This window comes from Panthera uncia (genome assembly GCF_023721935.1).
Source record: "Panthera uncia isolate 11264 chromosome C1 unlocalized genomic scaffold, Puncia_PCG_1.0 HiC_scaffold_4, whole genome shotgun sequence".
NCBI classification, from domain to species: domain Eukaryota; kingdom Metazoa; phylum Chordata; class Mammalia; order Carnivora; family Felidae; genus Panthera; species Panthera uncia.
The window spans coordinates 15,166,414-15,238,502 of record NW_026057585.1 but is presented as its reverse complement, the minus strand read 5'-3'; the positions used below and the strand labels follow the sequence as shown (position 1 = coordinate 15,238,502).

General features: G+C 39.7%; 1 protein-coding gene and 1 long non-coding RNA gene across 2 annotated transcripts; one reads left to right on the top strand and one right to left on the bottom strand.

The window, feature by feature from the left end:
• Nucleotides 1-32,174: 32,174 nt before the first annotated feature.
• Nucleotides 32,175-39,674, bottom strand: LOC125912328 (uncharacterized). The gene is made up of 3 exons (XR_007454671.1): nucleotides 39,454-39,674; nucleotides 36,565-36,710; nucleotides 32,175-32,559 (listed from the first exon to the last, which is right to left on the bottom strand). It is a non-coding gene; the product is annotated as an uncharacterized LOC125912328 (long non-coding RNA).
• PRMT6 (protein arginine methyltransferase 6) lies at nucleotides 39,631-44,854 on the top strand. Its single transcript, XM_049616688.1, has 2 exons — nucleotides 39,631-40,855; nucleotides 43,152-44,854. Exon 1 carries the CDS (start codon nucleotides 39,632-39,634, stop codon nucleotides 40,757-40,759), a length of 1,128 nt encoding a protein of 375 aa, XP_049472645.1. The 5' UTR covers nucleotide 39,631; the 3' UTR covers nucleotides 40,760-40,855; nucleotides 43,152-44,854.
• Nucleotides 44,855-72,089: the final 27,235 nt, after the last annotated feature.

Sequence of the window (72,089 nt, the reverse complement as noted above, 5' to 3'; positions counted from 1 at the left end):
AGACTTTAGCCTCTACTACAAAGCTGTCATCATCAAGACAGCATGGTATTGGCACAAAAACAGACACATAGACCAATGGAATCGAATAGAAACCCCAGAACTAGACCCACAAACGTTTGACAAAGCAGGAAAGAATATCCAATGGAAAAAAGACAGTCTCTTTAACAAATGGTGCTGGGAGAACTGGACAGCAACATGCAGAAGGTTGAAACTAGACCACTTTCTCACACCATTCACAAAAATAAACTCAAAATGGATAAAGGACCTGAATGTGAGACAGGAAACCATCAAAACCCTAGAGGAGAAAGCAGGAAAAGACCTCTCTGACCTCAGCCGTAGCAATTTCTTACTTGACACATCCCCAAAGGCAAGGGAATTAAAAGCAAAAGTGAATTACTGGGACCTTATGAAGATCAAAAGCTTCTGCACAGCAAAGGAAACAACCAACAAAACTAAAAGGCAACCAACAGAATGGGAAAAGATATTTGCAAATGACATATCGGACAAACGGCTAGTATCCAAAATCTATAAAGAGCTCATCAAACTCCACACCCGAAAAACAAATAACCCAGTGAAGAAATGGGCAGAAAACATGAATAGACACTTCTCTAAAGAAGACATCCGGATGGCCAACAGGCACATGAAAAGATGTTCAACGTCGCTCCTCATCGGGGAAATACAAATCAAAACCACACTCAGATATCACCTCACGCCAGTCAGAGTGGCCAAAATGAACAAATCAGGAGACTATAGATGCTGGCGAGGATGTGGAGAAACGGGAACCCTCTTGCACTGTTGGTGGGAATGCAAATTGGTGCAGCCACTCTGGAAAACAGTGTGGAGGTTCCTCAAAAAATTAAAAATAAACCTACCCTATGACCCAGAAATAGCACTGCTAGGAATTTACCCAAGGGATACAGGAGTACTGATGCATAGGGGCACTTGTACCCCAATGTTTATAGCAGCACTCTCAACAATAGCCAAATTATGGAAAGAGCCTAAATGTCCATCAACTGATGAATGGATAAAGAAATTGTGGTTTATATACACAATGGAGTATAAACGTGGCAATGAGAAAGAATGAAATATGGCCCTTTGTAGCAACGTGGATGGAACTGGAGAGTGTAATGCTAAGTGAAATAAGCCATACAGAGAAAGACAGATACCATATGGTTTCACTCTTATGTGGATCCTGAGAAACTTAACAGAAACCCATGGGGGAGGGGAAGGAAAAAAAAAAAAGAGGTTAGAGTGGGAGAGAGCCAAAACATAAGAGACTGTTAAAAACTGAGAACAAACTGAGGGTTGATGGGGGGGGTGGGAGGGAGGGGAGGGTGGGTGATGGGTATTGAGGAGGGCACCTTTTGGGATGAGCACTGGGTGTTGTATGGAAACCAATTTGACAATAAACTTCATATATTGAAAAAAAATAAAATAAATAAAATAATTTCCAACCAGAAAAAAAAATCCCTCATCTATTTTCTTTTTTTTTTTTTAATTTTTTTTTCAACGTTTTTTATTTATTTTTGGGACAGATAGAGACAGAGCATGAATGGGGGAGGGGCAGAGAGAGAGGGAGACACAGAATCAGAAACAGGCTCCAGGCTCTGAGCCATCAGCCCAGAGCCTGACTCGGGGCTCGAACTCACAGACCTCGAGATCCTGACCTGGCTGAAGTCGGACGCTTAACCGACTGCGCCACCCAGGCGCCCCTCATCTATTTTCAACTGATCCAGCTGGCAGATCTCTTAGTAAATGAATTATCTTGGGCATCTGGGTGGGTCAGTCAGTTAGGTGTCCAGCTCTTGATTTCAGCTCAGGTCATGATCTCATGGTTTGTGAGTTCGAGCCCCATGTTGGACTCTGGGCTGACAGTGCGGGCCCTGCTTGGATTTCTCTCTTTCTCCCTCTCTCTCTGCCCCTCCCCCTGCTCCCTCAAACACATGCTCAGTCGCTCTCTCTCTCTCTCTCTCTCTCCCCCCGCCCCAATCTCTCAAAATAAATAAATAAATGAGTGGATTTTCTCAATCTTTGGAGCTCCACTTTTCCATTATGAGCACATAATTTTAATAATCTTAAACCATTCCCTAGCAATGACATCATCTAGCAACCAAGCTGGATTTATTATTATTATTATTGTTATTATTATTATTTATTCATTTTGAGAGAGAGAGAAAGAGAAAGCACAAGTGAGGGAGGGGTAGAGAGAGAATCCCAAGCAGGCTTTGCAATGTCAGTGCAGGGCTCAATGCAGGGCTCAAATCCATGACCTGAGCTAAAGTCAGCTGCTTAACCAATTGAGCAACCCAGGCGCCCTCGCAATCAAGTTCTTAAATGAACATATCCTCCTTTCTCTTTCATAGCCTATACCTTATATGGAGAAATAAGAACCCAAAGCTTCATAGACTCTAGACAGGCTCCCTAGGTCTTTTTCAGCAGTTTTACTCATCCTTTAAAAATAGTAAAATTAAGGGCATCTGGGTGGCTCAGTTGATTAAGTATCCGACTTCAGCTCAGGTCATGTTCTTGCAGTCTGTGAGTTCTAGCCCAGTGTCAGGCTCTGTGCTGACAGCTCAGAGCCTGGAGCCTGCTTCAGATTCTGTGCCTCCTTCTCTCTCTTCCCCTTCCTAGCTCACACTCTGTCTCTCTCTCTCTCTCTCTCAAAAATAAATAAACATTAAAAAAAACAGTAAAATCAGAATAATCTTCTACAACTTTCACCATGTCTGTGTAATTGCTCCAAAGACATAGTCCTCTTTCTAGTTAGCCATTTCAGAACTGCATTTAGCACTCTCTTGTTCAATATTTTGACTGTTAATCAATCTGATATAAAGTTGTTTGGTTCATGCACCATTTATTCAATACCTGTGGTGTGATACTAAGCAAGAGTGTTAAAAAGAGGAAATAGAAAGTTTCTGCTTTCAGTGGATTCTCAGCCTAAGTTTCAGTGGAAACTTAGCAAAAAGCCTTATATGGCCAGTACATTTTAAGATTATGAACTCTGTGGGACAGGCAATTTGAAGATAGACCAAGAACTGAACTGTTCAGCCCATAGGCTGAGGAATTCATTTTACGATGTTATTAATCTGCATCTTGTTGGAAGAATAAAACAAAGTTGTTAGGTTTCATAAGACCTCAGTTAAGAAATATCCACTCAAAGAATGTGTGCTGCAGCAACTGGGGAAAAGCAATTCAATTAGCTATGTTTTTGCAACGGGGATTCTTAAGTCCTGGATCTTACGAGGTTAAAACAGTCCATTAATTATGTTCAGTTTGGATTCATCTTCCTATACCACTTTATTCTGTCATGGGGCATATACCAATTAAAATGCATACACATTGTTTTTATGAACACATTAAAAGGAAATGACAATCACTAATGCAAAACCAAAACAACTAAGTTGCTCTGCTGTGATTGGCTGTGGAGGGGGGCATTGTATGAGATTTTGCAGCCTCAAGCAGATCTGCTGATGGACTCCATCCCCTGGCAAAAACACTGAGGAGGACTCTAATAGATATTACATCTGCACATACGCTGTTGGCCGTCCTTCCTTCACGCTTATTCGGCCCTAGCTGACTTTGCACATCTGTTGTAATTTGGTGAATAATAATAAATACACTTCTGCAATGTGTGATGCTTCAAGGCACACTCAACTAAAAAATCATTTAGGCAACTGAGATTGGGGAAACAATCACCTGGTATCAGGAACCACCTCACTGCAGCCATCTTGTGCCAGACTAGGTGTTTGGAAGGCCAGGTCCTGATCTAATATTTCTCTTCCCTTACTAAAAGCTCCTAGGGAATGATATCTCTTCATTTCTCTGCCTCAATTGTTCATCTGAAGAGTTAAATCCCCTGTGTCAGTTGCTTCAGAGTGCTTATACACATTAACTGATGTTCTCCTTTTTTTTTTTTTTTTTAAGTACTCAAAAAGTCTCTCACAAGTCTATAGGGATAAAATTTCCTTTAGAGTTTTATTGACCACAACTTCATTTTTATATTCCTTAAATGAAGTGGTTTTCCATAGCACCACACAAATTATCAGTGCCATTCAAGGAACAGATTTAAAATTCCTATTACTAGTTCATCAGCCTGAAGTTGTCTTCTGAAACAGAGATCATAGTGTTTTGATCACCCATCAAAAGATATTAAGGTAGCATTTAACAATCTTCTCAAATGTGCATGCTAGTCAAGGAAACCTCAGAGATTTGGTTGCAACTAAAAACCACAGTTTCAGGAAACTTTTTATATTTCTTCTTTCTTGTCAATAGGTGGTTTTACTTTTCCCTTCATTACTAAAGCATTCTCTGACAAATAGCTGTATTACCATCAAGTGATAAAAACAAACCATCTTCTACCATTATTCTATGCCCATGGAAATGTCTTCTGCTGTTGACTCATTGCAAATTAACTCAATGGTGCTGAAATTAATCATCCACACTCTTTATCTCTAGAAAAAATAGGAACTCCTTGCCTTTTTGTCATTGGTACCATGAGGAGCCCAACATAACTTTTGCATCATTTATAGTGCTCTGTAGTTGCCATAATAGGTCTAATTAGTATACTGGATTTTGTTTTCCAAGAGCTTCCATATTTTTAATGGGTTTGCTCTCTTGTTAAATGCTCTAAATGACTTTGCACAAAGACCAACTCCCAACAGAGACAGACTACCTATCAGTAAAAAAGACTACTAGCCTCAGAATGTTTTCCCCCATGATTTTAAGTTCAAATATTTAGAATATATCACCAAAACAAGCAAATAACCTACACAGTGAAATTTCAAATCTCTTAAGAACATACTTTGTATGATTTTAAGTTTAAATATTTAGAAGTGAGCTTTTAGCAGCATAAAGTGTTCTGTTAAAAACAGACATAAAATGCTAATATTGGCTCAAGAGGCATTTTCTAAATTACTACAGCCAAAATGTTAAATAACAATAATATCTTATAACTAAAAAGAACTTCAACTGCTTTCATAAGCATTACTCATCCTAATGAATCTCAAATGTTTCAATAAATAGTGGAATATAGATGCTTTAAAGATTCTTATGCAGAGATAAATATTCTCTTTATTTCTTTTCAATGACATGTTTACAATTCTTTACAAGTTGGGTAGAACATAAGGATTGGTGGAAATTCTGACAATTTGTTTCAGGAAATCATTTGATTCCATATGTCACTGCAGAAGAACCACTGAAGGAAGATACAATATATGAGTACTTTGTTTTAAGGAAAGAAAAAAGAAATCAAAAGCTGCTCTCCAAGGATCATATATTTGGGAAATGGAAACGAAAGGAAGAGAACCCACAAGTGCTTGTACATTTCAAAAAGAACACAATTAACTCGTGTTTTGGGAGTGTCCACTGGGTGTCAGACACTGTTTTAGGTCCTATAGACACATTGGTGTACAAAAAATAACCTGTGAGAGAAGGTAATTTATATTCTAGTGAAAAAGACATCAACACACAAATAAATACACTAAATAAAGCATGAGATAGTACTATGTTCACAAAGAAGAGCAAGATTCGGGACTGCAGAGTAAGGAGACACTCTTAGAAAGTCCAGTCAAAAAAGACTCCAGAAAGTTAAAAGATTAAAGAAATCCTGACTGAAGTAAGGGAAAGAGAGATGTGGGTATCTGGGGTAGATGGATTCTTGGGCCAGGAAACGAATACAAATTCCCTAAAGCCAGAGAGTGATTAACATATTCAAGGAACAGAACTGAGGCACTTGTAACTAGAACACAATGGGGAATCCATCTTCTATTAGAATTCATGTGTCCATGACTGTTACATTGCCCCACACTGGGCAAAAATGCCTATTGCCCAACACAATGCAAAAAGAGAAAAGCCTTTGAACAAAATGCATAAGCATACTGAGTAAAAATCAATAATCTGAACAATATGCAGAACACATTTATGTCAAGGAAAAAACAGTACTGTGATTTATAAAACAAAAACAACGGCACTGCTTTTTTTTTCTGATGCCTTAGAAAATTAACACATTTTCTCTGAAAAATTAAAATCCAAGTTATATTTAATGTGAAATGAAAAAAAAAATTCTTACAAATCCTCTCATTACTTGTGAGAAATCAGACTACAGACCTCACAATCTGATAAAACTAGACTCATTCTTAAGCTCCCTTAAGCATTATTAATACAGCTGCTGTCTCTTGAGTGTGTGTTTTATAATAACCAGGTAAAAGACACTCGATTATATATTTTGACATTGGGGTTTCCATAATCTTGGTTTTTACAAGGTCCAAACAAAACACTTTTAAAAACAATTTTTTAGAATACTTTACTTTAGGGTTGCCTGGGTGGCTCAGTCAGTTGAGCATCTGACTCGATTTCAGTTCAGGTCATGATCCTAGGGTCATGGCATAGAGCCCCACGTCAGGCTCCACGCTGAGTATGGAACCTGCTTGGGATTTTCTCTCTCTCTCCCTCTGCCCTTCCCTGCTGCTTGTGCACTCTTTCTCTCTCAAACATTAAAATATAAAAAAATAAAAGAATAATATATTTTACTTCATGTGTTTGCTATCTTTATAATCATTTATACAAATTTATTCTATCATAGGTGATGGATGGACAGATGGATAGACAGATGGACAGGTGATAGATAAATAGATGACAGATGAATTAAAGTATACGTACATTGATTTTATGAACATTAAATGGCAATCATGATTATTTTTGCAAAACTAAAATAAGGTGTACTTATGTTAATTGCTTTGAAAGTCTTTTATGAGATTTTCTCTATCATTTATCTCATCTAAAGAATATTTAGGGGTTGCCTGAGTGGCTCAGTTCGTTGAGCATCCTACTGTTGATTTTAGCTCAGGTCATGATCTCACAGTTCATGAAATTGAGCCCCGTCTATGTCTCTGTGCTGATGGTGCAGAGCCTGCTTAAGATTCTCTCTCTCCCTCTCTCTGTCCCTCCCCTTCTCTCTCCCTCTCTCTCAAAATAAGTAAATAAACATTTTAAAAAATAACAATATTTGGTAGTAAAGTGAGAAGAGACAAAAAAATTCTGCTTCAGAGTAGACTACAGACATTATGTAGTTCTGGCTTGCCACTTACCAGCTACGTGACTTCCACAAGGTACCGAACTTACCTGAGCCTTAGTACTCTTTGGTAAAACCAAAATAACAAGTCCTTATTGTTTTAAACATATGCCATCAACAGCCATGGCACATTAACAAACATCTAATAAGGCACTCAAAAAATGATGCCTATTTAAGTAGTAGTAGTAGTGGTAGTAATTTTTTACTATAGTAAGTTTTTACTACCCTTGTCACTATTACTAATCACTTGTCTCACTTTGTTGATAGCAGCACAAAAAGACCATGCCCCAGGTGAAACTGTAATACTGGCCCCTGCCAGGGTCTACTGGATACTTTAGAGAAAGACCTGCTCAACCTTGCATTATTAACTGACCTTATGGCAGATGGCAATTTGTGATAAGATTAATCCTGGGAATTATGCTGTGTTGCTGTATCGTTATTTGATGGTGAAAGCCATGCTAGCACAGAACAAACAGTGACCAACCATCTGCAGATTTATAAACTCAGTGAAGGAAAATAATGAAGAAGGTTATTCTCATAACATTTTGGTATAAGAGTTCTTTTATAACAAAGAAATGTTAATGACTTAACATGTCCCTCCAATAAATAACACTTGTACCTTTTTATGACTTCCATTTTGAGAAAATCACGTTAAGAAAAGGGTTCTATAACTTATGTAAACACTTCTTAAAGGACATTTATTTTATCAATCATAATAACTGTAAATACATTAATACATTGATGCACAAAATCCAGAATACATACAGGAATTTGTATGTTAAAATGCCATCTCAAATCCATGGGGGAAATATAGATTATCCAAAAAAAGGTTTTGAGCCAACTTGGTAATTGTCTAGAACAAAATGAAGTTGGTTCCACACTTCACACATTAAAACAGGATTAATTTCCTAATAATCAGAAGTGAAGCAGCCAATATATTGTGTAACACTCTGCTTCCCCAGAAGCCCTCAAGACTATCCACGTGGAGTCAAGACATAGCACATTCTGAATATAAGACCACCTTCAGTCCAATCAAGGTCAAGAGTCTAAAAATATACCTCCTAGGGCCTCTATCCCCTTGATCAGAAACTCACCCACCCCCCTGCTCTCCAGTTTAAACTCTTAAGTCCTGAAGGGGCTCCCTGCCTTAAACATTCTCAACTTACTTCATGAAGCATCTCTATTTATGACTACCACCACACTCAGAATACCCACACTCCAGTCACAGAATCCCTACATTCCCTTCTCTGTCTCATTCTCCCAGGCCATCCAGTGGCCAAAACTCTTCTACTCCACCCTTTGAAATTCCTTGCTCTGTTAACAGCAAAATCCTCTTCCCTTCACCTTCTTCACCTAACTGAAACCTGGCTCTGCCCAGTGGACCCTGCATTCTCTACAGCTCTCTCAAGTGATGGCTGGTTTTGACCCATAACTCTAGTGCCACCAGGCTATCAGTGAGCTGAGTGATAGAGGTCACCCTCAGTCCTTATTGCTGCTTTCAGACTGTTCCTTCCTTAAACACCCCAGGTTTGAACCTATTGTCATCAGACTACATCACTAATTACTCCTCATTTTTGCTGACCTATTGTATGAACTGGATTATTTCCCCTAATTTCTCAATAATTACATCCCCTGATATTATCCTTTTAAAATATGCCCTATTTATCATTCTGCTCAAACCTCTTCAGTGATTCCTCATTTCACTCAAGTAAAAGCTAAAGCCTTTACAAGGGTCTAGAAAGCTCTGATTTCCTCTTCTACTATTCTCTTTCCCATTCATTTCACTCCAGTCCCACTGGCTTCTTGCTCTTTCTCAGGAATGTTCCTGACCTAGAGCCTCAACCTAGCACTTTCATCTCCCTGAGGTACCAGTTACCTTATTTGAAATTGCAACTTATACCCACCACTTGGTATTCTGGTTCCTCTCAATGGATTATTCCTATTTTAATTTTAACAGCATTCATCACTTTCTGACATGTTATGTAATTTACTCATTTTGTTGTTGTTGTTGTTGTTGTTGTTGTTTCTAATCTATCTCCTTCCACTAGAAGGTGAACTCTATAAAGGCAAAGATATTTGTCTGTCTTGATCACTGATACATTCCAAGTACTTAAAATAGTTCCTAGTACATGAGAGACACTCAATAAACATCTGTTTAATGAATGAATCAACCAATCAAACACAAATTTAAATGTTAAAAAAATTAAATTATAAAATGGTGGAAGAAAATTGTGCTTTAGGCTGGGGGCAGGAGACAGGGCTTTTGTAGGAAAGGGCTTTCAATTGTATCTCAAAACCCCAAATCCATACAAAGATAAATAAATGTGAACGAATACTAAAAAAAAAAAAAAAAAAAAGCATAGAAAAACACCATAAGCCAAGAAAAATCTCAAATCACCAAAAAGCAATTTTATTTTTATAGTACAGATAAATGTTTATTCTTGTCAAACAAATCTAACAACCCAGTGAAAAAATAGGTAAGGGCTATCAACATATAGTTCATACATAAATGGAAATAATCATGGCTTTAACCATAGGAAAAGATGTCCAACTACTCTCATAATGTAAATTAAATCTGTCCTGAGATACCACATTTACACGTCAGACTGACAAAATCCAAAAGCTTGATAAATTGAGAATTCTAATAGCACTCTCACACATTACTGCTGAAAGTATAAACTGGTAAAACTTCTGTGGAAGGCAATTTACCAAAATCTGACAAAATCACAAATGCATAGACCTTTGGACCTCATTATTATCACTTCTGGGGATTTATAATACACAAATCTGTTTGGATACATATGACATAAGGTCTGTTAGAGGTTTTTTGTTGGGAGGTAGCATATCCTAGTAAAACACTGGACACAAACCAGATGTTCATCAGTAAGACCTTAGTTACATAAAGGATGGCATCTCCATCAACTGAAATACCGTTCAACTGTACAAAACAATATGGAACTCTGTATTTTGATATGGCAAAAGCTCTAAGATGTAATGTTAAGTGTAAAGTAAAAGAAGTAAAGCAATGGTAACTTGTGTTTAAGAAAAGGAGAAATAAGAATATTTATATTTGTATTTACTTACATGTATATAAACATGGCAGGATACATAAAAAAATTAATAAAAGTAGTTACCTGTAGACTTTGGAGGTAGGGATTGGGGAAACGGGAAGAAAAGGTGGGAATAAAGCTTTTTACTGTGTATCTTTTTGCATTTTTATATAATTTTGAACTATGAAAACATACTATGTATCCTAAAAATCAAGTGATGGAAAACAGTTGCAGAAAAATAGATCATAAGAAAATCATATCAGCACTACATCATTGAAATGCCAACTAACTTCATTTTATAAACACCCTGATTCAACACTTTGTAGATAACAAATATGAAACCAGAGAGGAAAAAACATTTCTCCATTTTGACTCCAGGAAGATTGTGGTGAGGGAGGAACAGGAACTGGTAAAGAATTCATTATTGTTATTTATTAGCTACTGTAGACCTGCAAACATGTCAGGACTCCAAATAAAACAAGGCAAGAAGCAGTATTAGCATCAAAAACAACCAGTAACAGTGAGCAATAGCACTTTCAGAATGAATAAACAGGTGTATAGCCACTTAAAGCTTAATTTCTACATAATAGGAACAAATAGATAAATAAAAGAGAAGCCTTCCCACTGAGAGCGAGAGAAATTGGACCACGGAGCAGTAGCACAGCACTATTGTTGAAATATCAATCAAGATAGTGGGTGATGAAAACAGAAAGAAAATGCAGAACTGGAGAAAACCTTCCTTATATTTAGTATCTGTCAATTCCTTTCTATGTACAATTCAAGGCCCTCATGTGAAAACAGATCTCCACGCCAATGCTCCCACCTTTGGGTCCAAAAGTGTATATATGGTTAAAAAGTGGTGAGTATGGACAATCAGATTTCCCTCAGTTTGTTTCCAAACAGAAGTTCACCAAAATCTGAAAAATCAAAGAACCAAATGAAATTTAAAAAAAAAAAAAATTGAAGAAGAATGGAGGAATGCATGTAAATGAGAATAATTTACCTAAAGAAGAAAGTGATCAGAGAAAGAGCAAGTAGATTCAGCATCAACTAGAATATATAGTATTTGATTATCAATCATTTTAGACCTTTGGGAATGATAGAATAAAAATAAGACACAGACACTCCCTTCAAGGATCTTAGGAGATAGGACATACACAATGAAACAAAATTTGTAAACGTGCTGTTTGTGGGTAGACCAGCATAGAAATATATTATAGGATAATATTTCTATATTAAAAGTATATACAAAAATCTGGATTTTCAAAACTTCTCCTCAAACTTTGGGACATAGAGGTTTACCAAGTATTGACAAGAGGAAGTTTTTCAGGTTCCTTGGGATATATTTTACCCTGAGAACAGAGGAAGCTTAGAACAAGACAAAAAGCAATGTTGAGAGGTGTATTAGTCAGCTTGGGTTGTCATAACAAAATAGCATGAACTGGATGACTTAAATACAGTAATTTATTTTTTCACAGCTCTGGAGGCTGAAAGTCTGAGGTCAGGGTACCAGCATGATAAGGTGTTGGTAAAAGCTCTCTTCTTTGTTCTGTCAACTCACATGAGCAAGAGATGGCAATCTGTCTCTGTCTCTGTCTCATGTCTGTCTTTCCCTTCTTAAAAGGCACTAAGCCCAACATAAGACTTTCACCACTCATGAATTAATCTAAACCTAATTACCTCTGAAAGGCCCCATCTCCAAACACCATGGCATCATGGGGTAAGGCTTCAAAAGGTGAATTTGCGAGGACAAAAACATTCTGTCCACACAAGGGGCCAAGGTAAACTGCTTGCTGGCTAAGAAATTTGCATGGAAATTATGGAAAGCTTGTAGGAAGAGATAGGACTTTTCAAGTATCTCTTTTTCCTCTTTCGTATTTTAAATTTGGTGTACAGATCTTCTTTTACTTACAATGGGATTGCAACCTAATAACCTCATCATAAGTAGAAAATATACTTCAAAAATGCATTTGGGGGGCCTGGGTGTCTCAGTTGGTTAAGCGACTGATGTCAGCTCAGGTCATGATCTCACGTTTTGGGAGTCTGAGCCCTGCATTGGGCTCTGTGATGACAGTTGGGAGCCTAGAGCCTGCTTCAGATTCTGTGTCTCCCTTTCTCTCTGCCCTTCCCCCAGTCCTCCCTCCCTCCCTCTCTCTCTCCCTCTCTCTCTCCCTCTCTCTCTCTCAAATAAACATTTAAAAAAACATTTTTAAAAATGCACTTAATACATCTAACCTACCACACATCATAGCTTAATATAGTCTACCTCAATTTTGCTCAGAACATTTACATTAGCCTACACTTGGAAAAAATCATCTAATACAAAGCGTATTTGTTTTAAAAAGCTTATTATTTTAAGAGAGAGGGTGTGTGAGCAGGGGAGGGACAGAGAGAGAGAGAAAGAGAATCCCAAGCAGGCCCCTAGCACATAGCCTGATGTGAGGCTCAATCGCACGAACCTTGAGGTCATGACCTGAGCCGAAATCAAGAGCTGGATACTGAACTGATGGAGCCACCCAGGTGCCCCTACCACAAAAGTAATGTATATTCCACTCCATACCAGTTATGTGCATAAAACTATGAGGTCAATTTCACAAACTCCATCAGAAAATTGGTCTTATTAATTTATATTTACTTCTCATTAAAAAACAAAAAAACGCAGTGCTTTTAGTGAACAGAGGTTCAGAATCTAGTCGATAATTTGACAGATAAAATCAGTTTATTAATTAATTTAGTGATGCTAATACTGTCAAATGAGGTCACAAGTTTTTCTTTAAAATTAATTACCTGTGCATATTCTTTAGCAAGATGGAAGCATTTCACTTATTTTGCAAAACAGCTGTTAAATTTCTAATTTTTTAAAACATGCTGCTAAAAAATCTGCTTTTGCCCATAAAAGGCACCATATTTACATCTCTATTATTCTCCATTCCAGCACCTTATTTTGAAAGCAGGTGGTCTGCGTTTCATAATTAGCAAAATACTAAAATAGATCATCCAAATGCAACTTTGTCAAGTTCCTAAAAGAAAGAATTTGTATCAGAAAACAGTCCGATCCATACTAATGACAGACCTGATAAAAGTCAGCTCTTTAGGGAACAGGGCCTCTCGCATGGCATACCACGCCCAATGTTCCCTTCACAGGCCCTCACTATCATAGTCCCCAAAACTGGGTTTGGGATCAGGGTTAACCCTGATAAGGGACAGGATAAGGAGCTTGTCTGTGAAGCAATGCTAGCCCAAAATCTTATCATCTCTGTGAACCACTCCACAGATTGGAGAGCCACTTATTAGCCATAGCTCTGGCATTTGTCTGTTCTTTGGCCACTTAATCACTCTGAAATTCAGTTCCCCAATCTGCAAAAGTAATACGATAATAATGCCTGTTTTACCTAGAATTATTATTAATTAAATTCTTAGCACAGTATCCTACAAAAACGAGGCACTTAGGTGCAGGTCAAAAGGCAAACAGAATACATGAATTCACTTTCTCCCCTTCCTGAAACCATCTCATAATGGTGGTGTTTTATTTGTTTTGCTTTGCTTTAAGACACAAAGCTACAAAGACAAAGAGAACAGCAGAGTTAGAGAAAAATAACAAACATTTTGAAGCCAGAAAGTAAATACCTGACAAATGGTAACTGACAGCAGGCACAGGAAGGCAAAATGCAAAACAGGTAAGGGGGCTTTCAGAAGCAGCCTCATTTATACCATGTGACTGCACCACTCCCACCCCTGCCTGAGGTGTAGGTGAAAATAAAGTCAAAATATGAAAATTGGTGGAAAATCTTTTTAAGAACCAGTTATCCCACCATTATAAAACCAGATTAGCTGGGTGACCCCTTTTCCCTGGTGAATGTTTACATTGTGAGTGCTGCACCCCCAATGTTCTTACCCCCTGCCCTTCACAGAAGTTGAAAGTCAGGCAGATAGATAATTCATCTGGCAGGAGATTACAAGAGACTTCTCAGAACTATGTGACCTCTACCGTGAAAGACGGGAACCAAAACAAACAAAACTAAAAATGCTTCTCAGAAGAAACAAACTATGCAAGGAAAAGAAAATTTCAAAATATTATTGAGACCTTTGGAAATACAATAAAAGATAATGCATCTATGAAAAAGAAACCAAAATACTACAAAAAATAATAATAGTATCAGGGAACAAAGAAGAGCTTTCCCAGTAAATAGAGTAAGTGAAGACCCCTTGATGAAGATTTCCAAAATCTCTAAATGGCCATCTGTGTCTTCTACCTCTGATACCCTGCTTTTATGTCCCTTCTTTATATTCATCCCCCTTGACTCTCCATTCTGATTTAGATATCTCTTATCTGTGTACTAAACACATCCTATACATATCTTTCACAGCACATAAACAGTCTGTTTGTCTGTTTGTCTATATCCTATACTAGAGTCTGAAGTTTCTCCAGAGAAGGGATTGAATATTCCCAACACATAGCATAGTGTCTGGCATATTAGTAGGTGCTCAATAAATATTTGTCAAATAGATAAATGAATGAATGAGTGAACTGCCATCACCAGCTTAGTCTGTCTCCAGAATTGATAATTCCAAAAGCCCATTATTAGCTTTGCTGAACCCCCTTATTAACTCATATATGCCAATTCCTTGAAGAAGAAAAAAAAACAGAAAAATATTTGGGTAGATGAAGAAAGGGTGGATAAGATCTTCCCTTCAGTAAAGAATATCAACCAATACACAAGAACAACAACTCTATGGAGCACCCTTGCATTTCTATTTCTAATTTCAAAGGCAAATGCTCTCTTACTATAGTTAAAATCTCAGTGTCCATCTGTATTTTTTAAAAAATTAACTGGTCATATTTGAAACTATTTTGTTCCTTGTGCTTCTGTATTTTCTTATGCTTCTACAGTATACAGGTATACTTGCATAATAAAAATTAATTTATATGCATAAAATATATAAAATAATATAAATTCAAATCAATGTTATAGCATACTTATTTTTTTTCAATTCCCACCTCTTAATAAAATGTACTTTGAACCAACAATGGTAAGGGTTCTCAATCCTCTTTCTGTATCATAAACTACATCTATCCTGGGTCCTCCTGGATATATAGAATCAATCCTATGGGAAGGAGACCCAGGCATGTGTATTTCTAACCAGCTACATAGGTGAATCTGGTGCCCAGGCAGGTCTGAGAATCACCATTTATAGAACCCATGAAGGCTCATTAAAGATCCGTGATCTTAATCCAAGAACTCCACCCAATAATTGCATTCAGTGACTTCATTCATAACTTGTAGGTGGGAAAGTAATCATTAGCTCAGTAAGAGGAGGAGTGGAAGGAGAATACATAAAGAATAGAATTTCTCAGGGTGACTACTGAGCACAGCTTAATCCAGATCCAAGGTACCTATTAAGTGAAGACAATGAGTAAGATAGGATTTATCAGGCTTATTTCAAGTTTATCTTGCTTTTCTGTATTTCTAACTGCTAAGGAGTAATTTCTTAGAGGATTACCTCCATTAAAACCCACCCTCTTATCCTTTTTGCTAGTAAGTCTTTACAAAGTATATAAAACCTTATTCAGTTTTTAAGAAGCTAGTAAATCAAATGGATATTCAAGTTCATTTGCCTGGTGTCCTTTGCTAAGAGCTGACATTGAAATAAGAGCTTATAGCATATGCATTTGAACTATTAAACCACACCCGCTAACCATTTATCTTTTTTTTTTCTGAACTCAAAAACTGAAATTCTGTTAGCCTGCCACTTTATTTTTCTTCACTATATTGCATTCAAATAGCATCCTTATTATATTAATGTAATAGATCATCTCTATAATTGACTGTGAATACTATCACTTTGCACCCTCCTAGAGTTATTAATTTCAGTATACTCATTGTGTTTTTGAATGTAGCTGCACAGTAAATAATGCAACACAAAGAAGCTTTAACCTATTCCCAAAGCCTACAACAAGGATATAAAGCCAGTGGTGTATTAGCTTAAAAAATAGATCAATCTTATCTTGTAAAAAGAAGATAAAAGATAGTTCTGTCGGAAAGGCGCTCGAGGCTGTAAACCATACTTGAGAATATAAAGAGAAGCCTAGAAGCATGTGTTAAATTTTGCTTCCTGTCCTTGGAAAAAGTCTTCAAGTCAATGGACATTTTAAAGACAAAGAATGGATTCAATCATCCAGGTATTTCCTCATGGTGACTATGCTGAGAAAGCACCAGCTCAACAGTCGTTGGGAGTAACAACAATAACAATTATGTTGTCATTTCATAGCACTTTACAAAGGGCTTTAATATACATAAAAGTGAATTCTTAAGTACGGCCATTACACTATCCAATTATATCCTAAGGCATATAAAACTAAGCAGACCCCATAACAGTATTCATCACAAGAGTAGCACAATAGTTCCTCAAAACGGCAACAAGGTTCAATGCCAATTAAATATCTGCAGAGACGTAGGAAAGATATCTGGATAATACAAGAATTATCCTCGCCTTTTTGAAAAGGCACTCAGCATCATTTGCAAACCATAGATGAGCCTGGGTTAAAAAACTGAACAGTGGACAGTGAGTTCTTGGTATTGTTGGTTTGCACCTGTGGCAGCTTCTCAGGGGAAACCTGACAGTGGCCCCCATTCATAGAGGCCAAGGAAAGACTGAAGAAACAGGCCAGCCACTCCAGATTGGTAGATGGCAGGTTGAATAAGCAAGAGACCTTATAAGGTTTTTCTTGTGTTGCTGTGAAATGAACAGATCTCCTTACCTGCCTTCCAGAATCGTGAAAATTTGTATAGAGGCCTTAACTGGGTTTCTTCATCTGTGCCCTCCAGATGCTTTCAGCAACACATTGCTCAAGGCTCTGTCCTTTTAAAATGGCTCTACCTAGAGACGCCTGTGTGGCTCAGTTAGCTTGGCTCAGGTTATGATCTCACAGTTTATGAGCCCACGTAGGGCTCTGCACTGACAGAGCTGAGGCTCCTTGGGATTCTCTCTCTGTCCCTCTCTCTCTCTGTCCTTCCACTCGCACTCTCTCTCTCTCTCCTTCTCAAAACAAATATATAAACATTTTAAAAAATCATAAAATAATAAAATAAAATAAAATAGCTCCACCTGTGGGAACAGTGAGCAGAGGGAACATTCCAAAGACAGGAGCCTCCCATTGTGGAGGTCCAGCTCCTCAGTCAATCAGTGGTCACATCCTGTCAATGACTTCCTCCAACACTTCACTCCTCTATACTGGCTCTTATAATCTCATATGTCCCCCTCTTCTATAGTGTGACCTGAGCAGTCTGCAAGGTGTTTCATTAGCATGGAGGTGACTCCTTTGGCAGCTATCTGGCTGTCTGGAGGAAGATACCATACCAATAATACAGTTACATGCAAGAGAAAACACAGATTAAGACAACGATGCTCCAACTCAGTGACAGCTTTTTCCACCAAAAGCCCCGTGATCCGTACCATTGATTTACTAAGTCCCCTAAGCTGGGTGTCAGATCACTCAGGACATTCACTGTGTCTCATATGATTTAATAAAGATGACACATTAGCATACTCATCAGGTATGAACACACAACCTTCTTTTTTGGATAATGACACAGGTACCTCTTGGCAAGGCAGCAGTAATGTTCAAAGCCATTCTATTTTGGAGGACAGCTTTTCTCATTAAAGACATTTCAGGGTTCAGTAAAGACAGGCTTGCTGGCTACCATTTAAGCCTTGTTGGGTGAATGTAGTAAGGGTTTCTGTGTACTGGTCCTCCAGGTCACTGGAGGGGACAAAGACGGCAGCCAAATGATTATACCAGTGGAAAACAGAATATGCACGTTTGACCTTGCAAAGAGGAAGGCTGGCAATTTTCACTACCATGGGGCAGATTCTCCCCTGTGCCCACCAAAAACCTAGGTTGCAGTGGCCCAACCAACCAGGTGGAAGCCATGGCCAAAGATTTGTGTCACACACCCATGTGGCCCCATTTGGGACTACCCAAGAAATACCTAGGCAGTGTGACCATTTAGTGCCAAACTAGTCACTATCCTGTAATGTGACAGAATGGGCCAGTGACATCCATCCCATACTCCAGTATGTTTAAATTGAGCCAGTTATGTTTAAATTGATTCTTCTGTTTCCAAAATAGGGGTATCCAGGTACTCAAATGTCTATAATCCAAGACTCAAATGTCTATAAGCCAGATGAACCCATTCCAAATCTGACTGTAGCCACCCATGGCTCTACTAGTGGTATTTTTAGGACTGGGTGTATAATTTGAGTGACAGAAGAGGACTACCTACACCCAGTGTTATTGATACACAGGCCAGGTGTGTATCACAGGCCAGGTTTCTGCATCAGTACTGGTGGTACCAGTTGAATCGAGAGTACTAGACCTAGCTTGTTCTTTAATGTACTGTGTTAGGCCTTCCAGTCCCTTCCCTGGAGTGGTGATACCCACCATGGTAATCCTGTTAAGCTTGAGGGGCATCTTTCCCACGTACCCAACGGTTGGAATGATTCATTTGCCAGGCATATGAAGGGACCCAGTGCAGAAAGATATTTCCATCCTGTACCCAGTCCATGACCAGATACCACTGGAGCAGCAGAAGTCTAAGGTCAAAAAGACAGACATTTAATAAGAACTTGTATGGGAAGGTCTTCCCCTTCTCTAAAAATTATACTTGTGGCCTGATCCTTAGATGTTAAGATGGCTACAGTTTTAGGAATTTGACTTAGTTATGCATACCATACATGTTGGCTGAAGCAAGCAGCACCGTCAGGCATGAGAAGACAGATAGGGGGTGGGATTTGCCAGACCAGGATCCCCACCTTCTTCCCTTCTTCAGTGGTGCATGTTTCATTCTGGCTTGCAGCCAGACAACAGGATCCCAGTGGAAATTGATTAGTTCCCCCTCACCGAGAGATCCAAAGTAACCCATTCATCCCAAGGGCCATCCCATTGCAAATTCCAGGGGACAATGTCTTTCCCAGGCATCTTGGGGCTTGGTGTTCTCAGCAGCATAGCATCTTGATCCTTGGTGAGGATCTGGGCAATGGTCATTTCCATACCTTTACATTTTTGTGTGTCTTGGCAAGGGTCCGCAGTCTGGAAGATGAGGTAACAGGCCATTTTAGATGAGCATTCAAATGTATTAGAGCTTGGGGCAATCCTTTAGTTCCCACAGTTAATGCGTGTTTTTATTTGCTGCTCTAATATTCCATTTTTCCTTTCTACCAACCCTGCTGCTTATAGGTTATAGGGGTGATGGGACCTCTATTCAATGTCATGTTGTTTTGCTCAGTCTTGCATATTATGACCTTTGAAATGTGACCTCCCAACCACTATCTGTTTGCTGAGATTATCCACACATGGTACTCAGGTTCTCTAATCCTCTAATAGTAGCAGCCTGGTTTGCATGGGGACAAGGGAAAACTTGGGTTAGGCTAGACACAGTGTTCACATAAACCAAAGCATGTTTAGAACCCTCACTCAGAGTGAAGGTGTCAGTATAATCAATTTGCCAATCCCTCACGAGTTAGGATGATGGCCCCAGAATTCTTTGGCAGTTGCCTTGGACATTATTTAGAATACATAAAATAATGTTTTACTGCATTTACCAAGTCACTGTATTTCAAAGGAAATCCAGCATCCCTAGCAATATGCCATTTCATCCAGGCACTATGTTAGCCACTCTTTCTATGCACCCAATCTACTATCTAGTGAACAGTCAGTTGCTAGAGCTTATACTGAGCTAGGGCATTGGCTTCCTGATTGCCAGTAGTAGTCAGGACTTTATGAATCGGGATGTGGCAGATAGTGAAGACCACTTCAGTTTCTTGCAGGCAGACCCAAATGTCTTTCCATATATCCTGACTCCACAAGGGCTGATTCATGGTCATCCATCCCTCAGTTCCCACTGTCCAAGCCATATAGTTAGAACAGCCCAACTCTCAGTGCAAAGCATTAATGGCTAGGGCTCATGAGTGGTATGAGCCAAATGGCTCTGAGTTCAGTCCACTACCTGTTGCAGTTAGTTCCTCTTTCTATCCAGATGCCTGACTAGATCCACCTGTATTCTAGGCATCAGCAGGAATTTCCCCAGCTCCTTTCTACAGGCCACACAGGATACCAGAGGAAACTGATGGGACATTTGGGTTCAGCAGGACCTGAGTTTCTAGAGACAGTGGTGCACAGGCTGCCTCTATTGCAAATGGGCTTGTCACTTGGTTAACACGGAAGTTTGAGCCATGCCAGAGATGGGTGGATGGAACATATTCTCAACTCATCCCTTGATGGGAAGGGAAGGTCTTACCATGATATGCTGCTCCTTTGTGAGAGGGTCTACCTGGAGAAATGCTGTGTACACCACTAGGAGCTGTTGGGGGTGCATCAGATTTCTGAGCTGGGACCAAAATCCTAGGAATACTCTCTCCTTCTACTGTCTCTGCCACAGTGCCCAGCCCATGCCTTCCAGAGTCACAGACACATCAACTCAAGTGGTAGCCCTGCTTGGGGGATTCCCAGAGTGTTTCATTAGTTCCTTTGGCCTCCCAAAGGTGGCTTGCTGCTTCAATCACCAATCCCACATTTGCTTTTTCTTTACCAAGTGGTACAAGGGATGGAGACACCATGCCAGGTGGGTAATAAAACTCCTCCAAAACCCCAAATTCCTTCAAAAGCTTGCAACTCTTTTGTGCTTCTAGGGATTGGGTAGGCTTGTATGTTGTTTGTCAATCATAGCTTCTGGGACAATGCATGTCTTACCTGACCATATAACTTCCAAAAACTTTATGTGGTGTCTCAGCCTTGAACTTTTCGGGATCTCATGACCTATTTTCTCCCTCACATATTTTCCAGCAAATCCTGCAGAATGCCCTATGGCAAAGGTAAGTCTTCACATGTTAACATTATATCATCAATGTAATGGGCCCATTTTACTGATGTGGGGAAGGAGAACACGGACAGGCCTCATGACATATGGTGGAACTTTGTAGGTTAACCTGGGAAAGCATTTGAAAAGTCCATTGTTAAACTTCCCATGTGAAGGCAAACCGATCTTGTGATTCATCAGCCAGACTTCCGAGATGGCTCCACTGCTGTGTAGGGCCTCATGGGTCAGTACCCTTGGCTGCCTTCCCACCACTGGACTGTACCTAGCTGGTTGAGAGCCTCATCCTTGCCTACCTGGGCCTGGCCTATCAGGTCCACTGACTCCACAACCCTCCAAGAAGACAGGGTGGGGCTGCAGGGGTCAGAGCTCAGAGAGGCTCCCTGGCAGCACCCGGGAGCTCCTGGGCTTTTTTTCTCTGCGGGGCACAACTGCCCTTTTCTCCCTTCCTCTCTTCCACGCTTAATAAACCACCTCTGGTCCGTGTGGGCCCAAATACTCATCCCAAAAAAAAAAAAAAAAAAAAAAGTACTTAATAGTACTTGTTAAGTCCAGCCCAACATGGAACACTCCTGGGATCATAGCCATGTATCTAAGATGGTGGCAATGTTGGGCACAGCTGCAGGGATGGGGGGCACTACCTTCTTCAATTCTCAGTACTTCACAGTCTTCACATGAACCATCCGATTCTCACTGACCATACAGGTCTATCGAAAGTGCTATCGGCAGAGTGCAGAATACCCCTTTGGTGCAGTTTTTGGACAGTTTTTCCTAGGTTCTTAGGCCCTAAGGTAATTTATATTGTTTGACAGTTCCCATTTCTCATGGGGGTAGTAGACTAACTGGTTCCCAGTTGGTGTTTCCCTTCAGCACTGGCTTGATTACTCTAACCCAGAGGCGGAATTCACTGATAGAGTTTTGCAGATCTCATAGAATTTTTTTTTTTAATTTTATGTATTTTGAGAGGTGGGAAAGAGAGAAAGAGATCAGGGGAGGGACAGAGAGATGGGGAGAGAAAGAGAGAATCCCAAACAGGCTCCACACTGTCAGTGCAGAGCCTGACATGGGCCTCGAACTCACAAACCTCGAGATTATGACCTGAGAGGAAACTAAGAGTCAGGTGCTTAACCAACTGAGCCACCCAGACACCCCTCATAGAATATTAATGCCCAGTGTGTTCTCTGGTATTAGAGAGATTAAAACTCCATATTTTAAAGGGGGGGGGGGGGATGCCCAACTTGCAGTGTTAAAGGAAACTTCCTGACCATAGATATTCACCTTCTGTAACCATAGATGGTGAGGAAGGGGCCAGAAAACGTCTAAGGATTACCATGTATTAGAGTATATTTGGTCCCCGTGTCAACCAGAGCCATCACCTTTTGTTTATTTCAGGGGGATCAGTGAATAGTGAACTCAACTTGAGGCCTCCAGTCACCCCCAATGGCCCTCACCTAGAGGCAATCTTGGCCTGCATCTTATACTTGGGGTGTGGGAGACACCCACCCCAAATAGGACTGTACCCCTGAGGCCCTGCTGGAGCAGATGGGGGCATCAGGGATGATAGGAGCAGGTGGGACAGGTTTGAACTGTTGTTCAGGTTTTAAGGCTTTCCGCAGGTTGACCAACACAGCATTGGGTTGTCAGTCTACCTTTATAGGTGGAGTCTGGCAGCCAGGAGGTCAAACCACATTTGTTTCCAAGTTACTTTTACAGGATCCTTCACAGCTGATTGGGAGAGCTTTCTGTTTTTTCAAGTTCCATCTCTGTCTCAAGTCTTTCCCATAGCTGGTAATTTCCTAGGATTTGTTAGTGTCCCCCAGATTAGCAATGGATTGCCCAACATCATAAATGTCCTGTCCCATGACAGGGCTCAGCATGGACACCAGTGTGCCATACCAGGTCCCGGGCGCAGACTGAAGTATATTGGCTTCCATTCCTGCAGTGAACGTGGCCCAATGAGAGCCTGCAAAAACAGGAGTACAGATGGCCTATCTCATTCCCAACTTCCTAAGAATTTGTTGAACCTCCTCTATAGATTTCCAGCAGTCATGTGCCCAGAGAGATTCCCTTTATTGGGCCAGGCCTCCTGTGGGTTAGAACAATCCAATCTATAACAGACTGAGTATCTCGAACACCAGAGCACCATGCAGGCCCTGCCAGAGGACAGGGTGTGTGGTGATGTTGTTCCTTTTCTGTGCCTCCTACATAGTCAGAAAAATGTCATCACTGCCCCCCAACCCCCCAGCTCATAGCCACACTTACTACGCCAGAGTACTTTCCATGGCCTTTTGCTGGAACTTGGCAGCTAAATCAATAAGCTCAGTGGGAGTATATTCTTTCATCATGATTGTATCCTGAATTGGGGTCTGCCCTGCTGGCTGGGGTTGTTTTGGCTGCACTGTGCTGTTGTGTTTGTATTAGGAGTTGGTCAGCGGGGAACATTTTGTCTGTTTCACTGTCAATCACCACAACATCCTCCTCTTCACTCTCCTGGCTTTCTCGGAGATTCCACCTCTTAGTGCCCCAATCAGGCTTTGTCATAAGAACTTGGACCTTAATCCACAGAGGCTTGCACCCTCCTAGCTTTGCAAAATAGTATGCTAAATTCTCCAACTTACTGTCCTGTTCCCCCACCTTCTCTGCCAGCCCTGAAGCTAGGCACCCACATACCCTTTTTTAACTCAGTTCTTCTTTCATCTTTCTAAATTGGCTTCAGTCTCTAATTTGTCGCTGATAGCCAGCCAGAGTACCCACAGTAGAGAACAGCCCACTGCAGCAATCATTCACTTGCCTTTTTTTCCAGGTCCTCAAACCAACACATTTTGAAGGCATTGCTGTACTCATACAGGGTCCACAAGCATCTAACGTACATGCTGCCCCTCCTCACTTACAGATTGATGGCCAACTTGGAAGTTCTGCTCCCATGCCTCTTTCCCAAGATTCATTTCTCTGGCCTCCTGGCTTGCTTGCCAATTGTTGGTTCACAAATTTGAGAGTTTCCTAGATGAAATCTGAAACTTGCCCCCAGTCACAGAGGGCCTGAAGAAAGGAGACTGGTAGCTGGTAGGTTTGATAAGCAAGAAAACTTACATACAAGGCTTGTGTTGGGCTGCCACAGGACTGGTCCATCTCTGCACCCCCCTGGCAGGATCTTAACAGTTTATAGAGGTCTCGAATGGGTTCTGTTGGATATAGTCCAGATGGTCTCAACAACACATGACACTCTCAAAACTGTACTCTTGAAGTGGCTCCAGCTATGGGAACAGTGGGCAGAATATACATTCTAAGGACAAGGAGGGGTAAGGAGCCTCTGGTTGCCCTGATGTAACTCAAGTGTCAACCAGTGTTCATGTTCTCTCTATGACCTCCTCCAACAATTGGGAGCTCCTTAGGATGGAAACTGAGACTGCTTCCTCCTCCCTTTCTTAAAGCCCATCACACTCCTAGGTATGTGGGAAGAAACTCAACAATATTAAGTGAACAAACTAAGATTCTTCAATACAGTCTACTACAGCATAACTAACAATTCCCACATCACAACGCTTCTGAGTAAAACACATGTACAGATTAGATAAAAACACAATGTCTGTCATACTTTTTTTTTCCTTTGGTGTATAGAAATATAGTAGCCGCAGAACAGAGATGGAAGAAAGGAGAAGCTGAATTACATTCCCTATGCAAAGTCATTCTTAGGTTTAGCACAGTGTATACCATAGTCACTGTAGAGATAATAAAGAACCGAATTCTATATGGCAATGGAAATCAAGGAATGACACTTACATGCAACCACATGGATTGATTTCAATACACATAATGTAGAGCAAAGACAAGTCATTTTGCCTCTTTTTGCCTATTTTCTGATTTCTAAATGGGGTTAATGATAATATTCACTGCATAGGTTTGTGAAGATTGAGTTATGTCTGGCATACAGAAAGCATGAAATAAATGTTAATAACCATCAAATAATTAATATTATGATTACACGAATGTTGCTCAACTAGACACTGTGGACATATACAAGGAATTGGTTCCTGCCTATAAGGAGTTTACAATCCAGTGCAAAAGATAAATAAGAAACGGAATAGCTGCTAGGTGCCTCAGTTTCCCAAATTGTGAAAATAGGGGTAATAATATTCCATAGATTTTGAGAATTAGAGATTATTCTCTAAAATGTAATCTCGATAAAAACAAGGATTTTTGCCTGTCTTGTTTACCCCTACATTTTTGATACAGAGTATCAGATGTTCATTAAATATTTGTTGAATGAGAGCATGGAAGTTTTTTGTGTGTCTCGTGTCCATGAAATACAGCCAGAGCAACACTAAACCATCTTGCACACCTAGAAAACTGATCTGAGGATTAACACAACAATCTGCACAACCTGAACCAAAGAACTCAGCAGGTACACGGCACGGAAAGGTGAACTGGGGGAGACAGAAGCCACAGAGGGCAGGGCGCCACTTTTGCGTGTGGAGAGAGGACAGAAAAGGGGGAGGCAGGTAGAATACGGAAAAAGCACTCATCCCAAAAGCAGCTGGAGAGAAAGTGGAAAAGTAGAAACAGCCACAGGTAATGAACTTAAAAGGGAGAAAGGAGAAAGGAGAGGGTTTAAATTCCATTAAGACTATAAACAAGGGGAGCATAGAGTCTGAAACTCCGTAGCACATTACCTGACCGTGCTCTGGTGGGAAGGGCGAATCCTCAGGAGCAGAGTGGAGTCCGGGGTTCTTCAGGCCACACAGGGAGAGCTGGTAAAGGCTGTCTGGGTCCCCTAAAGGCAAGGCCCCTGTGGACCCGGGAGAACAACCACATTCACTGGTGCTAGAACAAGGTCCTTAAGGGTAAAGCCTGGTGCCAGATGTGTGTTGTGATTTTTCCATAGTCCCTGAAACACTGCTGCTACACTGTCTCCCGCACTTTTTCTGGGGCGGGCTGGCACCTGGATGCAGTCTCTGGGCATCGTCTGCAGCACAATAACATGAACTTTCCTGGCTGCGTCAGGCACCCGGCCATTGCTTGGTAAGACCCTCCTGCAGAGGGGCAGAACGTGTCATAGCCGCAGTCCCTCAGAAGTAAGAGGTTGGGAAAAACAGCTGCATCTGAGACAAAACTCAGGAGGAAGGTGCCGCATGGGGCTTGGTCACGGACTGTATAAAAGCAGGCAGTGGATGGAAGCCAAAAACAAAGGACGGGTGTGCCATTGCTGATCAGGGAGAACAGAGTTCCTGTACTGGAGACTGGGTAGCTGGGTGACGCCATTTTCACCTCTCCCGCACATGCGCATATGCACCTACGAGCGCAACAATTCACCCCAGTAAGCTAAGCAGCGACATCTAGTGGAGAACAGAGCCATTACGCTAAGCCCCGCCCAACTGGGCCAACCTCGCTCTTGAGGAACACAAGTCTCTCCACCTGCTTAGTTTATGGATTATAAAGTGCTTCATAGTTTGACTTCTAGGGGAAAACGAAGTAATTTCAGTCGTATTTCAGTCTGTTCGCTGGTCCATCTATTCAATTTTCTTTCTTTTTTTTCTTTTTGTTTCTTTTCTTGAATACAGAAAGAGAAAAATTCATTTTTATTTTCAATTTTTATTAAAAATTATTTTCTTTAATGTTTTTCTACTATATTTTTTACTTTTGTGTAACTTTTTTCAAATTCTATTTTACTTCAATCATTTCATTTCAGTCTACTTCAGTGTATTCATTTTTTCAAATTGTCAAATGATTTCCTTTTTCCTTTTTCCTTTCCCCTTTTTTCTCTAATCTATCAAGCTCCTTCCAACACCCAGACCAAAACATACCTGGATCTAGCATCATTTATTCAATTTTGTGTGTGTGTGTTTATTTTTGATTTTTAATTTTAATTTTTTTTAATTTTAATTTTTTTTAATTTTAATTTTTTTTAATTTTAATTTTTTTACCTCATTAATTCCTTTCTCCCTTCAAAATGAAAAATGAAGGAATTCATCTCAAAAGAAAGAGTAGGAAGAAATGACAGCCAGGAACTTAACCAACACAGATACAAGCAAGATGTCTGAACCAGAATTTAGAATCACGATATACTAGCTGGAGTTGAAAATAGATTAGAAACCCTTTCTGTGGAAATAAAAGAAGTAAAATCTAGTCAGGATGAAATAAAAAATGCCATAACTGAGCTGCAATCTCGAATGGAGGACAAGGCGGCAAGGATGGATGAGGCAGAACAGAGAATCAGTGATATAGAGGACAAACTTACAGAGAATAATGAAGCCGAAAAAAAGAGGGAGACTAAGGCAAAAGAGCATTATTTAAAAGTTAGAGAAAACAATGAATCATTAAAAAGGAACAACATCAGAATAATAGGGGTACCAGAAGAGGAAGAGAGAGAAAAAGGGGTAGAAGGCTTATGTGAGAAAATCATAGCAGAAAACTTCCTAACCTGGGGAAAGATACAGACATCAAAATCCAGAAAGCAGAGAGGACTCCATTAGATTTAACAAAAACCAACCATCAACAAGGCATAGCATAGTCAAATTCACAAAACACTCAAGCAAGGAAAGAATCATGAAAGCAGCAAGGGAAAAAAGTCCTTAACCTACAAGGGAAGACAGATCAGGTTTGCAGCTGACCCATCCACAGAAACTTGGCAGGCCAGAAAGGAATGGCAGGATATATTCCATGTGCTGAATCAGAAAAATATGTAGCCAAGAATTCTTTATCCAGCAAGGCTGTCATTCAAAATAAAAGGAGAGATTAAAAATTTCCCAGACAAACAAAAATTAAAGGAGTTGGTGGCCACTAAACCAGCCCTGCAAGAAATTTTAAGGGGGACTCTCTGAGGGGAGAAAAAATGAAAACAACAACAACAACAACAACAACAAATAAATAAAAACCTAAAGCAACAAAGACTAGAAAGTACCAGAGAATACCACCAGAAACTCCAGCTCTACAAGCAACATAATGGTAATAAATTCATATCTTTCAGTACTCACTCTAAATGTCAATGGACTCAGTGCCCCAATCAAAGACACAGAGTAACAGATGGATAGGAAAAGAAGATCCATCTAGATGCTGTTTACAAGAGACCCACTTTAAACCTAAAGACACCTTCAGATTGAAAATAAGGGGATGGAAAAGCATCTATCATGCTAATGGTCAACAAAAGAAAGCCGGAGTAGCCATACTTATATCAGACAATCCAGACTTTAAAATAAAGACTATATCAAGAGATGCAGAAGGGCATTATATCATATTCAAGGGGTCTATACCAAGAAGACATAACAATTGTAAACATTTATGTGCCAAATGTGAGAGCACCCAAATATATAAATCAATTAATCACAAACATAAAGAAACTCATCCATAGTAATACCATAATAGTAGGAGACTTCAACACCCCACTTACAACAATGGACAGATCATCTAATCAAAATATCAACAAGGAAACAATGGCTTTGAATGACACACTGGACCAGATGGACTTAACAGATATATTCAGAACATTTCATCCTAAAGCAGCAGAATATACATTCTTCTCCAGTGCACATGGACATCCTCCAGAATAGACCACATACTGGGACACAAATCAGCCCTCAGCAAGTACAAAAAGATTGAGATCACACTGTGCATATTTTCAGACCACAATGCTATGAAACTCGAAATCAACCACAAGAAAAAATGTGGAAAGGTAACAAATACTTGGAGACTAAAGAACATCCTACTAAAGAATGAATGGGCTAACCAAAAAGTTAAAGAGGAAATTAAAAAGTATTGGAAGCCAATGAAAATGATAACACCATAACCCAAAACCTCTGGGACACAAGAAAGGCGGTCATAAAAGGAAAATATATAGCAATCCAGGCCTTCCTAAAGAAGGAAGAAAGATCTCAGATATACAACCTAACCTTACACCTTAAAGAACAGCAAATAAAACCCCAAACCAACAGAAGACAGGAAATAATAAAGATTAGAGCAGAAATTAATGCTATCGAAACAAACAACAACAAAAAAAACAAAACAGATCAATGAAACCAGAAGGTGTTTCTTTGAAAGAATTAACAAAATTGATAAACCACTAGCTAATTTGATCAAAAAGAAAAAGAAAAGGACCCAAATAAATAAAATCAAGAATGAAAGAAGAGGGTGGGAGGGAGGGGAGAGTGGGTGATGGGTATTGAGGAGGGCACCTTTTGGGATAAGCACTGGGTGTTGTATGGAAACTAATTTGACAATAAATTTCATATATTGAAAAAAAAAGAATGAAAGAAGAGAGATCACAACCAAAAGAGCATAAATAAAAAGAAATAATAAGAGAATATTATGAGCAATTATATGCCAACAAAATGGGAAATCTGGAAGAAATGGATAAGTTCCTAGAAACATACACTACCAAAACTGAAACAGGAAGAAATAGAAAATTTGAACAGACCCATAACCAGTAAAGAAATCGAATTCATAATAAAAAATATCCCAAAAAATAAGAGTCCAGGGCCAGATGGCTTTCCAGGGGAATTCTACCAAACATTTAAGGAAAAGTTAACACCTATTCTCTTGAAGCTGTTCCAAAAAAATAGAAATGGAAGGAAAACTTCCAAACTCTTTCTATGAAGCCAGCATTTCCTTGATTCCAAAACCAGACACAGACCCCACTAAAAAAGGAGAACTATAGACCAATTTCCCTGATGAACATGGATGCAAAAATCCTCAACAAGATATTATCCAAATAGATCCAACATACATTAAAAAAATTATCTCAATGACCAACTGGGATTTATACCTGGCAAGCAAGCCTGGTTCAATATCCGAAAAACAATCAATGTGACTCATCACATCAATAAAAGAAAGGACAAGAACCATATGATCCTCTCAATAGATGCAGAGAAAGCATTTGACAAAATACATCATCCTTTCTTGATAAAAACCCTCAACAAAGTAGGGATAGAAGGATCATACCTCAAGATCATAAAAGCCATATATGAAAGACCCAATGCTAATATCATCCTCAATGGGGAAAACTGAGAGCTTTCCCCCCAAGATCAGGAACAAGACAGGGATGTCCACTCTCGCCACTGTTATTCAACATAATATTGGAAGTCTTAGCCTCTGCAATCAGACAACACAAAGAAATAAAAGGCATCCAAATCGGCCAGGAGGAGGTCAAACTTTCACTCTTCATAGATGACATGATACTCTATATGGAAAACCCAAAAGATTCCACCAAAAAACTGCTAGAACTGATTCATGAATTCAGCAAAGTTGCATAATAGGATCAACTTTGCAACAGAAAGTTGCAACAGAAATCAGTTGATCAACAGAAATCAGTTGCATTCCTATACACCAACAATGAAGCAACAGAAAGAGAAATCAAGGAATCGATCCCATTTACCATTGCATCAAAAACCATAAGATACCTAGGAATAAATCTAACCAGAGGTGAAAAATCTATGCACTGACAACTATAGAAAGCCTATGAAAGAAATTGAAGAAGACACAAAAAAATGGAAAAAGATTCCATGTTCCTGGATAGGAAGAACAAATATTATGAAAATTTCAATACTACCCAAAGCAATCTACATATTCAATGCAATCCCTATCAAAATAACACCAGCATTCTTCACAAAGCTAGAACAAATAATCCTGAAATATGTATGGAACCAGAAAAGACCCCGAAGAGCCAAAGCAATCTTGAAAAAGGAAACCAAAGCAGGAGGCATCACAATCCCAGACTTCAAGCTATACTACAAAGCTGTAATCATCAAGACAGTATGGTACTGGCACAAGAACAGACACTCAGATCAATGGAACAGAATAGAGAACCAAGAAATGGACCCACAAACGTATGGCCAACTAATCTTTGACAAAGCTGGAAAGAATATCCAATGGAATAAAGACAGTCTCTTCAGCAAGTGGTGCTGGGAAAACTGGACAGCGACATGCAGAAGAATGAACCTGGACCACTTTCTTACACCATACACAAAAATAAACTCAAAATGGATGAAAGACCTCAATGTAAGAAAGGAAGCCATCAAAATCCTCAAGGAGAAAGCAGGCAAAAACCTCTTTGATCTTGGCCGCAGCAACTTCTTACTCAACACATTCCCAGAGGCAAGGGAAACAAAAGCAAAAATGAACTACTGGGACCTCATCAAAATAAAAGCTTCTGCATAGCAAAGGGAACAATCAGCAAAACTAAAAGGCAACTGACAGAATGGAGAAGACATACCAGATAAAGGGTTAGTATCCAAACTCTATAAAGAACTGATCAAACTCAACACCCAAAAAACAAAGAATCCAGTGAAGAAATGGGCAAAAGACATGAATAGACACTTCTCCCAAGAAGACATCCAGATAGCCAACTGACACATGAAAAAATGCTCAACATCACTCATCATCAGGGAAATACAAATCGAAACCACAATGAGATACCACCTTACACCTGTAAGAATGACTAACATTAACAACTCAGGCAACAACAGATGTTGGCCAGGATGCGGAGAAAGAGGATCTCTTTTGCATTGCTGGTGGGAATGCAAGCTGGTGCAGCCACTCTGGAAAACAGTATGGAGGTTCCTCAAAAAATTAAAAATAGAACTATCCTACGACCCAGCAATTGCACTACTAGGTATTTATCCAAATGATGGAGGTGTGTTGTTTCAAAGGGGCACATGTACCCCAATGTTTATAGCAGCACTATCAACAATAGCCAAAGTATGGCAAGAGCCCCATTGTCCATGGATGGATGAATGGATAAAGAAGATGTGGTATACATATACAATAGAGTATTATTCAGAAATCAAAAAGAATGAAATCTTGCCATTTGCAATTACATGGATGGAACTAGAGCGTATTATGGTAAGTTAAATTAGTCAGAGAAAGACAAATACCATATGATTTCATTCATATGAGGGCTTTAAGACACAGAACAGATTAACATAAGGGAAGGGAAGCAAAAATAATATAAAAACAGGGAGGGGGACAAAACATAAGAGACTCAAATATGGAGAACAAACAGAGGGGGTTACTAGAAGGGTTGTGGGAGGGTAGATGGGCTAAATGGGTAAGGGCATTAAAGAATCTACTTCTGAAATCATTGTTGCACTATATGCTAATTTGCATGCAAATTAAAAAAAATAAAATTTTAAAAATATTTGTTGAATGAATTAATTAATAATGCATATAAAACATTTAGGCAATGCTAAACACAATAAGTTTTAACTATTATTAGGCACTTAATATATAATAGGATGATAAAAATAAGTTATTTATATAAAGTAGAAAACTTTAAGGGTCAAAAGAACTGTACAAGAAAAAATAACACTACAAAATTCCTTGTAGGAATGATTATTTCCACCTCAGAGGATCTGTACAATAGCAGAAACAGTTAAACAAATTATGGTATATTCATACAATGGAATATTATAAAATAAAGCAATGAAAGTGAAGAGAATACTTCTACACATAGTCACAGGGATGAATCTCACAACCATAATGGTGAGCAAAAGAAATTAGGCACAAGGGAACACATACTGTGTGATCAGATGTACAGGAAGTTCACTGAATCTTTTTATGGTATTACCAGGATATATACCTGTGGAGAAGAGGAAAAGTACAGAATTGGAGGGACACAGGGACACTTCTGTCACTGGTGGTGTTTTAAATATCCTGACCTGGGTGGTGGTTCTCTAACGACCTCATTCTGTACATATATTGTATAAGTCAGCTTTGTTTTTGCTGCAGCAACAACCCCAATATCTCAGTGGCTCACTGTAACAAAAGAATTTGTTCCTTGCTTCCACCACATGGGAGTTGCAATCTAGTTGGCTCTCCTGGGTTTACTTAGGCCCAGTTCCACCTGGCTTTATTCTGAAAGTATTCACTTCTTGGACCCAGACTAGAAAAGTGGTCACTATTTGGAGTGTGCTTCCTCACCTAGCAGGATTCAGAAACTCAACAGTAGTAGGCAATGTGTGCAGCTAGTGGCATTAAAATTTTCTGCTCAGATATGGTCACAGCTTGTTCAAAACTTTGTTTCTGATCTATTTGATACAGTCATCTCCACATGCCGTGAGCTACACCCATAGTTCTCTGAGACATACACTTATTTACAGATATTTCACAATATTTATGAAGCTTCAGTAGGAACACACCCTTTGTCTCTTTACCCAGAACCATTTTCTGCAGCTGAAAAATATTATTTTCAGATGGAATTGAAGTTCCCAGTTGATTTTTAGTTAGTTAAAAGGGAGATGGGGGTGGGTGGGAACAAGAGAATGATTTTTGCTAGAGCCCTCTCCAAGGTCAGAAAGCTTCTTCTGCTGCCCTTGAAGAAGTAAGCTGTCATGTTGTGAGAAAGACTGGGCATGGCATGGAATTGCCAGAAGCCTCTAAAAGCTGAAAGTAGCCCCTATCAGATAATCAGGAAGAGGAAGGAACCTTCATTCCTACAACTGCAAGAAACTGCATTCTGCCAACCATGTGAACTTGATAGAGAATCCCAAGCTCCAAAAAGGAATGTGGCTGGGCTGACATCTTGAGTACAGCCTTGCAGTGCCTGAACTCATGACTCATGGACACTAGGAAATAAAAGAAAAAAAAAGTTTGTTTTAAGTTGCTAAATTTGTAATAATTTGTTTCATAGCAATAGGGGGAAAAAATAGACCTTCCATTCCATGAACTCCACCTGGCCTCACACTGGTCCTGGCACTCTTCGAATTGGTGTGGTTATTCTCAAATTTCGATGTACCAGAACTACCTAAAGGGATATTAGAAGAAAGATTGCAGAACCCTAACCCCAGAGATTCTAATTCATTAGATATAGAGCGGGGTCCACGCTTGTGTGATTTTCCAGGTGATACTATTACTGCTGATCTCGAGGAGAGCCTGGATGGCTTAGTCGGTTAAGCATCTGGCTTCTGATTTTGGCTTAGGTAATGATCTTATGGTTCGTGAGATCAAACCCTGCATCCAGCTCGACACTGACAGTGTGGTGCCTGCTTGGGATTCTCTCTCTCTCCCTCTCTCTCTGCCCCTCCCTTGCTCATGCTGTCTCTCTCGAAATAAATAAACTTAAAAAAAAAAACCTGTTAATCTAGAAACCATACTTTGAGAATCACAGGTCTACTGTGACTACATTTACTTCTATGCATTTTAAATGTCCTCAATAGCAAAATACTATGAGATCATAAGCATCTGGTTGAAGAAAATGGCTGACTTTCTTTATACTGGTTTTCATAAAAGAAAAAAGATAGAGAGGAAGAGCTTATTAAATAATATTCGTTAAGTTTAATATCTAATTTTCTTCAAGCTACCTGATTCTTATTACTCCTGTGGCAGATGAGCAAATTTCCATAGATGCACTGATATATTACTTTTCCCCATATTATAACGAACATTCCTGGGGGTTTTTGTACTATTTCCATTATAGTGGCATGATTTGTAGCAGAAATAGTTAAAATGTCATAGCCAATATTTGTACTTGAAATTGTTAAAATGATGCATTCAATATTTTAAGAGGGCTCAATAAACCAAATTTTAAACCAAATTGATAATTATGGATTACATTCATAATATCTTTGTTGTGACTACCTAAATAATTTAACACAAACATTTTTTAAAAGAATTACAACTATTCATAATAATATCATCAGAGAGGGGTGCCTGGGTGGCTCAGTTGGTTGGGCATCCGATTTCGGCCCAGGTCATGATCTCACGGTTTATGGGTTTGGGTGCCACATCGGGATCTGTGCTGACAGCTCAGAACCTGGACCCTGCTTCAGATTCTGTGTCTCCCTCTCTCTCTGTTCCTCCCCCACTCATGCGCTGTTTCTCTCTGTCTCAAAAATAAATAAACATTAAAAAAAATTTTTTTAAATAATATCATCAGGGAGCTATGAATTTGCTATTCATCTGTTTTAGTATTTGGTTTAATAGCTGGGCCAATACACCATGGAAAGACACTATGTACATCAAGAGAATTACATATACCTATGCTTTTTATGTTTGATGTTCCAATTTGTTTAAACAGAAAAATCATCATCTTTTACCTTCATTTTCCTTTTTTTTTTAATGTTTATTTACTTACTTTTAATCTTTATTTATTTTGGAGAGACAGAGAGAGACAGAATGTGAGTGCGGGAGGGGCAGAGAGAGAGAAAGACACAGAATCTGAAGAGGCTCCAGGCTCTGAGCTGTCAGCACAGAGCCCCATGCGGGGCTCAAACTCACAAGCCGTGAGATCATGACCTGAGCTGAAATCGGACGCTTAACAGACTGAGCCACCCAGGTGCCCCATCTTTTACCTTCATTTTCTACAAAGGTTTGTTTTGGGGTTTTGGGGTTTTTTTGTTTGTTTGTTTAGATAGAAGTGCCTTTTTCAATGCTGACAGCTTCCAAGCAACTATGGAATGGTAAGAACTACATCATTTAATGAATATTCATATCAAAGAGATATTTATAACATTTTTCATGTCATTGCTCCTTTACCCTTTCCCAACACACACTTTGAGAACTACAATGAAATCTTGAAATCCTGAAGGAACTAACTGCCTTCAATTCTAATTCCAGGCTTTAAAATACATTTTTAAACAGACCTTGAAATTAAAGAGGAAAAATTTTTTAAATATTTGTGAGAGGCAATCACACCAGCAAATTCCACAAATAAATTAATATAGGAAAAAATGTGAGAATTAAAAGTGGTATAATAATTTGCTTAAGTAAGGTAATGTAAGAATGGTAAATAAAATAATATTAATACAAAAATATAAGCTCTGTGGAGGTAGAGATTTTTGTCTTTTGTTTCTTGATATGTTCTTTGTTTCTAGAATCTTTTTTTAATGTTTATTTATTTTGAGAGAGAGGGAGAGAGCGAGAGAGGGACATGGGGAGGGCAGAGAGAGAGGGGGAGAGAAAATCCCAAGCAGGCTCCATGCTATCAGCACCAAGCCTGATGTGGGGCTCAATCTTAATCTCACAACCTCAAGATCATGACCCAAGCCAATATCAAGAGTCAGATGCTTAATCAACTGAGCCACCCAGGAGCCCCTGTTTCTAGAATATTTAATGCAGAGGAGAAGTCCAAATGTTTATTGAAAAAATGGATAAATACATCAATGCGTGTGATACAGAAAATCAATCATCTTTCTCCTAGTCATACAAAACACATCTATGATGCCCTGAGCACTCAGGAACAACAATTGAGAATGTCAAAACAGTTCAGATTCCAGCACAATACACTCGATTCTCAATATCAAAGTGAAAAATATAAACTCTTGGTGTTCAAATATACACCATTTAACATGGAAAAGCCAGATATGTAAGTAGCTGTGGTCCAATGGGATAAGTGAAAAAAGAATTATATGTAAGTATTATCAGTCACAGACTGGTTGAAAAAAGCTACAAATAAATGATAACATTTGAACATTATCTAAATAGATGAGTGAGTGGACAAACCCAAAGGAAAGGTACAGAAATGTAAAATTAACAGCACCTTTGGAGAACAAGCTGTGGATTTCAAACTTTCAAACCATAATCTGGAGCAAGAAATACATATATAGTATACTTAAGTGAAACCAGTGAGTATTGAAATAAAACTCACCTGTACTCATTTCATGTACTTGAGATTTTCTATTTCTTCTTTTTTTTTTTTTTTAATGCTGGTAAAGATGTATTAAATCAATTTGAAGATCCATTCATTTGAAAGACATTGGGATTGAGCATCAAATGGATGTGGTGAGTAGACCACTGAAATAAAAACACAAAGAATGCTCTGTCAGCTGAGCTCCAACTCTCCTCCCATCCAGGTGGTTTGCTAGAGCTACACGACGTAGAGGAGAACGATGATCTATGCCCCTTTCCTACTTAAAACAACTCAGTGTGGTAGAAAAGATGAGTAAAGAAATCCCTCTCTATATCAAGCCAATGTGCAGGAGGGGAGAGAGCCACAGGCCATTTCTTCTCTAGTCTGGGCATAAAATGTAGAGCTTAACATTATTCTGTCTAGAAGGGTTAAGAGTGTTTGAAAATAAAGCAACTCTCACACTTGGGAGCATCCTAAATTCAATCTATATCTGGATTTATCTCAGCATTTATCAGAGTCAAATTGTCATACTACGAACTACAAAAAAAACAAAACTCTTCTGCTTCCCCTATGAATAATTAACTATTTAACTATTTCCTATCTATTTCCACAATACTCTTCATTGAAGACTATTTCCTGAGCACTCTATATGCCAGGACCTGTGCTAGTGCTAGGAACTACAATAGGGGGGAAACAAAAGTCCAAGCCTCTTGGAGTTTATATTTTACAAAAAAACAAATACAGAAATAAACTAATACATACAAATAATAAAAGCAGTAAACAATATAAAATAAAGCAATAATCAGTATTAGAAAATAATATTTAAGGCAGCCAAAGAGGGCCTTTATCAGAAGGCAATATGTAAGCTGAGACCTAATGGAGGAGAAGAAGCCACTGAGGTTAAGTACTAACATGAAAAACAACGTTCCAAGCCTAGAAGAGCAGAAGTGAAGACCTGAGCCAGGAAAGAGAACATCTGGAGCCCAGTGAGTTGGGAAGGGTATCATGAGATGAGATTGGAAGTTATCTGAAGTTACTGGATTGTTTCAGGACCTAGAATGGGAAGTTACTGGAGAGTGACATGGTCTAATTTGGGTTTTGTAAAGCTCATTCTTATAGCTACGTGGACAATGGATTGGACACTGGTATGTTTAGAAGCTGAGCCATCTTTTAGGAGACTGATTTCCAGCAAAGGAAAGATGGAAGATTAGACTAGGGTGCTGGCAAGGGAGAAGGAAAAAAAGATGGGCTCAAGATATATTTTGGAGGGAGAACCAATGAAAGTTATATTCAGAATTTTCTTAAAAGATACTATAAGTAAGTGCATTGAAAATTGGTTGGAGGAGTCCGTGCATTTAAAAGGGGAAGGGAAGGATTTGGAGGAAGGAAAGGAGAGGTATGCACTAAGTAACAACCTAGAAGTCATACATTAAAGTGGTCACATTTAAAACTCTAATCCCCTGGCTTGCTCTGTGCCTCTATTTAAAACAACAACAAACAAGCTATCAAACTGGGCAGAAATATAGAAGAGCTGCTTTGAGGACTTGTGGTCTTAAGTGGTTGAGCCCAGGCCATTGAAAAAAGATAATTTTACCCAATGAAAATAATGAAGCAAGATTTAACTAAGATCATCTTAGAAACAGGGGCTGCACATTCAAATTCCCTGGGAAGCTTTTAAAACTATATGCCCAGGCTCCACTGAAATGGTTCTGTTTTGGTAACTTTGAGGTGGGACACAGGGATAGGTATTTCTTAAATGCTACACAGATGATTCTACTGAGCAGCAAGAAGTGAGAGCCCTGAGTTAGAAGTAGAGCCAAGGTTTGTCTGGTCAACAAACCTATTTCGTTAAATAAGAGATTAGTAGAAGGAAGTAAAGGTAAAGGAACTTTTTCCCCAGATGAGGCATATAGGCCCATTGTTTAGATAGACATGGCTTGAGACTACAAGAAAATAAAAGTCAATTTTCCTCAATGTGATTTTTTTGAAGCTGCGAGAAAATTTTATTCTCACAGTGTTAAAAATACAGACACTCATACAGAAATCACATTTTAAAGCTATTTTATTGCTACTATGAACAACAGAGGGAAGAAATTAATAGCTGATAGGTGACTGAAAGAAAAACAGAAGAGGCAGAGTATCAATCTTGTCCAGACAAAATATCACACAGAAAAAAACTGAGTTGCAGTGGAAAAGTGAGCATAAGGGAGGAAGGACTCAGTTATTTCTGAGGGAAAAAGTTTTAATTGGTTACCAGAATACAATTGGCAATGGGTTTCACTGTATCAAATCACCCTTGCTTTTCAACTGTTCTTCATTCTGAACCCTTCCAAGATTTAAATTTTGAATGAGCCACTGAATTACCAGAGCAAGACTGAGTTAAGTAAGTATTCTCCTCAAATAGAGACCAGCAACATAATTCTCAGACTGCAATGAAGATTCCTTGTTGCTGGTGTGGGTGGGTAATTGAAGGCAAGAGTGGTCACACAATCCGTCTTAATCTTTTCAGTTAAGTTGTGCTCTCACCGGAATCAGAACCAAAGTTTTACACCGTGAGAGGTTTTTGTTGTATTTACACCTTCTTTGCACCCTAACGCCATTGAAAACAGAAAAGAAAACGTGAGTGCAATTTTTAAATATCCACCTGGAGAACTTTAAGAGTAGTAATGGTCCAGGTGAGGTGGCAGTATCTGAAGGGCGTCGCCCGGATGATTCGGTGGAATAAAATCAGACACTTGAGCAGACAAGACAAAGTTGAGCAGACAAGACAAACATGGATGTTTAGTCTTGTGCGCGTGTGGGCTTCAGGAAGGGAGTGAAAGCAAAAGGGAATTGAGCTAAGGAAAAGAGGCGTAGGTACAGGTTCGTAAAATCTGGGTATGGTGGGTGGGAAAGAGATTCCTGTACCTCCAAGGAGCAATTAAAAGAGTTGAGTAGAGCTCGGAGGCTTCTAGCTGGCACCTGTGCTGCGAACCCCCAGGAAGTGGGAGGTGCCGGCGCGCACTACAAGTCCCAGAAGCCCCCGCTTCCTGGAGGCCGCGAGGAGCGGCGCAACGCCCGCTGGGAGTCGGTCGGAGCCGCCAAGATGTCGCAGCCCAAGAAAAGAAAGCTTGAGTCGGGGGGCGGCGGCGAAGGAGGGGAGGGAGCTGAGGAGGAAGATGGCGGAGAGCAGGAGGCGGCCCTGCCGCGACCCCGGAGGGCTAGGCGGGAGCGGGACCAGCTGTACTACGAGTGCTACTCGGACATATCCGTCCACGAGGAGATGATTGCGGACCGCGTCCGCACGGATGCCTATCGCCTGGGCATCCTGCGGAACTGGTCAGCACTGCGGGGCAAGACTGTGCTGGACGTGGGCGCGGGCACCGGCATTCTTAGCATCTTTTGTGTGCAGGCCGGGGCCCGGCGCGTGTACGCGGTGGAGGCCAGCGCCATCTGGCAACAGGCCCGGGAGGTGGTGCGGCTCAACGGCCTGGAGGACCGGGTGCACGTCTTGCCGGGGCCAGTGGAGACGGTGGAGTTGCCGGAGCAGGTGGATGCCATCGTGAGCGAGTGGATGGGCTACGGACTCTTGCACGAGTCCATGCTGAGCTCTGTGCTCCACGCGCGGACCAAATGGCTGAAGGAGGGCGGTCTTCTCCTGCCGGCTTCCGCCGAGCTCTTCGTGGCGCCCATCAGCGACCAGATGCTGGAGTTGCGCCTAGGCTTCTGGAGCCAGGTGAAGCAGCTCTATGGTGTGGACATGAGCTGCCTGGAGAGCTTCGCCACTCGCTGCCTTATGGGCCACTCGGAGATCGTGGTGCAGGGTTTGTCTGGGGAGGATGTACTGGCCCGGCCGCAGCGCTTTGCTCAGCTGGAGCTGGCCCGCACCGGCCTGGAGCAGGAGCTGGAGGCTGGGGTGGGTGGACGCTTCCGCTTCAGTTGCTACGGCTCGGCGCCCATGCACGGCTTTGCCATCTGGTTCCAGGTGACCTTCCCCGGAGGGGACTCGGAGAAACCGCTGGTGCTGTCCACTTCGCCTTTTCATCCGGTCACGCACTGGAAGCAGGCACTCCTCTACCTGAACGAACCTGTGCAAGTGGAACAAGATACGGACATTTCCGGAGAGATCACGCTGCTGCCCTCCCGGGATAACCACCGTCTCCTGCGCGTGCTGCTGCGCTACAAAGTAGGCGACCAGGAGGAGAAGACCAAAGACTTTGCCATGGAGGACTGATCGTTGCCTTTTCTCCCAACTACCTCCCGAATCTGCAGGACCCGCGTGGTAGAGGCGGAGGGGGGTTCGGAGGAGAAAGGGAGATTCCACGTGCAAGTAGGGGGCAATACCTTCTGTCTCCTTTTTCCCCCTTGGCTTCTGGGGAGGGAGAGTGACTTGCCTCTCTTCGAGATTCTTCTGTCGATATTTATTTAAAAAGCAAATCCCGAGGCCCCCAACTTTGGAAACAGCTTGTTTATCAATGGGCTTTGTTGAGCCTTAAAAGCATGTGGTACCAAGCACTTGTATTTCTATTTCTTTTGTTACACGGGAAGAAAGCAAAAACACAGAAGAAAATATAAGTTTATGAAGGCTCCATGCACATCCCTGACACCTCACATTTAAATCTGTAGCCAGGGAGAACAGTAAAGGGTTTTGTTAGAGTACATAAATTTCCAGTATGACTTAAATAGCTCTCCAGAGCCATATTCTATCATTCTCTGAATTCCCTCCTTTCCTAGGTGCCTCTAGGCTTCAGTACTTCTCCCTCATTGTTTTTTAAATAAGCTTTGCTGCTGGTAATGAGAGGGAGGAGAAAGAGGAAGCAGTTTGAATAACCCTGTTCTTACACTTACTACTTCCATAGGGTGCTAAAAAGTTGGAACACTTTTCTCCATTGAGTAAAATTGGCTGTATACAGTTGTGTGGCATACCCAAGAAACCTAGAAGGTAGATGTAGGAGAAAAGATCTAAAGATGGTGAAGTTAGTATGGATTTTTTAATTCTTATCTTTTAAGACTTAAACAAGGAAATGTTTTATTTCATATTTGTTACATAATAAAGTTTTGTGTGATTCTTACTAAACAGGCTGATAGAAGGTTTTTCTGAACCTGACCCAAGGGTTTATTCATCATTTGGGGTAAATTATTTAGCCTCTCTAAATGAAGGAAAATATTTTCCCAGCTGGAGAAGTGCACTCATTTAAACTCTCATCTAAAGAGATCATGTGATCTGGCCTACTTACATCAAATGAAATTTCCTTTTTTTAGAGGTTTTTTTTTTGTTTTTTTTTTCCTTTCTTTTTAGCTCAGCCAAATGTGAAAGTTGTGAATTTAGGAAAATCATTTGTAATGAAGTGTGAGTCATGTTATCAAATTTATTTCACGGATGTTTCCCTCCTTATCCCTGTGGCAAATAAAACATTGGCATTCATTCTATTTTTATAGATGAAGTAAGAAGTCTTGTGTACTGTGACTTATAATGCTTTTTGCCTTTTTAATATTGTCAATTCTTAAGAGTGTTACAACCCCTTCAGAATATAGTTTAAGGGTAATTTATGCTTGATGTAGCTTTTTTCTTCATACTGGTAGCTTGTATGCTAATAGAAAACAGGTGTGAAAAAGTGGTCTTCTGAAATAGTCTAACATAGTTTTTTGTTCATTGTAACCAAGTTTTCTCTTTTATTCATCGCATATTAAGGTACTAAAGTATTATAACTAATTTGCTAAAATTTAGCGTTAACACATGAGATCTTCAGTTATGAAGGGAAACATACAAAATCATGACGTTATAAGATCCTTGAATAGCAAGCAACAGTAGTGATAGTTGTCACCATTTTGATAGTTAACAGTCTATATAAATGGAACAGTCATAGCAAGCTGGGCCTGATTTAAGCTGGAGATCTAATCTAGGTCCTTTTTTTTTTAGGGTGAACAGCTTTTTTTAAGTTGAACATGTATTTAGAATTTTATTGTATGGTTTTGAATAAATTTCTAATATTTTTTAACTTCCTATAACAATCCCTTTACTGTTTGGGCAAACAAAAGCATTCTCCCCGAATTCCATTTTTTTAAATATAGTATATCTTTTATAAATCTATGTATACTATAGAGTTCTCATCACCAGTGTAAGCATGCAAAGAACACCAATTAAAACTTAGGGTAACCATAGAAGTGGAAATGATTTCATACTTAGGCAAAGTAAGCTGTAATATTCTTATAACTGTTTCCCAAAAGAAAAATGAATGGTAATTAAAAAAATATAGCTACTAAAGCAATTAGTGGAGAGGCAGCATAGCATAGGATTAAAAGCTAGGACTTGAACCAGACATATCCTGCTGGTACCTAGGCTCCACCACTCTTTAACCCTGTGAACTTGGGCAAAATACTTAACTTCTGTTCCTCTCCAGTGTTCTCATGCAAAATGTAAAACAATCATGCATGCTCCATAGAAATGTGACACATGTGATACATGTGGTTAATACATGTAAGGATATAATGCCTGGTACACAGTAAGATCTTAGTGATTCCTAGCTGTTGTAATTACAGAAAAGTGCTATGCAAACCTGAAGCATTTGGACACCTATAAAATGTACCACAGAATAAATATTCAACATTTTGATTTTTTTTTACAGGTGTTTGGCAGTATCAGCATGGCTTTGTATGATGAGCAATGTATGACTGGACACCAGATGATCCAAAGGAAGTCCAAGCCCTTTGGAGTGACAACATTTCCAGAAGGATGAGAATGTGACCTGCTCCAATATCCAGGCACTGTTCAGTCTCTGTGTGAACTGGCACTGATTGCCTAGGGTCATTTGGGCCACAGGAAGAACTGTCAGCCCTAAGAAGAGAAAGAAACGGTGAAGTTCTACCTGCTTTTTTGAGACAGCTTACATTTATTTAGCACTGTGAAACTTTCCAAATATTTACATTCACTGGACCAATGGACATTTTATTGAGAATACCAGGTAACAGTCATTGTGAGAAGCACTTAGGATACAAACCAATAAAACATAGCTTTTGCTTCCAAATAGATGTGTTCATAGGATGAACCAGAAAGAAAAATACATAAATGATAACGGGCTAAAGACTTGGGGTGGTGTAAGTGTTAGGAAAGGCAGGTCACTTTACATAGTAGGAAAAAGACTTTGTTACTGAAGGATGCCTATGGTTACATAGCCAGTTCTTGACAGTTGAACACAAGTATTTCAGTTCCTACCCCCAAACAACCTCTTAATTTAAGAAGGTTCCATTGGGATATAAGTCATAGGCCTCAAAGAGCCAACATAGGATCTCAAGGTTGACAATTACTAATTACTAGGGACTTGTGAAACATACCGTGTACTCGTTTCCCTAAGAGGGCTAATCAAGTGTGGCATTCTTTCTGAAGCCTCCAGGAGAAAATTCTCAATGCAGTAGCAAACAAAAGTAGATACATCCTGCCATTTTGGTTATAGGTACTTTGTGCTTGAGATCAGAGAGGCATCCAATGAGGTGTTCACTAATTTAATGATTTCATAAACACCAACTATCTAACAAGTTCTATGATAAATAAGCAAATGGTACTCTCAACTGGAATACAAGAGGGGAATAAAATCACCTAGACCAGTAATTTGCATACATTATTTAACCTGGAAGAATTCAATCCAGCTAAATCTTAACCTCTGCTGAAGCAAGAATGAGAAGCCAGCCCTTTTGTCAATTGTAACCTTAAAATTCCTCTCAAGTGCAGAATTCCTCTCTATGTTACTTATTACATAGATTATGAGGACCTCACAGAAAGATATGATGTAAAGAGGAAGATGATATAATGAGACTATTCCTCAAAACTTTGCATATGCATGTAGGATGAGACATTTGAAACAAAAAATCTGGATCTACCTAAGCACAAAATTGTAATAAAAACTAAGACATGACCAGTAACATTGGAATTGTGCTCCTCTGGGAGCTTTGATGATTAAGTTCATTATTTATAATAACTTGGAATAAAGACTGATGAATTTTTTAGTTGATTGGGTAGCTTTTTAACTTCCAACAAATGCAGAAAGCTGTAAGGAAGGAAAAAAATTCCTCCTTTGTTCATGCTGCCCCCTGAACAAAAAGGAAGGTGGGGTGGAGGTAAATCTTCCCCACACTTTTTTAAAGTGCTTTACCAGTGTTCTTGCAATCAGATGAAAGAGGTACTTGTGAAAACCTTCCCAGTCTGTAATATTTTGCACTAAAAATGGCGAACTTCAGGGAAAATTAGTTTGGGTGGACAATTAAAACTTATGTAACTTTGTAACCAAGAGTACTAAGAATACCAATAAAGATAGCAGCAGTTAAAAAAAAAAAAGATGCTAGTCCTAATAATACTGCAGTAAATAAGATAGTGTGATGGAAGAAAAAAAGGAAGAGTTACTGAGAAAGCAGAATGCACAAAAATGGATTGAAGGTATAATAAACATTTCAGGACACAGCATGTGGCCAAACAGTGCCAAGAGGAAGAATATAGGGTGTGACAGGTTTTTTGACTCGCATCAACTGTGTCCATATACCTTATGTCAGGTGGTTGTTGCCTGGTGAGAGGAGTCAACCGACTAACCAATGTCCGTCCACATTATGTTCTGACATTGTTCCTCTACTTACCAATACCATTTGAGTTTATTCATTTATAGAAACATGCATGACAGAACATTCTGTCCTTTGTTCTATTTCCAGAAATTAAACCAATTTGAAATTCCATTGGGTTTGTAGATCTTTTTTTTAACTTTTTTTTTTTTTTTTTTAGTGTTTATTTTTGAGAAAGAGATAGAGTGTGAGCAGGCTCCAGCCTCCAGCTGTCCGCACAGAGCCCCATTGGCTCATCTCAGGAACCCCACCCACCCAAGCTCTTGACCTGAGATGCTTAACAGACTGAGCCACCCAGATGCCCCATAGAGCTTTTCTTTTTAATGCAAATTGTCTTAAAAGGAAAATGGAAAGGAGGTGGGGAGGCTTACAGGTCACAAAACTATCCTTTAGTATGAATCTATGTATTTTACTATTTTGGTCACTAGAAAAGTTCAACAGGAAAGGGGACTAGAAATGCTGACCTGTGTAGAGTGGAAGGAAGAGTTGAGTATTCAGAAGATGGTTAGATAATGTGATTGAGGACAGTAAGTGTTTCTCCAGAGTCAGAGGACAACATAAAAGATATCTTGGGGTCAAGGAGGCATGAGGTTAGTGAGAGAAGCTCATAAATGAAGATCAGGATCCCAATGCATACGTTTTGCCCACATCACCATATCCTTAGGGTAAGGTTTTGCTGAAGTCATGGGCTCAGAACATAACCAAGAGTGTTTTGATAGATTACAAACTATTGCTTATTTTGATACTTGTCTTTAACTTCTCATTTTAGCTTAATTTCTAAACAGATTCAAGGATTGTTCTATTTAAGAACTCAACCCTTTCAAATTTGTGAACAAAACCACCAACCTCCATTATCTCAAGCTATGTGCAGTTTAGTAATGGGTTGTATGGAATGAGATGACATTAGGCCTTAAAAAAAATAAAACAAAATAAAATAAAACAACCCACTTACAGCTTTGCTCTTGGTAAAATTATGATATCTAAACTGTTGGGTTCTAGGGGCGCCTGGGTGGCTCAGTCGGTTGGGCGTCCGACTTCAGCTCAGGTCACCATCTCACGGTCCGTGAGTTCGAGCCCCGCGTCGGGCTCTGGGCTGATGGCTCAGAGCCTGGAGCCTGCTTCCGATTCTGTGTCTCCCTCTCTCTCTGCCCCTCCCCCGTTCATGCTCTGTCTCTCTCTGTCTCAAAAATAAATAAACGTTAAAAAAATAAATAAATAAATAATTAATTAATTAAAAAAAAATAAACTGTTGGGTTCTTTAAAAAAAAAAGGTACAAACTTCCAATTATAAAATAAGTCACTAAGCTGAAAAGTACAGCATAGGTAATATGGTGATTTTGTAATAATGTTATTTGGTGACAGATGGTGACTATTTAGCAGGGCAAGCATGTATAGAGTTGTCAAATCACTATGTTGTACACTTGAAACTAATGTAACATTGTATGTCAACTACATAAAAAAAAGTGTACGTGAATAATTTGATACACACAAAAAAACAAAGTGTAGGGTTCTAACTTTATAAACAGTATTGGAGAACAGATTAAGATCCACAAATGATTAAAACTTTCATTTTATGCATTCGTTGGAATCAGACCTTTTACCAGGAATTTCAATAGAAATAACAAACTGCTTATTTTATTACTATTTTAGGTAGGATCCATGCCCAAAGTGGTGTTAAGCTCACAACCCTGAGAGTCAGATGCTCTACCAACTGAGCCAGCCAGGTGCCCCACAAACTGCTTATTTTAGTATGAGCTTCTCACTCTACCATCACTTATCACCTGGTGAATTATAAAAATAGGAGACATTTAAATGGTTAAGAATGTACACAGTAAAAGAATTAAAAAGAGAGGATTTGGAAAATCTACAGATTATACAGTCCCTGAATAATTGAGAATTTACTCTAGTCAGAATAATTAGGGGAAAACATAAAGAGAATGACAGCAATTACAAGGGGATTTTTACACAAAATGAAATGAAAAACTACCAGGAAATGTGCTGTTTGTAATAAATAGAATTCAGTATCGGCTAGCTTTGCTTGATCTCCCAATCAGAGGGATATTACAGAGCCCAGACATTGTTGTAAAACTGGTTCACATATCAATTAATTCCATGGTATTGGGCCCAAGAAAAATTGGCTTCAGGATGGTAAGTTCTTAAATAGATAAGAGAACAGTTGAGTTACTCTAAGCAATCAGTTAAGGTTTGTAAAAGTAAAACTAGATGTGGTCATTGTGCCATCTTCACAGTGATGTCATTGAAGACATTAAAATGATATTCAGTGCTAAAATATGTGATATAGTTGTTGGGGAGGTACCATTTTTCTTTTTTTGATTCATTATCTGATTTATTGTATACCGGATGATAATGCCTGCATGGAGGCATGTAGTGAAAATAGCATATGCTGAAGCTTTAGACCAAACACTATTCAAATGCACCAGCTACTACTTCTCAGCACGTAGAATGCTTTTATGCAATAATGGTATATTAAACTGTGCAAAGTCCCATTAAAATCAATGATGTATTAACTTTGTTTACCTCACATGAGTAACACATAATAAAATAACGTTCTTCAAAGAGTGGCTTTCATCCTAAGGAAAGCTCCATATCTATCATAAGTTTTCATTTAAGAGAAACTCCTCCTTTTGTTAGGCCACAGCACACAGAGATAGTCCCTATACTTATATAAAACATCCATATTAATTTTTAAATCATTATTGAGTGCCTAATGTTCTATATGCATTTTAAGTACATTATCTTATTTAACTCTTTGAAATAGCTCTATGAAGTAGTTCTATTATCAGTCCCATCTTACAGATGAGAAAACAAAGGCATGGTGTTTGGTGAATTGCCCAAGGCCACAGGGAGAGTAAGTGACAGAGCTCCAGACTCCTCTCCTAAAGTCTGAGCATCTGACTTACTACACTATACTATCTATGATGCCTGGGCTCTCAGGAGTTAAGGTTACATCTATAGTCTTTTAAAATAGGTTGGTCATTGTCTTAAGCCACAATCCCCAGAAGCAGGCCTTGAGACAAGGATACATACAATGGTGTTTATCAGGGGTTCCCCAAACAGGCCAGAAGGGCAGTTGAGAAGCAGAAAAGAAGGGAAGGAGAAGAGACTAGAGTGTAACATTAAACCAAATCCTAAGAAAGGGAACTTTGGCTCAGTCCTGCAGAGATGCTCTGGGGACAGCATAGATCACATCTCAGACTATCCCCAGTTAGGGAGCAAGAGAGCTGGAGCATTCATACCCTCTCACCCACCGGACATTGGTTAATTCCTGCCCCTGGAGAGACGTAAATTCCTAGGCACTTGCTTGCTCTCCTGTGGATGGGTGCAGCAGTTTTCACAGCCTAAGGACAGTCCCCAGCTAAAGATTACCAGTGAGGAAGTTTGATGGTAAAGATACTGGAGGAGCAGATATACAAGAAAGAAAAGGGATGCCAAGTGGCACACATGGGGAATAAATGGAGCACCGATAGGATATTGTTCCTGCCATAAATATCTTTTCTAAGATTCCCTTACATTCTAAATAAATAGTTACAGACACTTTGTTTGTTTATGTCCCTCTTTCATTAGTCTTCTAAAAGCTGCATGAATAAGGTATAAATATAATAAATATGTAGAAGGAAAAAGTTAACCTATTCCCTACAGTTTAGAGTGTATCTTTCTACTATATTCTCTTATATACAGCCTACGCGGTTGTTTTTAAAAATGTGTAGGCATATTACCCATGTTACTCTGAAAATTGTTTTTTGAGGGTTAAAATACATATGCTAAATATCCCATGAGGTCAATGTATGTATCTATAATTTATTCTTATTAATAGCAATATGAAAATGTTAATAGTATAATCCATAATTTATCCAACCAATTTTCTATTGGTAGGCAGTTGTTTGCAATTCTTTGCTACTACAAATTATACTCACCTTTCACTTTATTCTTTCTCTAGGTGAGCTCAGCTCATCCAGTCACATTATTTTAAGTAGTGTACCATCCATATGCCAATGACTCCCAAATTTATATCGTCATCCTTGACATCTCTCCTGCATCTCAGACTCATATGTACCACTGCTTAATTGTCATCTCCACTTGGACATGATAGCCATCTCAAACCTAACATAACCAAACTAGTCTACATAAATAACATGTATATAATTATATACATAATTTTTGCCATATATGTGTATATCTCTAAGCAGCATATTTTAAGTTTTGCTTGTTTTTTAAAACCAATATATATTTATTAAATATAGTTTTTAAATATTCAGAACTTTAATCCTCTTCTCAACTCAATCTTTAGTCAAGGGTTAATATGCTTCCTGAGGACTCAACAATAGCACAAATCATTACATCAGATTAATGATCATGGGTGTTTATTGAATGCCTGTTGCATAAGACTACTATTTTTGATATTGGCATGTCAAGAAGTATAGGGCAAGGTCCTGAGCCTGGAGGAGAGGAGTCTTAAGTGGAGAGTTAGCCTCTCAATGTTTCAAAGATAACTAGAATTATAACACAACACATACATTCAACGCCAAATGAGTCACACGGACAAGTACGATTATAAGGGTATTGTCACTGAAAGATGGGGAAATCAGAGCTTCTCACTGAAAATGGAGGAATGGAACTGGATCTTTCTGATTCTCGATCATGTCAAGATTCTATCTTATTTACTCTCCACTTGGAATGTCTTTTCCTTAGACTGTATGCTTCAGTCTCTCTCTTCTTTCAGTTCTCTGCTTAAATGTCACCTGAGAGTGACATTTCCTTGACTACCATAATGAAAATAGTCCTCTTCCCCACCGCAGATACCATTTTCCCCCTGTTGGCTGAAAGTCAGTTGTTTACTTGTTTATTGTCTTTCTCACAATATAAGATTTGTGATAATAGGAACTTTGTCTCTGTTGTTCGCCATGGTCTATCCATTGCCTAAAACATTATCTGGCACAAATTTGATATTCAATAAATATTTGTTAAGTAAATGGGCCTTGTAAACCAAATGCAACTTATGTAAGAAGGCAGAGTAAACATTCTAGGCAAGGACAATGGATGGAAAAAACAAGTGCTTAGTTTTTTTCAGTCACAGTCTATAGATGAAAATTTCAGTGATACCTGACATACTGAAAATATCACAGATGGACAGTGCAAATGATTGGGCTTGCCAGCATTATAATAATCTCTAGTGAGCTTATAGCCGGTAAGACGTCTCCTGGGTCTACCAGTATTGCTTGAGTACACAAAACAAACCTTGCCAAAGAGTACTCGGTTGGATCTCTAGAAGTAAAATTTTGCAAGGCATAAGAAAAATAAAAGAGTTGATAAGACTTTCAGAATGATTGGTTTATTTCTCAAGATTTCCATGAACAAAAGAGAAAGACCAAAAACTATGACAGAGGATGAAAATGAAACTAAGGTATAATTTACTAAGTAAGGATTTGATGAAATCCTTTTTTCAAAGCTATTAATTTGACAACGATTTACTCAGATTTCTCCCCAGTTATTGTTTGACAGGTAGGTATCTGCCAGTCCTCTCTCGCCGACCAGGCCTGAGTAGATAAGATCCCACAAAATTGCCCAAAAGCCACTGAAGGAATCACAAACCTGGGTGCTCTTCATTCATTGTTAGTCTCAGTGCTTAATTTATCTTTAAATGATATGAGCAAACACATCCTATGGACCTTATTTCTGCACACATAAAGGTTTTCTTCAATGCGATTACAATCAAGAATGAAACTCTTCCAAACAGAATGGGACAAATATTTTATATATACTGAGTCATTTGGGTTATGTTTACAATGCAATGCCATTTAAAATATATATTGACACAATTTGTGTATATTAAACAATAAACTTTAAAAATATTTTAAAATCCTGTTTTTATTTTTTTTTAATGCTTATTTATTTTTGAAAGAGAGAGACAGAGTCCAAGCAGGGGAGGGACTGAGACACAGGGAGATACAGAATCCAAAGCAGGGTCCAGGTTCTGAGATGTCAGAATAGAGCCCGATATGGGGCTTGCACTCATGAACCTTAAGATTATGACCCGAGCCAAAGTCCAATGCTTAACCAACTGAGCCACCCAGGAGCCCTGAAAAATCCTGTTTTTATGATATCGGTGTTCTCTATATTAGACTGGAATATTTCTGTCACCACAAGGAAGAATCCATGAGCAAACTTCCCCCAAAGTGAAAGTTTCTTTCTAGGATTCAATTTGGCCATCAAGGAACTTACCTAGTGGAGTCCATTTTGCATTTATCTAATTTATCGTGTTCCATCAAATACGCACAATAACACACACACACACACACACACACACACACACATTTTTTTTTTAACGTTTATTTTTGAGACAGAGAGAGACAGAGCATGAACGGGGGAGGGTCAGAGAGAGAGGGAGACACAGAATCCGAAACAGGCTCCAGGCTCTGAGCAGTCAGCACAGAGCCTGATGCGGGGCTCCACCTCACATACCACGAGGTCATGACCTGAGCCGAAGTCGGATGCTTAACCGACTGATCCACCCAGACGCCCCTTAGGAAACTTTTGAAACAGACCAAGAGCAAACATCTATTGGGGAAATGTGATACAATTTCTGAGCAATATGGTAGTATCATCCCAATAAACCATGCAATTCTGTAGCTCCTTTCCTTTACTCCTGCCACCCTTGCCTAGCTAGAATGCCCATCTTCTCCCTTTTCCTTCCGTGTCCAACCTTTAGGGTCCTGCTTAAATTCTACCCCCATACCAAGTCTTTCTTCATTCTCCCTGATGGATGGAATCTCTTCACAACTTCACATTATATTCTACTTGCTTTATTCTTTGGAGACTTCCCAGGTTTACTTTAAATTCATTTTAAAGTCTTATAAGGGCAGGGCACATTTTTTACTTATCTTTACATGCTCTACCTTACCCAACATATGGTATTTGATTGTTTTTATTCTGTAACAATATGTTTCTTCCTGTTCCTTGTAAGGAAAGAAAGTCTTTTTGTACTTTAAGGCAGAATTCCTGGCTTAACTGATTCTACAAAAGACCTTAGATGAACCTGGCATCCATAATATTAGAAAATTCTATGACTAAAAGAGCATCAAAATACTCTATCCCAAACAAAAGATGGTGTATTTTTAATTGAACAATAACTGTGAGACTGAGTTCTAACAAAATAGCAAAGTAACTATTTAAAAATAAAATTGAACATGTTATTATCCCTCAAAAAAAATGAAGACCTTAACCAATCTACAAGTTTTACTGGGAAGAAATTCATTCAAAACAATGCATGTGCCAGTTTCTGATAAAATTAAAGTAAATTATAATTAAATAATTATAATTAAAACTGCTTCAGTATAATGTTTATGGTCCATCCCTATCTAATCTATACATATGAAATGTGACATTATTATAAAGTGTAATTATTTCCAGAAACTTTGAAATGAAAGTGTCTTTAATTAAACATTCGCCTCACAATATATTAACTGTAAGTCACTTTATCTCAGAAAAAATAGGCAATATTTTAACTAGATTTTGACAAAAATGCATTAAATCTATTTTTTAAAATGTTTTATTACTTGCAAGTTTCAGCCTGATGTGATTTTAAAATAGCCAAGTTATAAACCGCTGAAAATTGGAGTTTATAATGGAAATACTGACAGACCCTTAACTTCGGAAGGACGAATGTGCTGCTGTAATAACATTTGCTGATGTCAGTGTGGCAACACGATTTGGGTGCTGGATGTGGTATTTCATATATAAAACTGGTTGAATACTTGTTGAACAGTTTTCCTATGTTTCTAAAATTTTAGAAAAGCCATTTCTTGTTTTGGAAACTCCTTTTCTCTAAAATGTCATTATAAGAAACGGGTACAAAGGCTCCCTTTCTCTTCTGTTCCAATAACATCTACTTAGTGATCTCGTCTTCTCCCATTGCTGGTTTCTGCAAAGCTTTCCCACTTGGGTCCACTGCGTCTCCATCCACCAGTTCGTTATGTAAGCCAAAAAATGAGAGGTCAGTTGTAACTCGTGTTACTTCTTCACCACCTCTGATTGGTTGTGAACCCTGAGGGTTTTACTACCCAAATATATTTTGAAAAAATTTATTTTTTATCATCAGTGTGCCATCACCTCAGTCCATGCCACTGAAAAGTCTGGCCAAGCCCGTCACAATAGCCTCCTCACTTGCATGTCAGGATAAACAATAGTTGATGACGGAAAGTTCTCATTTATAGAATTCCAGCAAATAAAGTGGTGGGAATAATAGAATTTAAAAATCATCATTTCGCAACCCATAATGAAATAATGGGTCTTTGTGATGATCATCTGTAGTTGCAAACACTAGGAGGGGAGTGGTTAATGGATAATTGTATAATGAAGAAACAGGCTTCCATGTTCAGAACCCATCAACTGTACTAATCTCTAAAGTAGGAAAAACAGTTATTATGTGTCTTAAAACATGATGAATGCAATAGGCAGTATACTTGCCTAAAATATTGAACCTGGATCTAGTCAGGCCTTGAGATTTATGGAAAATATAGGGAATTGAGAAATAAGTTAAACAACACTATGAAGAAGCAACCAGTCAAATCTAGAATGTGTGTATTCTACAAGAAAACAACTGCCTAGTTCCTCCAAAAACCCAATGGTGTATAAAAGGTAGAGATGATGGGTGTGGTTTGTTATAGAACAAGAGTCTTAAGAGACATAACAACTAAATACAATACGAGTACCTAATTGTGTCTGATACAAACAATTTGTAAAAATTACATCTGAAGCAATGAGGGAAATTCAGATATGGACTGTATCAAAAATAAAGAAATTATCCTTACATTACACATGAAAATGACAATGAGATTTTTTTTTTTTTAATTGTTGTATCAAAGGGCTTCTGGGTGGCTCAGTTAGTTAAGCATCCAACTTTGGCTTAGGTCATGATCTCACAGTTTGTGAGTTCGAGCCCCACATCAGACTCTGTGCTGACAGATCAGAGCCTGGAGCCTGCTTCAGATTCAGTGTCTCCCTCTCTCTCTGCCCCTCCTCTGCTCATGCTCATGCTCATGCTCATGCTCATGCTCTGTCTCTGTCTCTGTCTCTCTCCCTCAAAAATAAATAAACATTAAAAAAAATTTAGTAAAAAAATCTTATATCAGAGATATATAATAAAGTACTTGTGGGTGAAATGACATGATATATGGAATTTGCTTTTAAATAGTCCAGGGGAAAAAAAGGAAGGGTGAAGAAGGGAGGTCAACATATGCTGATCAGTGTTACAGCAAGCTATTACAGCACTTCATTAAACTATTTTCTTTATTTTGTGTCTATGACAAATTTTCCCAGATAAATCATTTTTAGAAGATCATTTAAGTCCTATGGGAAAGAAATGACAATGACTTAGCAAAGGTGGTCACAGTGGAGAGGGAGAGAAATATACACATTTGAGATCTATTTTATTAGGAATTGTTAATGAATTGATGGAGAAGCTGAAGGAAAAGAGAAGAATCGATGGTGATTCCTTGGTTGCTGGTTTGAGCAACTGGTTAGATAATGGTGCCCTTTGCTGAATTCACTTAGACTGCAGAAGAACAGGTTTGGGGATGGATTAAAAACCCAATTTCAGATATTGAGACCTGTTTTCCATTGATGCTGCAGGAAATTACTACATACTCAGTGGCTTAAAGCAACACACATTTATTGTCTTACAGTTCTGAAGGTCAGAAGTCCAAAATCAGTCTCACTGAGCTAAGGTAAAGTGTCAGCAGGACTAGCTCCTTCTGGAACCTCCAAGGGACAATCTGTTTCCTTTCTTTCTCCAGTTTCAAGATGTTGTTCTCATTCCTTGGCTTGTGACCTCACATCACATCCTCTTTTCTCCCTCTGCTTCCATAATCACATCACCTTCTCTGGCTTTGGCTTTCTTGACTCCCTCTTACCCTTTTGATTACACTGAGCCTATTGGGATAATAATCCAGGATAAGCTTCTTAATTTAGTCACACTTGCAAAGTCTCTTTTGCCATGTAAGGTAACATAGTCACAGTTCTAAGGATTAGGACATAGACATCTTTGGTGGGCCATTATTCACCCTGCCTCAAGGTCTAATATGTTTGAAGTGCCTATTAGGTGTTCTAGGGAGGCTGTCAGATGGATAGTTAGAATGTTGAGGCCAGAAAAGAGAGAACTGAGACACTGAATTTGAGAGTCATCAGCATACAGACATGACCTAAAACCAAGGAATGGTTGAGTCTGAGAACTTCCAAATTTAGAGGATGAAGCATCCTGTTTGACTTGAGAGTGAAGAGTCCAGAAAGCTAGGCAAATGCTGCACCCAGAAAGTCATGAAGACATGAAGGATGAACTATGTTGAGTGTGGCTGAGGGGTCAAGCAAGAGAAAAAGTATGCATTGTATTTGGCCTCAAAGATAAAGTCAGTGATGTATACAAGAGCAGTTCCAACATAACTAAAGTGGTTTGGGGGAATGAAATGGATCCAGTGAATGAGGGCAGTGCCTTGGCAGAGCTTTTCTGTGAACAATGTAAAAAGCAGTGAAGATAAGGAAAGGCTAGAGGACAACATGGGTCAAGGATGAGGTGTTTTCCTTTCAAGACAAGAGATAAGAGAATATGTTTATTTGTTGACAGAAATCATCTGGTGGAGAGGGAAGGGTTGGTAATGAAGAAGGGTTAAAGGAAGGTAGGAAATTTGGGGCAAAGTACCAATAAGGTTCTACATCAAAAGAGGAGACTTTCATGGTGGCAGAGTACTTCTCTGGGCATACAGAAGGGAAAGCAGGAAAGATGGGTACCAGTGGAGGCTGGCGGGTCAGTTTGCAGAGCGATCATGAAGCATATGTGCTTTGAAAGCTCTATTTCCTTAGTTCTGGGAGCAGCGAGTGGAGGACTCAGCTGGTGAGGGAAGGTTTGAGAATTGTTCCACCAAGGGAGGTAACTGTGAAATTCCATTTAAAGGGCCAATCTGTCTGCTACCAAAAAAAATGGGGGCAGGATGAAAAGAAGCCTTCCCCTTGTGATGAGATGGAGTGAGAGGTCAGTTTCCTACATCTGATATTTATAAACACATGATTTTGGAGTGATAATTCAATTACAGTCAAATATAATAAACGAATTGATTAGAAGAAAATGTTTCTTTTGAGGTGATGCAGTGGGTGTTATGCTGGCTGCTTGAAATTCATTGTGCAGTAAGGATTTAAATGTTCAACATCTTTTAACGAGTTGTGAAGAAGTACACTTAAAAGTATGTAAAAGCGATAGACTCTTTGTGTTGCCTTAGATGAGCATTTGTCCCTAAATAGTGACATCAGTTAACACCCCAGAGCCCCATAAAAGTAGCTACTTTATTCCAATTAAGATAGAACAGTCTCACTTTCCAGACAGAATAATATTTCACTCATCACCTCCCAAGCCATTAGCAAATGTTATAATGGCTGAAAGCTCAAGGCTGTGTAGATTCAAATTCTCACACAAACATTAGAGGGGCAAAAGCGTATTGTCCCTGGACTAAAATCCTCCAGCCCTATCTTGAGGCTTAGGACTTAGGGCTGTAAGTGGCAGCAATAAAGAGTTAGTGTACTTGAATTCTGTGTTGAGGGGTACAAACCCTTGGGAGTATCTTTCAATGCAGAACCAAAGTCTTATCATAGATGTGGATATGTGTCTCAGTCTCTTCTCTTTGGGAGGACTGAGAGGTATGAGATAGTTATCTGGAGAAAATGACTTTACTGGGAAAGTGTAATAGGATTGTTTATTAAAATACTATCAAATAGGTTGCATTTTTCAACAAACATTTTGGTTACTTTGATTATATTCACAGAAGTAATCTGGATTTTGTTTATTTAATCCAGGAAATAACTTGAGTCAAGAGTATTGGCAGACTGTCTCCTAAGGGATAGAGAGGTTTCTTTCTAGAGGTAGTTAATATCACTACATGATGATTTTTCCTTTTTTTTTTTTTTTAACTAATTTTGTTTTAATAAGATAACACCTGATTATATCTCTGAATTCTGGATGTGGTCTACTGTGGTTACCTGAATACTACAAATAACAACATTAATATTTTGCCTCTGAATAATGCAAAGCTCACAGATTTTGAGAAGTTTTTTCCTATAATCTTTCCTTTAGAAGAGACAAAGTTTACTATTCTCATTTTTCTGAAAAAGAAAGTAAGGCACAGACATTAAAAAGCACTATCCCCAGGGGTGCCTGGGTGGCTCAGTGGGTTAAGTGACCAACTTCAGTGCAGGTCATGATCTTGCAGTTTGGGCGTTTGAACCTTGTGTCAGGCTCTGTGCTGACCGCTCAGAGCGTGGACCCTGCTTCGGATTCTGCGTCTCCCTCTCTCTGCCCCTCCCCTCTCATGTTCTGTCCCTCTCTGTCTCTCTCAAAAATAAATAAACATTGAAAAAAAAAAAAAAGCACTATCCCCAGATCTATCAGTTTTATTTGACTTAGAATTTAATTCTTATATCACAAAAGTTGTATGGGTAAGCATGAAAATGTAAACTAAATGGAGCATTTAGGACACCATTGAAAGGAGGTTCGCACACCTCCTGCTCTGTCTTCTGAATTCATTTCTCGCAAGACTCCATTTAATTCAGCAAGCATGGATTGAAGACTTACCATGTTTAAGGTGTCTAGAACTTAGAACTTAGGTATCTTAGAACTTAGAAGGCAAAAACATCAATTATTGATCATTTGAAACAGAAACCTGGGGCCCAAACATATTAGGTTCATTCAGTAGGTCTTATTTTTTTAAATTAAAATTGACAGATGGCTACCTATGTTGATGCCATTAGACTTAATAGTTTTGTTCCTGTTATTTTGCTAGCAATAATCATGAAATTCTAATTTGCTGATTTTTCAGTGCATCAGACAGAATTGTTCAAAATTCTTCTCCCATTCAAGAAAAACGAAATAAAACTGTAACTACATGTTTCGTATTTGGCTCCAAATTGGGTAATCAGCAGTCATTTCCTTCCCAGTGGGGGAGGGGCTCCCTCCTATACTTGATATGGCTAGTTCTATACTGATGCATGTAACGACATAGTTGCTAATTGAAGACCGATGCTTATTCTCATGTTATTTTGTTGTATCCCTAATCAGTACAATTTCTTAGATGTACTAGGTACTCAATAAATTCTGACTAATTTTAAATTATCTAACATTTCTGAATTATAGGAATGTTCTATAAAAAGGAAAGAGTTTGGGTAGGCAATTAAACTAGTTAAGGACCCAAAGAAAATTGGAAGTGATTTTTTGAATATGTCAGTTGAAGAGATAAAAAAGAAAAGAAAAGAAACTGGTCACTTTAAGAGAAATAATTGGATTACAAATCTTCTTGCTTTATCAGAGAGGGTTGTGCCTTTGGTGGAAAATAGACTTACACTGCTTTTCAGAAATCCAAAATATCAAGGTCATTGGCTGAGTAAACAGAAAGGTAAAGAAAGCTAGTGACATTGGAGAGGAAACATATTTTTATCTCTATCTCTGTATCTATCTATCTGTCTGTCTGTCTGTTTATCTGTCCTTGGAGAGAGGGAGAAAGAGAGGAATTTACTTTAAAAGGTCGGCTCATGCAATTATGGCAGCTTGAAGAGTCCAAAATCTGATGGGGTAAGCTGGCAGTTTGGAGACTAGGGAAGAGTTGCAGTTCAGGTCCAAAGTCAGCCTACTGGAAGAATTTTTCCTTGCTGGGGGTAGGTCAGTCTCTGTTCTGTTGAGGCCTTCAACTGATTGGATGAGGCCCACCAACATTATGGAAGGTAATCTACTTCACTCAAAGTTTATCAATTTAAATGTTCACCTCATCCAAACAACACCTTCACAGAAAACATCCAAAATAATATTTAACCAAATACCAGGCCACTGTGGCCCAGCCAGGTTGACAAAAAAAATAACCATCACAGAAGATAATTTTCATAGGTGTTCATATTTAGAAAAGTAAGCAATGTGGCATATTTGGGCTATTGAAAAAGAAGATCCATTTTTTGGTGAGCCGTCTGTTTGTTTACTATTAATGTGAACTGACTGGAATCATAGCTATTTTAAACCGGCATTATCACAACAAATTACAGGAACTGCATATGCTGAAAAAAAAATTGGCCAGTAAAACATATTGATGAATAGTTATTGACAGCTTTTATTCAGACATGCATTTGCAGAAGCAAATCTATATTTTTGCAACAGGCATTCTTATCAACAAACTGCACAGGCCATAGTGTGCATATAGTCTAAGCTGAGAGAACATATGAACTGAATATGCAAGACTTTCTCCAGTGTTCACAGATAGCACCTGGAAAATTAGATCCATATTTCGATACAAATATATAGTATAGAAAGGGGATGCACGCTTTTGTGGAAAGCTTTTGCTTGGGGATACTATAACGTTATTTGTTGAAATGCTTATTTCATATAACTGTTTTTTCCCCAAAGGGAACAAAAAAGTGATTGTTTTTTCCTTTGAGAAATATTTAACTACTTCATATCCCAGCCTTTATTACTAATTTTTTCAGTTTTGTTTTTAGTTTGGGAAAAGTAACCACAGATATAGAATGTCTGCCAGCCACATAACATTCTGCACTTAGCAGCAATGTTGTGAGGTACCCTAAATTTATTTCATCCGTTTGCACTCAGGGGAGTCCAATGCCAAAACTTGGCATTGCATAAGTTAAATCACTAATTTCTCTTTATGTAAGATAAGTATCCCTTAATTGACTGAAATAATTTTCTAGTTACTGCCAATAAAATCACTACTGGGTCAGATTTATTCACCTTTTTGTTTGTTTGTTTGTTTGTTTTTGCAAAATAACCACCATTAAAAAAAAATCTATATTTGTGCTCATGCCATTTTTTGTCCCAGAAAAGTGTTTGTTTCTCTTTCAAGCCCTGCTTAAATTTTTTTTAATGTTTATTTATTTTTGAGAGAGAAAGACAGAGTGGGAGGAGGGGAGGGACAGAGAGAGAGGGAGACACAGAATGCAAAGCAGGTTCCAGGCTCTGAGCTGTCAGCACAGAGCCTGACGCCAGGCTCAAACCCACAAAAGCGAGATTATGGGCTGGCGGGTGTTCTGAGACATTGTATGTGTATGCACAGAACATGGCAGGACCAAATAAATATTTGTATCAAGAATAGCCATTATCTTGATGGGCATTCAAAGTGGAAGTGGACAGTTGTGCCATAAAAGTTTCTCTTTAGGGCTTCATGAGATTCAGCCAATATAGTCCCTTGGGGCTTGGCCCTGAGATGCTCTTCTTGATTGAAAGACGAGCAGATGATGAACTGAGACCAAGCCCCTGGAAGATTCCAGTTCATCAGCCGTTCTCTGTTATGCCCACCCATCAAGTTCTTCCTTTTCTTCTTGCTTTTTGAAAGTTTTACCGGAAGTACTTCCTAAATTTTAGGCACCTCATCTGTTGACTACTCCACTTCCAAAAGCACAAACTTGTTTCTCATCTCCAAAGTTCTTCCTATGGTCCATGTCCCATGTATTCTCCCACCACCAGATTTGCTATTCAAATAAATTAATCTTCTCCTTTAATAATCGACAGTGCTGGTCCACTAAAACAAGATCTGAAATCATCAGAAATATAAATACAGGCTGTCTGAAACAGTCCCAGGATAGCAAAGAAAAGGAGGAAAAATAAAAGTGTTAACTTCCCACGTTAAAACAGATTGAATGGTCTTACTCTACTATATCTATGCAGGGAAATCAAGAGATTCAATAAATGACATTTTCTCTGGAACTCTCATAAATAAATATTTCTTTTCAAATGGTTTCTTGGAATGCGCCCTGCAATACTTTTCTATTATCTGCTTCCTCTGTGTCCTCTCTAGAAGCAGTTTATCTTCCCATCTCCATCTATTACTATATGGCCAGGTTATCACATTCTAGCAGTGCTGCCTGAGCTCTGGATGGGACAGTTGGGTTCTGAGAAGACTGGGCTAAGGCAAAACAATGCATCTCTTCCTGCATGGTTGAAGGAGAGAAATGCAGTCAGCTCCCAATTCCTGCTGGACTTATCTGGCATTATGAAAGAAAGAGAGGTAGATGAGGTAGGGGGAAAGAAGAAAGGAAGAAAGAAAGAAAGAAAGAAAGAAAGAAAGAACAAAAAAGGAAAGAAAGGTGGAAGAAAGGAAGGAAGAAAGGGAGGAAGGGAGAGAGAAGAAAAGAGAAAAGAAAAAAATGAAAAGGAGGGAGAGAGGGAAGGAAGGAATGAAGGAAGGAAGGAAGGAAGGAAGGAAGGAAGGAAGGTTTCTCAGTCTTGTCACTATTCACATATCCTTGACTGGATAATTCTTTGTTGTGGGGATTATGTTACGTATTGTAGGATGTTTAGCACATTTCTGATTTCTACCCTTCAGGACCTTGAAGTATATCACCAATCCAATTTTAAAGTTCATTTTATTTATTTTTAGAGACAGAAAGCACAAGTTGGGGAGAGGAAGAGAGAGGGAGAGAGAGAATATCAAGCAGGCTCCACACTATCAATGCAGACCCTGATATGGGGCTTGAACCCAGGAACCTTGAGATCATGACCTGAGCCAAAGTCGGACACTTAACTGACTGAGCCACTCAGGAGCCCCACCCCCAATCCAATTTTGACCCACAAAACTGTCTCCACCCATTGCCAAATGTCCCTGAAGGCAAAAATCCCCCCCCCACCCCGAGGTTGAGACTCACACATTTAGAGCTACTGCTTGGCAAGTTTTAGTTCTCTAAAAGGAATTCAAACAGAGTGAAGATTGTATACATTCTTTAAAACTGATATTTAATAATTACTAGAAAAATACATTCCAGCCCAAAAATCATGCACTGTATTAAAAATAGGATGAGATGGTTCATAGAATACACATATTACTGAATGAGATATTTACTATGTAGAACATTCTCCAGTGAGGAGAATGATACTCCAAGAACTGTATGGTGGTAAACCCCATGAACTGTATTAACCAGATGACTGTCTTTCTCAAGCCCATAGAAGAGATTTATACCTCCTCACCTTTTATAGAATAATCTAGCTATATATCTAGAGTGTTGAGGCTTTTTTGTTTAGAAGATTGTTTTTCTTAGCTATTAAAATTCTTATGGCATTTTTATTACCATAGTCAACATTTGTTTATTGTAATGCTAATGAATGCTTTTGGGTTTGGTTGATCTTTTCCAGTAGGATGGTTCAAGAGTGATTTTAACAATTGAGGTTTGCAAAGGGACTGTCATCATGTTGTCTAATTTTTCTTGGTATTTTGAATAAACGTCTTTAAAATTGCTGAGATGTTATGCTCTAGAAAATGACTTGAGTGTTCTGCAATAACAGCTTTTCATTTGGGTTATGAGTCTTAATATTCACTTACAGCACCAATTCTAGTAGTTTCAAATATGCTATTATGAGCCATTTGGAATTTTAAAAGCATTCATAAATAAATGCATACTAGAATAGTTCCAATTGGTTGGATAAGTAATGTACATTTAAAAAATTAAAATAAAATAATATCAAAATGCATACACACTTTGGTTAAATAGAGTGAGTGTCCTTCGAGCCATTCAAATACATTCTTCATCATATTGAGTGAGACTTTCGGAAATGTTGCTTTTGCATTTTATAGCAAATAGCAAATGGTACACTGGCACTGGCAAATGCCAGGAACAGGAATGAAGATTTCAAATAAAAAGAGAGTATTACCTGACTAGCTTCATGAAGAGTAAAAATCCAGCACCTGTTGCCATTTGGTTTTCAAGAAGCCTTATTTACGAAGGACATTGATGGAAAAATATTCAAAGGAATCAGAAACTTTTTTATTATTTTGCACTCAGCCTGATAGTATTTGGAAATAATCAAATTAGATTACATAGACTGAAAATTAATTAAGTAAATGCTACTTTTTAAAAAGTTTCTTATATAATCAGAAGCTTTACAAAAGAAGAAGAGCAAATACCCTTATTTTATGAAATTAAAATTTTATTTTTTACATGTTTATTTATTTTGAGAGAGCGAGTATGAGCAGGGGAGGGGCAGGAACAGAGGGAGAGAAAGAATCCCAAGCAGGCCCCTCACTGTCAGCACAGAACCTGACAGAAGGCTCAACCCCACAAAGTGAGATCATGGGTTGAGCTGAAATCAAGAGTTGGATGCTTAACTGACTGAGCCACCCAGGTGCCCCTGAAATAAAAAATTTTCAATCCATTCCTCATCCTCCTACAATTCAAGAATAGTGAAGTCTATATGAACCACTCTGCCCCTTCTCCTTGCCCAGATCTTTGGGGTGCTTTTCATGGCATGCACATACTTTACTACTGTGTCAGGTGTGACTGGAGTAGAGTCCCCTCCCTAAAGGGATAGACCTCAAGATAAGGGAAGGCAACCTGGCTAGTGTGACTACATGATTTCCCTCATGAATCCTAATTTCCGTTGGGATACATCTAGCCATCACCATTTGAGGTCCTACCTGGTCCTAGTGTGTTAGTACAAAGGGAAAACAAAACTCTTTTACTGGCCTAACAATACCTGTGTCCTCTTAGGCTCAGAATTCGGCCACCTCTGTCATCCTCTCAGATGCTCACTTCCATTTCTCCCCTTCCTGAGCAGCCCTGTCTTCTTGGAAAAAAAATTTCAAGATGGCTTCAGATAGATCTTTAAAGTGGCTATCAATTACCACTGAGGCAAGGGAAGCAAGAACCAAGAGGTTTAGCTTCTCTTTCATTCTTTCTATTCTCTCCTAGCAGTGAGAATAAATCAATATTTTAATAAGCCTATAAATTATATATATATTGCCTCTACCCATATTTCTTTATTCCTCACAAAACTTTTGCAACACCACATTGCCATTTCACAGACTCAGAATGACACTGAGAAAGTCTAGCTGTCTCACCCAAGGTCACAAAACTAGAAGGAGCAGAACTGGGACGGAAGCCCAACTCTGTGACCCAAACCTCTCAGATTCTGTAAAAGTTTCAGATTGGATGGATGAGCCAATGAAGGACAAGATGCTATTATTGAATTTACCCCTTGCTGACTGCAGAACAAGAATTTCAATCCCAGTGTTTAGTTACAGTAGGTAGAATAATGGCACCACAGTCCTAATCCCCTTCAGATGGGGAGTTATCCTAGGTTATCCAGGGAGGCCCACATAATCACAAGAGGCCTTAAATGTGGACGAAGAAGGTGGGATAGTGAGTGTCAGCCTTACATGATATGAGGACTTATTTGGCCATTGCTGGCTGTGAAGACAGAAGAGGGCAACATACTAACCAAAGGGTGTAGGTAGCCTTTACAGGCTAGAAAATGAAAGAAAATGGAGGATCCCCTCGAGTTTCTAGAAAGCTCAGCTGACACCTTTATTTTGTCCCAGTGAAACATATTCCACACTTTAGAACCCATATGTAAGATGATACCTTTATGTTGTTTTTTTAACTGCTAAGTTTGTGATAATTTGTTATAGCAGCCATAATGCAGCAGGATTCTCAGAGTCATGACACAGGCTTTTCTTTTCAGGAAGCAACTTTATTCCTGCCGGCACCACTCAGTTTGTTCCTATCCGAAGAACTGGGCCTGAACACCATGTGGCATAGTTTTTACATATGTTTTCCACTTCTTTGTCTTCCATATATGGTACCACACAAACATGTAATCTGAATAAGTGGTCTCATATTACAAGGTCCTGAGGGATGTTGTCACATGTGCGTATAACCAGGTTGCCTTGAGGGTTTTTTTCTTTCCTTAGGGAGGGGACCCTACCACAATAGAAAACTGTTACAGAGTCTATATCAATTTTATGTTTTTAAAATATTGTAATCACAGGGGTGTCTGGGTGGCTTAGTCAGTTAAGTGTCAAACTTAGGCTCAGGACATGATCTCATGGTTCATAAGTTCGAGCCCTGCACTGGTCTGTCTGCTGTCAGCACAGAGCCCACATCAGATCCTCTGACCCAGTTTCTCTCTCTCTGCCCCTCCCCCACTTGCAGTCTCCCTCTCTCTCTCTCAAAAATAAATAAACATTAAAAAAGAAAGAAATAAAATATTGTACCCACTGTTAGGGTCAGGCATAAGGCAGGGTAAAGATAGGAGTCAGAGGCTAAAATTTTTAGCAGTCAAAGGCTTTATTTGGGAACTAAGGTCTCAGGTGAGGTTCTGTGACTCAGGGAGAGAGAGAGAGAGAGGAGTCAGGGAAGTCACCCCCAGGTGTGGTGGGGTGGGGTTTTTAAGCTGCAGCGGTTATGGGTTTAGGTCCAGGTGGGCCTTTTTTCCAGTCAGGTCGTGCAGTCGCTCGGTGACTGGTTGACCTCCAATTCGTTCTGGCACGCTACTAGGGGCTTTTCATTGGGTTGCGTGGGCAAGATGGCTGTCCCCTCTACTGTGGTTCCAAGGACATCCTAACATTCCAACCTCTTATTGGTGATAATGGGCGACGGATCTGATCTGGCTGCTTCCTGCGGGTGTAAGGGCAACGTCATGGTATGTGGGGTCTGAGGTTGGAATACGGGAATATGGCCAGACCACCATCTGATGAAATGCAACCTGGGAAACTTCATGAATTCGTTTTTGTACGAAACGGAGAAAACAAGGTAAGAGCATAAGTATTATACAGATAGTAACTAGTGGGGTGACTATGGTGAGGAGCCAAGTTAGGAGGGGTGATTTCCACCAGGAGGTTAGGGGGTCTGAGGATCCTGGGCAGGTGGATAGAGTTTTTTGGATTTCCTTTAGGTGTTCTATATTGGTTTCAACTAAGCCTGATTCGTTGAGGTAGTAGCAACATTCCTCCCTCAGGAACAGGCATGTTCCCCCTTTTTCTGCTGTCAGGAGATCTAGGGCTCATCGGTTTTGTAGAGTGACCTGTGCTAGGGAGTTGATCTGCCTTTGTAAGGAGGATAGGGAGGTTGCTGAGGCTTCTAATTTATTGAGGATGTCTCGGCCCAACAGGGGGATGGGGCAGGAGGGGATGACTAGGAAGGAGTGGGAGAAGTGGAAGCCATCCAGGCAGCAGGTGAGTACCGGTGTGCATGGGGGAATGGAGAGGGTGCCATTTATACCCATGACCAAAATGGAGGATGGCGTGGTGGGGCCAGAATAGCTCGGCAGGACGGAATAGGTAGCCCCTGTGTCCAACAGAAAGGAGATGGACTTACCCGCTACCTGGAGTTTTACCCTGGGCTCAGCGTGTGTCACTGGAGTTACTGAGTCTGGGCCTCGTCAGTTGTCATCCTCCATCTCCAGCAGCTGGAAGGCAGAGTCCAATCGGGGTGAAGCCTCACCACGTGGGGGCATTGTGAGTCTGTCGTCCCCTGGGTTAGGACAATCGGATTCCCAATGGCCCATTTGCTGGCACAATGGGCATGGACTGGTAGGCTTTTGGGGATGGGGACACTGACGAGACCAATGGCCTTCTTGGCCATATTTAAAGCATGGCCCCGGAGGGGGCCGTGGTCTGGAGGGCTTTATTGTGGCTGGCCTCAGGGCAGATACCTAGGCTTGGGTCTGTAATTGTACCTTTTGTTGGAGACGGGCCTATCACCATTGTTCTTGAGCTTCCTCTTGGCCATTAAAAACTTTAAAAGCCATCTTTACCAGGTCGGCCATAGGGGTTTGAGGACCATCTTCGGGCTTTTTTAGTTTTTTTTTAATATCAGGGGCTGATTGGGAAATAAAATAGGTGGCCAATACTGTGGCCCCAGCGGGGGTGGTAGGGTCTAGTCTGGTATACTGGGTAAGTGCCTCTGTGAGCCAGCTAAGGAAGGCTGCGGGGTTTTCATTGGGGTCCTGTATTATTTCTTGAAGTTTGTTAAAATTTACTGATTTGTTTGAGGTTGCCCTCATGCCTGCTAGTAGGCACTGGATCATCTGGTCCCGGCGCCAGTGACCATTGCCTGCATGTTGGTAATTCCATTTGGGGTCGGCCACCGGGACAGCATCGGCCCCTACAGGCATAGTGGGGTCGGTCATGTGGGTTTGGTCTGCATGTTCTCTGGCTGCTGCCTGGATGCACTCCCTCTCCTCAGGGGTGAGGGTAGAGGTGAGGATTACATGGATGTCATGCCATGTGAGACTGTAGGCTTGGGCAAGGTATTGGGATTCCTTAATGTATTGGGTGGGGTCAGCCGAGAATGACCCTAGCCACTTTTCAATGGCGGATAAGTCTTGGAGGGAGAAGGGGACGTGAACGCGAGCCAGGCCTTCGGGTCCTGCCACCTCACGGAGAGGTAAGAAGGCCACTGGGGTCTGTTCGCTGGGAGGAGCCTGAGCAGGAGTTCGGAATGATATGGGAGGTGAGGGCGGGAAGGCTGGGGGTTGGGAGTACGAAGGGGGGCGAGGGCCGGTGGGCGGCATGGCTAGATCCTCTAACGGTGGAAGATGGGGGAAGTTGGTGAGGTGGGGTCGCAGGGGGGGGGGGGGGGGGGGTGGGGGGGGGGCAAGGAGCATGCGTGCAGAGGGGCAGGAGGAACATAGGTTGTGGGGGCGGAGACCTGAGGTCCCAAAAGGCCATGACGTAGGGTATTTCTCCCCATTTTCCCAACCGATGGCAGAAATTGTCCAGATCGGTTAAGATTTGGTATTGTAAAGACCCCTCGGGTGGCCATTGAGGATCATTATCTAATTTGTACTGAGGCCAGACTACAGTGCAAAGGCGGATGAGTCGGCTGCAACGAAGTTCACCTTGTAAGCCCAGGAGCCGGAAGTTTTTTAACAGGCAATGGTGGGGGGGCGGTAAGAGATCTAAGTGGTTTAGACTCGTTACTCGCCATTGGCGTGGCAGGGCGAGGTGTCCCTCGCGCTGCAATAAGGGGCTTATTGGCGTGCGGGCCTTGCGGTGTGCAGAGGAAAGGAGACTGACTTGCCAGACATCTCTCATGGGGGTCAGCCATAGTTGGAGGAGGGAAGGAGGGGTCTGTCCTACTTACCGGCTCCTGTAGGCGCTTGAGAGTAGGGTGGTTGGCCTCTGGCATGGCAAGGAGGGAGCTCAGCCAAGGGAGGCGAGCTATTACCTCCCCCCGGGGTTTCGCCACCAAATGTTAGGGTCAGGCGTAAGGCAGGGTAAAGAGAGGAGTCAGAGGCTAAAATTTTTAGCAGTCAAAGGCTTTATTTGGGAACTAAGGTCTCAGGTGAGGTTCCGTGACTCAGGGAGGCGGAGAGGGGAGAGGGGACAGGGGACAGGGGACAGGGGAGAGGGGAGAGAGAGAAGTCAGGAAAGTCGCCCCCAGGTGTGGTGGGGTGGGGTTTTTAAGCTACAGCGGTTACGGGTTTAGGTCCAGGTGGGCCTTTTTTCGCATCAGGTCGTGCTGTCGCTTGGTGATTGGTTGACCTCCAATTCGTTCTGGCACGCTACTAGGGGCTTTTCATTGGGTTGCGCGGGCAAGATGGCCGTCCCCTCTACTGTGGTTCCAAGGACATCCTAACACCCACTATTAGCAAATAATAAACCAGAAAAAAATAAAAGAAGTTAGTATTCCATTATCATTAGGAAATTCACAGCCTAAAAGCTATACTAAAAATATACAAAGTTTCCAAAGTTTTTCTTTTTTATATTTATTCAAGCATATAATTAATTATTCAATCAACAATTATTTCTGGAACAGCTATTATTAACTTGGTGTTGAGGAGATGGTGGGGGGCAAAATAGGCAAAGTTTCTGTTTCAGAGATTTATGACCAGAAAAGTCACAAAATTCACTTCATTGAGTGTTATTTTATGTGAAAATTGGTCAAGTAGAATGAGAGTTCCAAAAGAAATTCACAGTAAAGTCAACTCTGGGTCAAAAGTTGAGTCAGGGTCAGCCCCAGACACTCTCCTCTGGGTCACCCTTTTAGCCGCAGAGCTCAGCAATGCTTTGTTTTCTCTGTTCCAGAACCACTGTCCAATCTCCCCCTCATTCCTCAAGACTAGTCATATGATGGATTTGGCCTTGATAGGCTTTCCTCTTTCTTGCTGTTTCAATTTCTTTTAATATTTTCACTGCTAACACTGAATTACAATATCGTCAACAGCAAAGCCAGGAGGTAAAATTTAAAAGCCTGCAAATGTTCTTACAACAGAGGCTTTGACTCATTTTCTGTAACCAAAGCATTCCCCTGCTACTCTGAGAGGGGTTCAGATAGTGACATTGATATAATTAAGGCCTAAATGTGGATTCAAGGTAGAAGAGAAGCTGCCCTTTTGACCTCATGTGGGCAATTGTGTTTCTAAGGCTCTCCCAAGAAAGGACACTCAATTCACTAGGGTGCTCAATAATTATGCCCTTTGGGCATTTCCTTTGTACCACATCAATTAAAGGGCAATTCTAGGAGGCTTAAGTCAGGAAAGCTGTTTTCAAACTTACTTGGACTGTAACCCAGAGGAAAAAGCAGATTTTAATTTCTGATTCAATATTCACTCATAATTGAAAATAAAGTTTTACAAACAATACTTATCCCTTATACCAATGTATTTTAATTTTTTAATTAAAAAAATTTTTTAATAATGCTGACTGATCACACCCCGTAGTTTTCAAAACACTGCAATGATCTATCATGAGGAATTGGTTACACAATGTGACACACAGTGATCACAATTGGAAACTCTGGAGAGGAGTCCTGGATTCAACACTTTTTTAGCTGTGTGAGTTAGTTCAAGTTACTTAACATCTTTGGTTGTGCTTCCTGTTTGTGAAGGTTAATATTTCAGAGGGGTGTGGCAGGGTCCCAAGATTAAATAGTTCAATGTACAATGTTAGTTCCATTATGATAGCAAAAGATAGGATTCAGTAGGCAGAGAGGGAAAGGACAGGACCTGAGATCGCTGGCTGTGGAAAAACACATATTTTGGAACAATGCTGGGAGCATTTGACCACAGCAAACCCCTTAAGAGGAAACCCCTTAAGTTTCCTCTTAAGAATGTAACAGACACCACCTACTACCCCTCAGGTTCCCCTCAGGAATTTGACAGAAGACCTGACTAAAAATAAGTAGTAGGCCATAAAACCCTCCACAAACAAGGAGCAATTTGGCCATAGTTCACTGCTCATACAATGGAATTGAGCCTCTCGGGAACGGACAACACAGCACCTAGAGTTATCCAGGCAATAAGGGTAGGACCTGAAAAGAACCGTGGGGAAGTGAAGGAAGGACTGACCAGAACCTTATAAAACAAAGACCCTTGCCTATAGTCACGAGCATTCACTTTTGAATGTCCCCTCTCAGTAAAGAGAGCTTTCCTACTACTCTTCCTTTCTAATCTTATACTCTAATAAGCTTTTGGCTGCTGCTCATTTGTGTCCACCTCTTCATTCTTGGAAGCAGCGAGACAGCCAACCCTGGGCTTGAGATAAAAAAAAAAAAAAGTCCTGCAACACCATGAGGATGCGATTTTCGTGTACTTTGTTCACTGGTGTATCCAGTGATGTGCTGAAGTCAGCTCGCACAAACTCACAACAATTGATCCTATACATCTTCTCCCAACTCTTCATTCAGTGGCATCCTGTTGGCAACTTGAAATCAACCATCATGAGAGTATTTACACCAGGGAAAGCAGCAAGTGCTACAAATCAAGACCCCCTCCCTCTCACTATTATTAAATATTTACTGTATCCCAAGCACCTGATACTGTGCCTGACCTGGTGGCTCTTAATAAATAGTCATCAAATGAATAAATGGAAAAATGGATATAAAACATTTAAGAGCGACAACTGATATCACTATCTGGAAATATATATTAATAGAAAGGGCCTTGGGGACTGCTTTCTTGAAAGAAGAGCCACCTAGGAATTGCCTTTAAGGAAGACCTTTCCAATAAAATAAATGGTGCCAAATGACTTCATTTCCTGTTCTGTCACTGTAGAACCAGTGAGTTAAATGGTGATTAAAAAAAAAAAAAGCCGTTATGATTTCTTTAATAGCTTTCTCCTCCATTCCCATCTTTGTCTCAGCTGCAAGTAACTAACTTCTAAAATGTCAAAAATCAATTATGTTGCACCGCACACAAACTCCATATATAATTTGTACACATTTTCTTCCAATGGTGATGAGGAAGTAGAAAGTTTGCAGACTAATACTAACTCTTTAGGTGAGAATAATGGAGAAATAAGGACCATTTCCATTCAGCAATACATACTATCTGATTAAAAATAAAATTGTTTGAAAATAATTGATTAAAAATAAAATGATATTGATTAAAAATAAAATAGTAAAAGACATTAAAGCATATTCTGATCCTTCCTTGTATCTCCTAAGACTTCCTTCTACATATTATTATCTTCTCTAAAAATAATTTTTTTCCAGGGAAAGAATAAGTGTCCTTCTCCTATGGGCTTCTATGGTTAATATAGGCACTTGGGTGTGTATGTCACATATTTATCATATACAGCACAATATGATTGCCTGTAATTACCAATTGCCAATGTAAGTGCCTGTCTGCCCCCCACATGAGCAACTAAAGTTTAATGGCTTTCTTTTGTTTGTAATTTGACACTCAGAATAATGATTCTACCTTCTAGAGTGCCTGGTACATAATAGTTCAATAATGTTCTCTGAATTCATGATCAAGTTATATACTCATCTATTAATGAAGAGTACTTTATACCTTAAAGATAAACTTGAGACTTTGGAAAACTAAAGAACTAAGAAAAGAGAAAGAAAGAGAAAGAGAAGGAAAGAAAGAAAGAAAGAAAGAAAGAAAGAAAGAAAGAAAGAAGAGAAAGAGGGAGGGAGAGAGAAGAGGAGAGGAGAGGAAAGGAAAGGAAAGGAAAGGAATGAAGGGAGAGAGGAAGGAAGGGAGGGAGGGAGGAAGGGAGAAAGGAAAAGGAAAGGAGATCAAACCAATGCCCATTTCTCTTCAGACTTAATGATGAGATGTATCATGGCCACAAGCTATTTGGTTTTTGTTCCAAGGCATGAGGGAGGACAGGGATTCCATGCATAAAGTTAACCTGGGGATGGTTCAATGACAAATGAGTAGAATGTCTCCAACATTCATTGCATGGTCA

Bases quoted from the DNA above. Each gene is read 5' to 3' on its own strand.
- PRMT6 (XM_049616688.1), top strand. From the start codon at position 39,632: ATGTCGCAGCCCAAGAAAAGAAAGCTTGAGTCGGGGGGCGGCGGCGAA.